Raw genomic sequence first — 71,071 nt, 5'->3', positions numbered from 1 at the left:
CCTTGAGAGCCCCATGTTTCCACGAAATAGTGTGGTCATGATCGGCCAACCAGGGACGCCCCAACACCACATGAAACGCAGGAGAATCGGTCAGAAAGAGACTAATTCTCTCCTTATGATCCCCCTGCGTTATCATACATAGTGGAGCTGTGACCTCCCTGATCAGCCCCGACCCTAAAGGACAACTATCTAAGGCATGTACAGGGAAGGGCACATCAACAGGAACAATAGGGATCCCTAATCTAATTGCAAATGAACGATCAATAACGTTCCCAGCTACACCTGAATCTACTAGCGCCTTATGCTGGGAATGCGAGGAAAACTCAGGAAATCTATACATACACACATGTGCGAGTAGTCGGGTGCCTACTCACCTGGGATGATCCACCAGTGCCCTGCCTGCTGCCTTGACTCCCTGGAGAACCTCCCCAGCACCGACCAGCAGTGTGTAGACCAAACCTGTAGTGGTTGATCAGGGCCCGCTCATTCCATCCGGCGGCCAGAGTTCGAAAGTCCAGAGTGAAGTCTTGTGCGCTCCTCATCCCCTGTCTGAGATGATACAAGCGTTCCCCCGCCGCTCTTCCTTCAGGTGGATGATCGAAAACAGCTCGGAAGTGGCGCGTAAAATCCTCATAATGGTCCAAAGTCGGTCCTTCCCTTCCCCAGACTGCGTTGGCCCATTCGGCAGGAGATTCGACCAGTCAGACAGGAGATGAGGGCGTTTACACTCTCGCTTCCCGAAGGAGCTGGGTGAACGGTTGCCAGGTTGCCAGGTAGAGCCCCAGCTGGAGTAGGAACCCCTGGCACCCGGCAGCCATTCCATCGTATACCCTCGGGAGCGCAGGCCGAATCCCATTGGATCCAGATGAAGGAGGGGTGGACAGCGGTGTGGGTTGTTGTGGGAGCTGTGGTGATGATGATGGGGTTGCTGGAAAAACCCCTCTCTCCCATCGCTTCATAGTTTGCAGCATGCGATCCATGGCTGTGCCGAGACTTTGCAACATATTTGCGTGCTGCTGGACGCGCTCCTCCATAGGTAGAGGAGGGCTGTGTGCACCTGCTGACTCCATTGAAGGTGCGTGTTTCTGTCAGAGTCTAGGTGATATGGGTAAGGCGGAGTCAGGCGCAGGACACCGAGATGAGTAATAATAGTAACTTTACTCAAAAATAATCTTCCAACAAGGAGAATGAAAATCAAGAATCACGAGACAACTGACAACAATACACACGCACAAAACCATGATGGCTCCAGAGGATTAAATAGGGAAATCATTCAAACGTAACCAGGTATGTACAATACAGACAAAACAAATGGAAAAAGACATGTAGATCGGTGGAGGCTAGAAAGCTGGTGACGTTGACCGCCGAACGCCGCCTGAACAAGGAGAGGCACCAACTTCGGCGGAAGTCGTGACAGCTACCAAATACTAATTGAGTGTATGTAAACTTCTGACCCACTGGGAATGTGATGAAAGAAATTAAAGCTGAAATAAATCATTCTCTCTACATTTATTCTGACATTTCACATTCTTAAAATAAAGTGGTGATCCTAACTGACATAAGAGAGGGAATTGTGAAAAACTGAGTTGAAATATTTTTGACTAAGGTGTATGTAAATGCCGACTGTAATTGCCAAAATCTTCAGTGCAAAAGCCAGTGTTGTTGTTTTTAGGATTTTATTTGGGGTAAAAAAAAACATAACATAACATAATGTTGATGGACCTTTTTAAAATTGCCCTTTTTCTGATGGACCTTTTAAAACTGCCCTTTTTCAAATTGCTTTTGACTAATAAATCGGTTTGAAGAAAATCTGTGCGGCCATTCGTTGCCTTTTGAAATTCCAATGCCCACCCCTGTATTAGGCCATGGGTTTAGCATTAGCTCATGTCGACAAATGCATTTAAGAGAGTTAAGATTGATAGGGAAATAATTCCTGTTTCAACCTCATTTTAGATTTGGTTCATTAAGAAATGCTAGCGGTCATGACTGAATTCAAACGTGAGTTTGGTTCGGAGTGTGGTTTGATGTGGGTGTTGCTTTTGTGTGTTCATAAGTGGAAAGAGTTAGACAAATTATTTTCCAATTAGCTACAAGTTTGCCAGGTGTGCCACCTAGCAAACTTGGTTTGACTTTGGATAGCCTAGCTCTGGGGATAGTTAGGGACAGTCAATAAATAACTAATTGTAAATGGAACAATATTTTCATGTTGCGTATCTCTTAGTTGTCGCATTCAATTCTTTCAATGTTTGTATATGAATTTCTACAGTTTACAGTTTGAAGTTTTTAAGTCATTTTAAGTCACAATTTTGTTATATTGTCCCATGTACATTGTGTAATTTACTAATGGTCCCTAATTACCCTCATAGGGATATCGAATATCAAACCAAATTGACCATGGGCATTACGATCGAGTCACGTGTAACTGCACTCCGAATTGATGATTACTGAGGTGCTGCCAGCTGTGGGCACGTGGGCTGGATTAAATCAACCAGACACATAGAAAGCTCTTATGGTACCCTTCATTCCATTACTGTCACGTTCTGACCTTTATTTCCTTTGTTTTGTCATTATTTAGTATGGTCAGGGCAGTCTATGTTTGTTTTTCTATGTTTTGGGGTATTTCTATGTTTCGGCCTAGTATGGTTCTCAATCAGAGGCAGGTGTCATTAGTTATCTTTGATTGAGAATCATACTTAGGTAGCCTGGGTTTCACTGTGTGTTTGTGGGTGATTGTTCCTGTCTCTGTGTTTTGCACCAGATAGGGCTGTTTTTTGGTTTTCCACGTTTATTGTTTTGTAGTGTTCATGTTTATCTGTTTTTATTAAACATGAATCAATATAACCACGCTGCGTTTTGGTCCTCCTCTACTTCACCACAGGAAAACCCTGACAATTACATACCATTTTTTCCTATCGTCTCGCAAATCTACAATTTAGACGATAATTTATGACCAAATTTAAATGATCTTATTTACACTTTGTAGTCAATTTCGACATTAATAAATGTTTCTGTATCATCTCGATCCCACATAGGCTATTTTCAAAAGGAGAAGTTGCCTCTTAGGGGCAGTCACTCTTTAACTACCGGTCACACTTAATGTAGCTGAATCCGGTCGATAAGACACAGCGACAACCCCTAAAACCTGTGTAATCCAGTCGCTAAAGCTGCTAAACGCAGTTAATACTAACAACATTACATGGGCAAATCCCTCTCCAAAAGAGAGAACTGGGCTGTGCTATGTTGCACAGTGAGTAGAGATTGCAGATGCTCGATAAAGGTGGGGCACAGGTTCTGTTATCGAGTCAGCCTCGATGAGAAATGACAGTCTGCACAGGACACTCAGGGTGCATTGGCACCAGGTCATAATATCTCTGTCTCTCCATCTCTCACTCTCTAGCCTTGGCACTGAGACTGGTGTTCTACTGACAACAGGAAAGGCGGTGGGGAACGGTATATCCCATTCAATTAGCCGACACCCTTTATTGCAAAGAGGAGAAATATACAGCCAGCACTAGCTACAGTGGATGGTGAACAAAGAGACCCTGCTGCAATTGAAATGCTGGAGAAAATGCATGCACACACACTCACACACACTGACAGACACTCTGTTACATACACTACACACACACACACACACACACACACACACTTATTAATCTGTAAACACACAACCACACACATTTATCTGTACCTAATCAATGACATACATGAGCCTTCCCGTTTGAGGGTTCAGGATTTCCACCTCCATGCATCCCATCTTGTTTCCCGGTCGAGGTGCAGCCCTTGGGGGGCCTCCACCATTAGCCACAACCTGTGGGATTCTACGAAAGGTCCTGTTTGAATCCTGTGGTGCAGAGGGCATCTTCTGACTAGGATATTGGTCCCTTTTATACACAGAAATAATAAAAAGGGTATGTACCCCTTTAGCTGTCTTGCCCACTTATTGTGGATGTGTCTATACGGACACTGTATGGGCTTGAAAAATAAAAGTAATCCTCATAACTAGCTTTGTGGCCCAAACTGTCTCAGGGGACACAAAGTGACATAATCTCAGAGGCCTACACAGAGAACAATGTCTGTCTAATCAGTGGCTATATTTAATCCTGTCTGGTGGAACATCTGTTTTTTTCTTTTCCAAGCCTCAGTGCTTCATCTTGCTACAGGAGAAACATGCCTGTCTGGTTATCTTGTTTGGCTGTTGAGGGCTTGGAATGTTGGCAGCAAGGGCTACATGTTGGTGAGGGAGAGTTTCAAAATGCCTAACCCCTGTCATGACGTTGACCTGTGGGGTAGGTTTATGACAGTCATAAATATCTCTTCCCCCCTTTTTCCTCTCTCTACCCTACTGAGGTTACATTTGCAAAACCTTTGGTTAACATAGAGATTCTGGGAACATCAGTAGGTGGGGGGAAATGAACTATATTCTGGTAATCCGAACAATTGAACATATGCGGTGGTACTTAATGAATATGATGTCAGTTCAGTTGTCATCTGAGACATTCTCATCAATGATAAGATGACATAAACTCTACAGTGGAAAGTCTACACATCAGAGTTATCGGATTCAAATGGAATTGTTGTTCAATTTAAATGTTTGAATATGAAATTATTTGTGATGGGATGAAATGTGATTTTAGCTTCTAAAATGAGGGATTTAGATTTTCATAAGATAGGGCTGCTCAATCAGTGGCCCGCCCTGTGAAGGGACATGGGCTATAAAACTTTTCAAACACGCCCTCCTCTCCCTTCCTATATAAGCCCTTGACGACAATAGAACTTCCTGTTCCGGGGATGTAGGACGACGGTCCTATGTCAGAATGGTTCAGATAATAACTACAGAACGAAGCCAACATCAGCGTGAGCTTTGGTTGCAAATGGTATGAACTTTGAACTCTTATTCACTACAGAAGTGATACCTCCTAGCCATTGAGTTATTAACCGCAGCTGCAAACACAGGTTAGGAAGGAACAGACAGAGTATCCCGTCTACCACACAACGACGTTACTACAACGTATCCAATTGACCACCAGAGACATTCTTCAAAGGACTCGGTTTGGCAACACGGCCTTCCATCTACCACCAACCTACTGAAGCGCAGCTCAGAGTAAATATTTATTGCATTTTACTTTTCCTTATGGGCGGTAATTTAGAATGCATAAGATCTGTATTTACGATAGCCCAGCTTCTTCCCGTTGTTCCTCAGTCTTCCTGCTCCTTCACTCAACCCAGCCCCTTTTCTTTTGTGTAACAAGCTGTCATATCTGTTCCGCCCGCTAGGGACATTTTCCTTTATGACATAATTTGTAATCAAGTTATGATTTAAATATGTGCATTTGTAATTCTGTGTGATTAGTTCGGTATTTAGTAAATAAATAATTAATCCCAATTTTGTATTGCTGATTCGAATTGTTAGCCAGGGTTCGTGCAGATAACTAAGAATTTACAACTTTCAGATGAGATTAATATTGACTGCTATTTATGTAAAATATTACTAGGTCTTTAAGAGTTTATTCGGAAGATAACAGCTCTATAAATATTATTTTGTGGTGCCCGACTCTCTAGTTAATTACATTTACATGATTATCTCAATCAGGTGATATTAATTACGGAGAAATTATTTTAGAGAATAGCATGTCATATCATTTAATCCGGCATAGCCAAAGACACGACACCCCTCAAATAATTATTTTTGTTGAGGTAGCAAATAGATGGGTGGGTGGGTGGATGGAGAAACGGATGGAGCGATGGATGGATGGATGACTTGACTCAGAAACTGTGGTGCTACAGAGGGAAACCTAAGTCATTATATCAACATGGGGCACATCATTGTTCAGCGTGAGGCATCAATAGCCGCAGGCGTTATGTATTTAGCAGAGAGCCCAGTCCAATCTTAGGAATTACTTAGCAAAGTATGTTACAGTAGGTCCCCTGCCAGATGACGAGGTCTCCCAAACCATATGGGTATTTTGAATACATAGGAAGGTAGGAATGTCAAGCTTTAAAACAAATTGCCTAAATGGTTTAGTAACAGTATTTCTGTTTGGACATCTAGTTTTGGCTTGACTCTGTAATGTTCTAGATGGAAATAACTTTTAGGAAAGGGGAACTGCTTTGGATTTTTAGATTGTACGTCAATACTACAACAAGTATGAAACTGTTTTAAATAATTACAATATTTAAAAGGTAATGCAACGCAAAGATATATTTCTTCACCATGAAAACATCCTTTTATCCTCCCCCCACTGATGCATCGAAGCGGTCTCAGTTCAAGATGACTTTGCCTTAACTTTCAGAGAAGACAGGTCTAAGAGACCAGTCTGACCTCCTCCACGCCTCTCAGAATAGACCTAATTAGTTGAGCCCACATTTTTCCATTGGATGTTCTTTTTTTATTTAAGGCAGAGGCAGGAGTGACGAGTGGCCGCCTGGTGCCGAGGATGGTAGAACTATGCTGACATCAAATTAGAGACCGAGCGAGCAGTACAGAAGAGAACAGGGAGAGTCCTCAGTGTCTCTGTGAGGGCCGGGGGGCATTCCAGCAAATTCCAAGCCCTGAGATTAAGATTGAAATTATTTTTTTAAACTAGGGCTTGTTAGTGCCTTTACATGATGTAATGAGCCTTACGTGGCCATGCTATCTCGATTGGGTTTATTTTCACCCCAGATGAGTTCTGGTGCTACATCATCAGTACACTTACTTCAGATTTAATACTTGAGACTAAATTAAAGTCAAGTTAATAGCACATAAGCACCCAAGGTTTCTTTTCAAGCTATCTACAGTGTGTGCCCACTTTAGTGAGTGGGAATCCCACTGCAGGCTCCATTTCCCCCGCACTAATAAAAGTCATCAAGTCAAGAAGTATTAAATGTTTTTAATAGTGATGTCATCTCTCATGGCATTTCTCCACTGCAGACCTTACTTTTATTTATTTAACCTTTATTTAACTGGGCAAGTCAGTTTTTTACAATGACGGCCTACCCGGCCAAACCCTAACCCTTACATTCAGAGCATGAACTGACTTGACAGAACTACCATGTGGTTGAGAACGGTCCAGGACTCTCCACCCTGGTAACTGATCTGATGATTGTTTTTTCCACACTGCACGGATTCTAAATGTGTTGGCCCTTCCTCAGCGCTCGCTCCACACAGCCTTATGGAGTTGTTATTCACACATGGGAGCAGATGTTGCGAAGAGAAAACAGCGTGACAAGATTGTGATCGATGCATACTGCCCCATCAAAATCGCTGCATAATTTGGCGGATGGCATCAGGATAACAACCTGCATTAGCTGGAGACAGCTGTCGCCATGGCACCAGGGTAACTGGGCTGCTACATTCTCTGCTCCTTATTTCCGATAGAAGCAGGACAGCCAATTAGAGTGATTTACAGCTGGGGTTGAGACCACCTTAAAGCCCATTCCCAGCCAAGCAAAAACAAAGGCAAGGCTACATAGGGCATAAATGGAGAGGCTCACAGAAGACACTGTGAGAGATGTGTAGTGTTTGAGATTAACAAAGCTGTTGGTGGTGGCTCCAAGGTTGTCCTTTAACCAGCTAATTTAGCCTAACAACGGTTATTCTGCCACGCAGTTGTCCTCTTTATTTATTTTTGGAGATAGAAGTACTAGATCAAATAATATGATCTATGACAGATCTATAATAAACCATAGTAAACATAATGAATTGATAATTGTTCTCTGATTTGCCATCCAGTACACTAGAATCGTTTTATTTGTCTATTTTTTAAAGCTTACATACTGTATTGATGTGTTTATTTTTGCACCAACTGACTTATCTGGTGTCATTCACACAGCAGCAGAGTCCTAAAGTTGAGACAATATCCACATCTGGAGAGCACACCAGGAAGAGTTTGTCGTGTCTGTGACTATCATTAAATGTGAAGACTGTATATTATCAAATCAATTCTCTATGTGCAATTTAATTACACGATTAAACTAATCATGTAACTTTAATGAACTTGGAAGTCGGGGCACCACAATTTTTTTTATAGTGTCAATTTCCCAAATATAACTCTTCATATATTTTCATATCTTATCAAAACAGTTGCTTATTAATGAATTGTATCTCATCAGTTCTCATTAGTGAACATCACAAACCCTTGGATATCTGCACGAGCATAAATTATGAATCAGCAATATACAAATTGGCTTAATTTATTTACTAACTAACTAATCAAATCACAGAAATACATGAAAACACACAATTAGTTCATACATGGGGTATTACATGATACAAAGAAAAAGTCCCTAACGTACGAAACCGATATGACGTACTGGTATACAAAGGAAAGGGGGTGTGGACCGCTCAAGAGCGGGAAACTCATGGCTGATAACTACACTCACAAAAATTGCCAATACCTTACATGAGCGATCGCTTATTCTAAAAGAAATTGCGATTTACATCATTACGAGAGTATGTGATGTGTCTATCTGTGGTCGCCGGTCCGTCTGCTGGAGAGAGTTGACAGAAAGCCTCGGGTTTGTCCAACTGATAGAGGAAAATATGTTTGAAATGACTAATTATGTATACATTCCAATCAGAAACTGACTAGTCCAAATGCTATAATGTACTGTCCCTCTTGCTCCCTTTCACAATTGTATATAATGTAGTCAGGAAGTTTAGTAACAATGAAGGTCTGTTCTTTAAGTTCATTCAGTTGTACAAATCTCCAGGTGGTGGGAACGGGCCATCTCCAAAATGGTCGGGAATGTTGATTTATGCTGACTGGCCTTGACTTTGTGCTGATAACGCCGGAGGCTTGAGAATTAGAGGGGCCCTCTGTTTGTGAAACGGAACGTTTGGAAAACGCTGACGTCATTTCCAGTTTATAACCTGTGGTAATGTGTGTAAGCATTTAGTACTCTCTGGAATTAAACGCTCTTTACCTGGCTTTTAAGACTGGTCTCGATCTACTTCATGCATAATTAATGAACTTACACCTCATTAATGAATAGAAACGAGTGTGAAATTGGTTTTGGCAATTAAAGCATAGAGTAATTTAGAATTTCTCTATCAATTTGGTCCTTCGAGAGCCGGATCTAAAAAATCCCTCTCTGTGCCTGTAGGTAGTACGCTGGAAAATCGTGCACGGACGAGTTTTGACTCGTTTTACTAAAGACCTGACCTCTGAATTGAGGTAAAAATTGAAACATGCCTGCGTTTTATCACAGAGGACAGAGAGGGTGACTAGATTCAAACGAACAATGCTTATCCCAGTCGGCAGCAGGTAAAGTAGCCTTTATTCTCGAATTTGGGAGGGATTATTTAGGATATTTATTGATTAAAATGTTATGAAGGAGTTGAATTTGATCAATAATAGGTGCTTGAATATTCCAAACAAATAAAATGGGTTTCTACCGGGGGTATTAACCAGGATATCGATAAAATGAAAGCAGGTCCGAAATTGACCTGAGGTAAAGCGCTACCAACAAATAAACTAGAGCTTAATACGGCCTGGTTTTGCAAGCCAAGGATTATTAAGGAGTGATATAGTACGCATTGGAGAATTAGGACGCTTGTTCCGCACAAATAGGATGGCCAATAATTCAATAAACATACCTAAATAAAGTTTTTACCTAATAGTCTATCTGTATATGGGAAGTAGTCTGACTGTGGAAAGTAGCAGATAGATTTGTTTAAAACAGGTGAGGATAAATTAGGCTTGGTGAGAAGGCAGGGTAATTCTAGGCGAACAGAATAAATGAACCTGTACAATGCTGAAAGAAATTAATATCAAAAGATAAGTGATTAGTCTAGAGTAGTGAGATTTGAGACATTTTACGTTGAAAGTGAAATTGGATGTCCGATCAAAAGTCTTCTATAGACGTGGTTCACAGGAGAGGTCAACTTAGTCTAGAGAAGTGAGATTTGAGACATTTTACGTTGAAAGTCCCAGAAGGAATATCCTATGGGGAAAATGTGATGTCCGATCAAAAGTCTTCTATGGACGCGGTTCACAGGATGGAAAATACATACTGATTATTTTTAAATGAACAATGATTACTGTATACGGGTGAGTTAAATGTCAGATTGAACAATGTATCCAGCGGAAAGACAGAACAAGTGACCCCATAGATATAAAGGTCTTTATTTAGATTATGGGGAACAATTGAGTTGCTTTTCCGTTGGTCATTTTCAATCAACTCTACAGATTAAGCTATATTTGGGGCGATATTTTAGTTCAAAGTCCTAAAGGAATAGGGATTACTGTAGTGATCGCTATATACGGGTGAAAACTAATATCAGATTGAACGACGAGTGGACGGAAACTTTTGAGACTCGGTCTATTTGTCTTCGGTCAACCCTACAAGTAGGCTGATTTGGAGCGACAATTTTAGTAAAAGTCCTTAAGGAACAGTAATGTATTGTATACGGGTGAGATTTAATGTCAGACTTTAGTAGAGTAAGATTTCCATAAAAGAGCTAAACTTAAATCATGAGAAACGCACCCGACCGAGATGGAAAATACATACTGATTATTTTTAAAGGGACACACACATGGCAAGCAGAATAGTAACTAGAAGTAACTAACTAACGGTAAATTACAAATTTATAGAACTGCACGCACATAGAATTTAAAATTATATAGAAAGGCATAGATAAGTGTTTAAAGACCATAGCTACTAGTAACGGTAAGGATTAAGAATGGGGAGAAAGGCCTCGAAAGAAGCCCCAGAACTGACGGGAGATCGAGCGATGTATGTATGGGGGGGTCTTTCCCGGTTCTTGGTAGTCAGTGTTCTTGATAGTGAAAAGTGATCGTGTGGTTGAGGTTCCGTGGGAAGAAACGGAACAGGTGATTACTGTATACGGGTGAGTTAAATGTCAGACTTTAGATTAATGAGAATCCTAAACTGAGAGAAAACGTTGGGCGTTTAAATTTGGGCTATTTTCTGTTGTCTAGATGTCGGAGTAACAAATACAATTAACTGTGAAAATGGGTATATTTGCGGAGAGTCTCAGTCAAATTCCATTGTGCTGGTAGGGGAGTGGTGAGCGCGGCAGTCTCACCTACGGTAATCCACGGTTCGGTTCCCGTTTAACTAAAATTGATTTTAGATCGTAATTGACCTATTTGCATGTTTTGCCTGAAAAATAAGGTCGCCAGTGTTTGCAAAAGATATAACGGAACGGATATTATGTGTTCTAGATAGAGTTGATAAAAGAAGTCATTAAAAATAATGGCGAGGCAATGTCAATGTAAAACGCTATTTCGCCCAAAATGATCTGGTGGAATAATGTATTGAGATGAGAGTCGTAATTAAATAGATGTATCATAGAAGAGAGTTACCTAAAGTTAAATGGAGGGGATACCGGAGAGATACAATACAATTCCAGCCTGCCTGGACGTTACGGCTAATTATGAATCAATTGACATGAGAAGTTTAACACAAAAACATGGTACGTTTAATGTTAGGGTATAGTAAATTGAGAAATTCGGTTGAGTTTACTCTGATGATTAGAATTTAAAACTGAACTCAATCTGAATAGGGAATATATATTTTACAAAGGCGGGCAGATTTGTGCCTACAGCCAAGCAAAGGAATTGCTAGACACTCAATGGGGCTATATAGTGCAACGCTTTGGACTATAAATTAGGTAAGAATAGTTTAATCGTAAGAAGTTGTGATTGTTTTTCTGATTATTGATCTTTGGTTAAGGTAACACCAGTGAATTTGAACAAAAAGTAACGTATTTTGGGGAACAAATGAAAAGTCTTATCTTAAAGGGACAGTGCACGGTAATCACAGTGGTTTGAGTGTATGACAGTGGAAAAAATATTGTGGGACGACAATTCAAAGAGAGAAAAATAAGTTACATGAAACATCAAGAGATTTAAAACGAACGACGTGAAGGGATCATAAGAATTATTGGGTGTCGTTGTAGGAGTAAATGTTTGGGTTAAGGGGATTTCCCTGTTCCCAGAGACAAGGCATTTTTAGGGCGAGCACTCGCTAATGCTGGTCTGAGTTGTAATTAGACAAGTGAATAACGTATTGGGAATAGAGTTGTAATTAAAATACTAAGTCAAAGACGAGACAGGTATTTAGAGCAAAATGGATTCTAAATGATAACAAAGAGACAATTATGATTTATGCCCATTGAAAAGCTTTTATAAAATTGGCGAATTTAGAGATGTTGGTTGGGGGGGTAAATTATAATTCAGGATTTGAACAGATGTGAAAAATTAGGTTTGGTTAATCGAACAAGAATTATTTACAATTCATTTGAAGTCGCTACGAATTGGCAGATTGAGCGCTTGATGATGACGTCACTAGCGCGACACTTTTGTCACCAGAAGACTGGGAATAACGGAGCAAACTGTATGGCTATTAGAGTGTGTATCGAGGCTTCGAGTAAACCTTTCAGAAGTTGAGATAAAAGTGTTTTGTTTATTTGTTTATTGGTTATAGTCAATTTTTGGGTTTGATTTAACTTAGTTGAACAGTGTGTTCTGGCGGGTTTAGGTAGAACTCTTTGTTCCGAACGGATGAAAGTTACCCATAAGTAAGTAAATTAAAAAAGCCATGAGGGAATGCAAATGCATATTTATTAAATATCGGGGATTAAATTACGGATTCCTTACACTGCGAAATGTACGACATTTGCGGCAGAGAGAAAAAGTAATGCATTGGATAATAATGTTATCGGGTTAATTGTATCTAAAGGTAGCATGGTCATTTAAGTAAACATATCCGTAGACGATGTTTAAAACTTATGATTAATGATTTGAGTCAAAGGGGAATTATCATTAGGTTTTAGTTATAGTTCACTTATTGAGTTTCTGATTCGAGGTAGCATTAGTGAATGATAGTTAGGGATGTGGTGTCACTTTTAGAGGCCTCCTGGGATTATAATTTTGGGGAGAGAGCAGCTTTAAACGACCAAATTGAAAAAGGTCTGCAAATTATATATATATAAAACAACTGTTAGAACGATTTGTTTTAGTGCAAGGAGATTTTAAAGAGACACGCTCACATATGGAACCTTATGAGATGTTTTTTTTATGGGTTTGAATTATACAGGTGACTATTTCTATTGTAAGGATAAAAGGGATCTTTATGTCTAATATGGTATGACCTTTTGACCTTATCATGACTGGCTTCTGGGGTCTGATCAGCCCCAGGGGAGAGTCATTTGTATAATGAATGGGGTCATATTGAGTTACTAGTGTTAAGGTAAATTCATTAGAAATGAAGCAGTTCTGGTTGAGGGTTTAGAATTACTGTTTGAACCGCAAATGAGAAAGTGGTTCAGGATTCTGTCTTATAACATTTTTTTTTTGAATGGGCTATTAGGAAGTCTGTATTGTAACAGAGAGAAAGTCATGTTCATCATTGAGAATAAATAGGGGAAGATAACATATTTTGAGCCAACAGGGCAGGGAAGAAATTGAGGTATTATTATTTGATTTTAACATCCGTGTACAGGAGTGTCAAAAGACGGGGGACATTACCTGTGTAATGGGGGAGGGTGTCCGTATGGGGATTACATGATAACCAACTTGGGACAGTTCTGGGACTGGAGAAGAGGATATCCTTATGGCATAGGGAATCCCACAAAGGTGGATAGGTTTTCCATGATATGGGGGAAACCTGGGAGTACTGTTGAACTTTATTATTTGTTATTAATGTGATGTGCTGCTTGCATCATACCGTGTTTTAAGAAGTCTGTTACAGATGTGGTGAAGGCTTCAGGCATGATGCCTTTGCTTGATGCTCCAGTTGGAGAGGCTGAGGTGAAGCATGCTTTGAGGGGAGGATAAGACTGACTGAGGATGACCCATGTATGTTTGTTCTCCCTGTCGTGAAGGGTGGCATGGTGCCCACCTGGTGCTGGATAAGAATAGCTGAGAGGACCAGATGGGTTATAAGAATGCTTTGTTCTGCTTTACTCTGTTTTACAGGACCAAAGTTTTATTCCACACTTTGCAACACATTAAATCCATGTTATTGTCAGATAGAATACTGAGGGTCCCCAAGGAGAGGGCTTGTTAGTGTAGGAAGGATTTTTAATATGGTTAGCATTTATTAGATTATATAAGTTTTTAAATAGTATTATATTTAACAGGAATATAGGACATCTATGAGGAGTTAGGATTATTGTTAGGATTAAGATAGATTGATTAAGGAATTTGGAGAAAAGCCGCTCATAGACATGGTTTTTTTTCTAAAAGAGGGTCCATGGGTTTGTAGTTCCCATGTAGTTCAAATTTGGAAAACATGAGAAACATACAGAGGAGCCCTCCCCCGCACTGCAGAGACCTTGAAGGTTGGAGAGCAGAGAAGTTAGAGGGGGGGCCAGGAAGAGAAAAGATAACATCCTAAATGGAATTTCAGACATAAGGATAATTCACTAAATCTTATCTAAGTCATTGTATAAGAATAAGGCAAGGTTGTTACCTGGGCAGAGCCAGGTAACAAAGGGGGGATGGGTAAATAGTGTTCTAGAATAGGATGTGACCTACGGGATAATTAACTAATAAAAAATAAAAAAATGTGTTAATTGGTTTGACGAATAAGAAACTGTTTTATTAACCAAACCTGTATGGTCAAAAGTTTTATGCCCAGCAGGAGAACTACAGAGGGAGGTGGCACACGAGATTCAACCAGGAGACTGGATCTGGATCCAATCACTAAAAATAAAAAAAAACTGGAAGCAGCCTCGGTGGGAGGGACCATTCCAAGTACTACTGGTGACTGCCTTCGCTGTGAGATTAGCCGAAAGAGCTACCTGGGTACATATCACACATTGTAGGGGGGTAAGTCACACTAGCACTGTCGGACGATCACAGGAGTAGGAGAGGAACCGTGACCCATATGGAACGGGGGTCAAACTCCTTCTGAAGATTCCCTATACCCGACCTTTCCCCAGCTGTGAGCGTTCATAGAAGTGAAGTGATGGCCTGGCCTCTGGCTGTTGATATGTTCTCGGGGAGAGGGTGGGGCTTCACGTGCGCACTGACTGTCCTGAGCTGTTTTATTGTGGGGGCCATATTCCTGATTCACCATGATCCCCCGGAAAGTGCCAAAGAGGATAATTTGACTCGTGCTAGATGAGGGAAATGGGATGTTACCTAAGATTCTCAGAAGGTCACTGAAACAAAATAGTAAGGAAGTGAGGGTGGAATTGGGCAAGGATCTCTCGGTAGAATTTTGTGTAGATCAATTGGAGTCATTCACCCCTTGGCAGTCTAGAACCATGGGACTCTATGGGAAGTATTTGTGTAAATCACCATATTGATCGTGGACAGGTCATAGCTCACACTGAAAGGGATGGCTACGTAAACCCATACACTCAATTTGGGACCAGGTGGAGTATAGTAAGGGTTGGCGTTTTGGACTGTGTTCCTGAACAGAGGAAATATTGTATAAAGGTACGAATAGTTCAGACCAAAGACCTCAAAGAAGTTATAGAAGTGGAGACTGGGTTTGGGGAGTCCAACTTATGGTTGGAATGGATTCAATACGGCCAGATCAGTGGCTAAAGAAGAATGTTATGTCTGTGCGAACGCTAAACCCCAGTTAACAACTATCCCTTTTCCACTGAACGGAATTAATTGCCCTAAGGGAATGGCATGTATGGTAAAGCTGTTCATGAAAGCAGGAATGCCAGATAATGACAGTTGTCACTATTTATATCCCCAGGAACCAAGTTGGTACAGAGAAAATGACCACTGACGAGACCATGTCTGAATTGACAGGCTGGTTGAACTCTGGGGATTTCAATGAAATAAAATGGGCCAGTGTCGCCATCTGGTGGTTGTGCGGGGGAATGAGTTTGACTGATTGGACGGGTTACATTTACATTTACATTTAAGTCATTTAGCAGACGCTCTTATCCAGAGCGACTTAAAAATTGGTGCATTCACCTTATGACATCCAGTGGAACAGCCACTTTACAATAGTGCATCTAAATCTTTTAAGGGGGGGGGGTGAGAAGGATTACTTTATCCTATCCTAGGTATTCCTTAAAGAGGTGGGGTTTCAGGTGTCTCCGGGAAGGTGGTGATTGACTCCGCTGTCCTGGCGTCGTGAGGGAGTTTGTTCCACCATTGGGGGGCCAGAGCAGCGAACAGTTTTGACTGGGCTGAGCGGGAACTGTACTTCCTCAGTGGTAGGGAGGCGAGCAGGCCAGAGGTGGATGAACGCAGTGCCCTTGTTTGGGTGTAGGGCCTGATCAGAGCCTGGAGGTACTGAGGTGCCGTTCCCCTCACAGCTCCGTAGGCAAGCACCATGGTCTTGTAGCGGATGCGAGCTTCAACTGGAAGCCAGTGGAGAGAGCGGAGGAGCGGGGTGACGTGAGAGAACTTGGGAAGGTTGAACACCAGACGGGCTGCGGCGTTCTGGATGAGTTGTAGGGGTTTAATGGCACAGGCAGGGAGCCCAGCCAACAGCGAGTTGCAGTAATCCAGACGGGGAGATGACAAGTGCCTGGATTAGGACCTGCGCCGCTTCCTGTGTGAGGCAGGGTCGTACTCTGCGGATGTTGTAGAGCATGAACCTACAGGAACGGGCCACCGCCTTGATGTTATTTGAGAACGACAGGGTGTTGTCCAGGATCACGCCAAGGTTCTTCGCGCTCTGGGAGGAGGACACAATGGAGTTGTCAACTGTGATGGCGAGATCATGGAACGGGCAGTCCTTCCCGGGAGGAAGAGCAGCTCCGTCTTGCCGAGGTTCAGCTTGAGGTGGTGATCCGTCATCCACACTGATATGTCTGCCAGACATGCAGAGATGCGATTCGCCACCTGGTCATCAGAAGGGGAAAGGAGAAGATTAATTGTGTGTCGTCTGCATAGCAATGATAGGAGAGACCATGTGAGGTTATGACAGAGCCAAGTGACTTGGTGTATAGCGAGAATAGGAGAGGGCCTAGAACAGAGCCCTGGGGGACACCAGTGGTGAGAGCACGTGGTGTGGAGACGGATTCTCGCCACGCCACCTGGTAGGAGCGACCTGTCAGGTAGGACGCAATCCAAGCGTGGGCCGCGCCGGAGATGCCCAACTCGGAGAGGGTGGAGAGGACGATCTGATGGTTCACAGTATCGAAGGCAGCCGATAGGTCTAGAAGGATGAGAGCAGAGGAGAGAGAGTTAGCTTTAGCAGTGCGGAGCGCCTCCGTGATTTAGAGAAGAGCAGTCTCAGTTGAATGACTAGTCTTGAAACCTGACTGATTTGGATCAAGAAGGTCATTCTGAGAGAGATAGCGGGAGAGCTGGCCAAGGACGGCACGTTCAAGAGTTTTGGAGAGAAAAGAAAGAAGGGATACTGGTCTGTAGTTGTTGACATCGGAGGGATCGAGTGTAGGTTTTTTTCAGAAGGGTGCAACTCTCGCTCTCTTGAAGACGGAAGGGACGTAGCCAGCGGTCAGGGATGAGTTGATGAGCGAGGTGAGGTAAGGGAGAAGGTCTCCGGAAATGGTCTGGAGAAGAGAGGAGGGGATAGGGTCAAGCGGGCAGGTTGTTGGGCGGCCCGGCCGTCACAAGACGCGAGATTTCATCTGGAGAGAGAGGGGAGAAAGAGGTCAGAGCACAGGGTAGGGCAGTGTGAGCAGAACCAGCGGTGTCGTTTGACTTAGCAAACGAGGATCGGATGTCGTCGACCTTCTTTTCAAAATGGTTGACGAAGTCATCTGCAGAGAGGGACGAGGGGGAGGAGGATTCAAGAGGGAGGAGAAGGTGGCAAAGAGCTTCCTAGGGTTAGAGGCAGATGCTTGGAATTTAGAGTGGTAGAAAGTGGCTTTAGCAGCAGAGACAGAAGAGGAAAATGTAGAGAGGAGGGAGTGAAAGGATGCCAGGTCCGCAGGGAGGCGAGTTTTCCTCCATTTCCGCTCGGCTGCCCGGAGCCCTGTTCGGAATTAGGAATGCCTTTTACACTCATACAACACCAAGACATGAAGTTAGCCAAAACGAGAGAGAAGAGATGCTCCATCTGGGTCTTTTGACGACAGAGTATATATTGATAACATTGGGGTTCCACGAGGTGTGTAATTATAGTTATGGTAATCAACAGCGCTTTAGCAGGAATACCAAAGGTGTTATTAAAGGTTTTGTAGAACAGACTGAAGCAACCAGCTGGAAGACCTGACAGAATAGAATTGCATAGGATAAAAGGAGGAAGTGGGCGTGATAATCAGGACCATGTCTTACATCCCGGGTAGCACGGCTCCGGACGAATCAGTGCCCGAAGCCTCAGCTGGTTTGACCACCCTGGCTCACGGGTTGGCAGAAACTCTGGGGTGGATACTTCTCTGAACTAAATTGGGTAGACAGTATTTATGGAAAAATGTGGTGTTTTGGGCTGTATCTACCTGTATGACTGTTTTAATTTTATGCGGCTGTTGTCTAATTCCCTGTGTGCGAGGCCTTGTTTCCAGGACTCTGGAAAGATCAATGACCCTACAGATGGTGCGTTATAGGCCGATTCCAGATTCTGACCTGTGGAGGACTGAAGGCATGTCTACAGAGGAAGTGGACGAATCCGGATCTGTCATTTGTGGGGAATTTATGTTTGATGAGAATAGTGTTGAGATGAAGGGGAATTAGATTGTAATTTGTTTCAATGATTAAACTGTTTTTTGATAAAGATTGTAAAAAGAAAAAAAAGAAAGAATCCTGAAAGAGGAGTTATGATTCTGATGCAGATTTAAAAACAGTTGGAGTTAAGGTTAGATTTGATTAATGATGGGTGAAGAGTCGGGTAAACATTTATAATAATATTTTTATTTTGTAGATTTGAATGTATAATATTTGATCAAAGGGAGGATTGATAGAGGAAAATATGTTTGAAATGACTAATTATGTATACATTCCAATCAGAAACTGACTAGTCCAAATGCTATAATGTACTGTCCCTCTTGCTCCCTTTCACAATTGTATATAATGTAGTCAGGAAGTTTAGTAACAATGAAGGTCTGTTCTTTAAGTTCATTCAGTTGTACAAATCTCCAGGTGGTGGGAACGGGCCATCTCCAAAATGGTCGGGAATGTTGATTTATGCTGACTGGCCTTGACTTCGTGCTGATAACGCCGGAGGCTTGAGAATTAGAGGGGCCCTCTGTTTGTGAAACGGAACATTTGGAAAACGCTGACGTCATTTTCAGTTTATAACCTGTGGTAATGTGTGTAAGCATTTAGTACTCTCTGGAATTAAACGCTCTTTACCTGGCTTTTAAGACTGGTCTCGATCTACTTCATGCATAATTAATGAACTTACACCTCATTAATGAATAGAAACGAGTGTGAAATTGGTTTTGGCAATTAAAGCATAGAGTAATTTAGAATTTCTCTATCACCAACAAAAGTCAGTCTGCCGTAGTTGTTATAATGGATACTTCAGAATACCATTCGGAACTGTTTTTAGTCCAGGTGCGTTTACCAGACTAAAGTATTTAAACAGCTGCAGTCTGAATAATTATTCTTTAGTTTGTAGATTTCTTCACCATTTCAACGTGGGAAGGATCTGCACATTCTCTGGTTTTGTCCTTTGGTAGAGTTGTAGTTTAAACCACTTTACACACCAGCGTCACCCGGCATGTTTTGGTCTTAGAAATTCAACCATTTGCATCCTTAGCTTACACCGTGGTTTGCATGGTCTATAGAATTGTAGCCATTTCATCGTAAGGACTCCATCCGGGCATTCTTTGACTTAATGTACATTTTGGAGTAAGTGGGTTTTATACTCTGTGGAAGAAGGGGCAGTTCTATGACGCCTAATGTGATGTCTGGGCACACGGGGTTGTGGCCACTGACTAGTTAAACTTTATATGAAATCTATACTCTCATTTAGAAGGTTACATCACATTACATCTTCTCACAAATAGTTTCATGTTTAATCACATACATTTCACAATATTTAGATGTTGACCTGACAGCTGGGAAATGTACACTTTAAGAGATACAGTTGTGTGTTTCCTGCCCTTCATGAGATTTACATTTACATTACATTTAAGTCATTTAGCAGACGCTCTTATCCAGAGCGACTTACAAATTGGTGCGTTCACCTTATGACATCCAGTGGAACAGTAGTGCATCTAAATCTTTTAAGGGGGGGTGAGAGGGATTACTTTATCCTATCCTAGGTATTCCTTAAAGAGGTGGGGTTTCAGGTGTCTCCGGAAGGTGGTGATTGACTCCGCTGTCCTGGCGTCGTGAGGGAGTTTGTTCCACCATTGGGGGGCCAGAGCAGCGAACAGTTTTGACTGGGCTGAGCGGGAACTGTACTTCCTCAGTGGTAGGGAGGCGAGCAGGCCAGAGGTGGATGAACGCAGTGCCCTTGTTTGGGTGTAGGGCCTGATCAGAGCCTGGAGGTACTGAGGTGCCGTTCCCCTCACAGCTCCGTAGGCAAGCACCATGGTCTTGTAATGAAACACACCCAAGAACACAGTGGTCACCATCATTCTTCGATGGAAGAAGTTTGGAACCACCAAGCCCTTAACTGACAAGGACCATTCCCACATTCTCAAAAATAGAAACATTGTTTAATTATTCAAAGTTTGATTGTCCAAGGGTCTCTCTGTGTTCCACAGTTTACATTCCAATCTCGAACACCACAGAGCATAGGGGCAGCGTATTTTATGACCGACCATAACACAGTCGACTTCCCGCTCTCCCCCTCGGAGAGAGAGCACGCTGTAGCGCCGGACCCGCCTGTAACCTGATCCTTCAGGAGCGTTATGAGAACGACAAAGATAAGAGACCTCACCACTGCCCTCATTGTGATTAGAGTTTCTTATATCAATCAAATCTCACAAGACACATGCATACTTTTAAACATTAAATCTCACCAGAGAATACATAATGGGGAGAAACCTTACTCCTGCTCTGACAGTGAAAAGTGCTTTACTACATCAAGTAAATGGAAAGTCCATCAGGGAGTGCATATTTGAGAAAAACGTATCACTAAACAGGTTTCCATCCTACCTTTTTGCGTGAATAAAATACATTTTGGATTAAACATTTCACGACAAGCCTGCTGGAAGCAACAAATTTGTTGGTAAACTTTCCAAATGTCGACAAAGTAAAATACGCTAGACAGGGATGTGATCTTTCTGTGTCTTTAAAATGTATTATGCAAGAAATGGCAGTGGACACGCTTTTATGCGCAAATATTGATATTATAACCATCATATCGTAGTAAACTTGGAGTCACACGATGATTTGTTTTGTGGTCCTCCCACTACGACTCGGGAAAGAATGCAGTTTATTAGGCTAGAGATGAAATAAGGTATGATAAGTGGTGTAGTGGTGCCTGGAGAATTGGATATGCTCTAATTCTGCCCGCCGGCAAAGGAAAGGCACCCTGTGAGAAATTATATGAGAAACAGTTACATACACTCTGAATGACATAAAATGATGAATCCCATATTGGTATTTAAAAGTCAGGTCAACCCAAGTTGTACTGTGCAGTAGGCTAATAGTAGGCCTACTATTGAAACTGATAAACTGAGTCAGAAATTCCCAGGTTTCAGATTTTCCCCCAAAATTTTTTTGTGGGGTTTCGTTCTCAAAGTCACACTTCTTTTAACACACAAAATGTTATTTTCTACGTCAATAACAATGCTTAAACTACATCAGGAGACCACTTTTGAGGTCTGGGAAAAATCTAAGAAATTTTGATTTTTGAGAGTAGGTACCCTTTATTTCAAGTGTGCAGGCACCTAGCACTACCTTTTGATTTGGGTGTTTCCAACACATGAGATGGAGTTTGCAAAGGAAATGGCCGCTGGAATAACGCAAATAATCATGATATGTTTCTAAAAATAGGCTACATTGTAGCTAGTTAACATTTAATGGAGACGGTTTTTGGGAAAGCCTTTCCATCTAACAGAAGACAGTTTCCCCTATCATTAGCGTCGCTATATTTTTCCTGTTCCTTAATTGTTTGAAACTTAGATATTTTACTTCATATTATGAGGTATGTCTTACCTCAGCTGCATATAGCCAAAATCCCACCATAGAACTGTAGAGGCAATTATTTGTATAAAGACTTTGTCATATGCGGTCTCCTGTTCTATTGGTTTTCTTTCAACTTTGTTTCATTGTCTAGCAGCCAAAGGCATTATCTTATGCAACTCATGTTGCATCTTTAAACCTCCCCCCCCCCCCCCCCTCTTTCTAATGCATAGTTCCATCTCTGTCCATGAAACCGCTTGTATGTGAAGTGCGCATTTTTAGAACGTGTTTTCCCGCAAAATGCATTTTGGAACATTCATTTGTAGGCCTACTGCCGTGTGTAGATAGCTGCGCCTAAAATGGGAAGAAATACTAGTTTATCAACATTTTAAACTAAACATTCTGATCTGTTCCATCAGCCCTATTAGTTAATATGGCGTATACAGTTGAAGTCGGAAGTTTACATACACCTTAGCCACCTTAACTTGGGTCAAACATTTCAGCTAGCCTTCCACAAGCTTCCCACAATAAGTTGGGTGAATTTTGGCCCATTCCTCCTGACAGAGCTGGTGTAACTGAGTCAGGTTTGTTGGCCTCCTTGCTCACACATGCTATTTCAGTTTGTGATGGCCCTTCCAATACCTTGACTTTGTTGTCCTTAAGCCATTGTGCCACAACTTTGGAAGTATGCTTGAGGTCATTGTCCATTTGCAAGACCCATTTTCAACCAAGCTTTAACTTCCTGACTGATGTCTTGAGATGTTGCTTCAATATATCCACATAATCTTCCTGCCTTCATGATGCCACCTATTTTGTGAAGTGCACCAGTCCCTCCTGCAGCAAAACACCCCCACAACATGATGCTGTCACCCCTGTGCTTCACGGTTGGGATGGTGTTCTTCGGCTTGCAAGCCTCCCTCTTTTTCCTCTAAACATAACGATGGTCATTATGGCCAAACAATTCTATTTTTGTTTCATCAGAGCAGAGGATATTTCTCCAAAAAGTATGATCTTCGTCCCCATGTGCAGTTGCAAAACGTAGTCTGGCTTTTTTATGGCAGTTTTGGAGCAGTGGCTTCTTCCTTGCTGAGCGACCATTCAGGTTATGTCGATATTGGACTCGTTTTACTGTGGATATAGTTACTTTTGTACCTGTTTCCTCCACATCTTCACAAGGTCCTTTGCTGTTGTTCTGGGATTGATTTGCACTTTTCGCCCCAAAGTACATTCCTCTCTATGAGACAGAATCCGTCTCCTTCCTGAGTGGTATGACAGCTGCGTGGTCCCATGGTGTTTATACTTGCATACTATTGTTTGTACAGATGAACGTGGTACCTTCAGGCATTTGGAAATTGACCCAAGGATGAACCAGACTTGTGGTCTACACATTTTTTTCTGGGGTCTTGGCTGATTTCTTTTGATTTTCCTATGATGTCAAGCAAAAGGCACTGAGTTTGAAGATAGGCTAATACCTGTGGATGTATTTCAAGGCCTATCAGAAGCTTCTAACGCCATGGCATCATTTTCTGGAATTTTCCAAGCTGTTTAAAGGCACAGTCAACTTAGTGTATGTAAACTTCTGACCCACTGGAATTGTGATACAGTGAATGATAAGTGAAATAATCTGTCTGTAAACAATTGTTGCAAAAATGTATTGTGTCATGCACAAAGTAGATGTCCTTAACCGACTTGACAAAACTATAGTTTGTTGACAAGAAAGTTGTGGAGTGGTTGAAAAACGAGTTTGAATGATTCCAACTTCAATTGTAACTCCACTACACTACTTTGATACCTATCAGGGGGGATTAAGAAATGAGTATACCCAATGCCCACTGAAAAATACGTGCGTATACAGAGTATATGAGTTGTTGGCTAGAGCACATGTGCCAATACCAGAGTGGGCACATACAGTGGCTTGCAAAAGTATTTATCCCCCTTGGCATTTTTCCTATGTTGTTGCCTTACAACCTGGATTTTTTTTGTGTTTTTTTTTGTATCATTTGATTTACACAACATGCCTACCACTTTGAAGATGCAACATATTTTTTATTGTGTAACAAACAAGATATAAGACACAAAAAAAACAGAAAACTTGAGCGTGCATATCTATTCATCCCCCGCAAAATCAATACTTTGTAGAGCCACCTTTTGCAGCAATTACAGCTGCAAGTCTCTTAGGGTATGTCTCTATAAGCTTGGCACATCTAGCCACTGGGAATTTTGTACATTCTTCAAGGAAAAACTGCTCCAGCTCCTTCAAGTTGGATGGGTTCCGATGGTGTACAGCAATCTTTAAGTCATACCACAGATTCTCAATTGGATTGAGGTCTGGGCTTCGACTAGGCCAGTCCAAGACATTTACATGTTTCCCTTTAAACCACTCAACCTTTAACAGTATGCTTAGGGTCATTATCCTGCTGGAAGGTGAACCTCCGTCCCAGTCTCAAATCTCTGGAAGACTGAAGCATATATATGCACCACTTTTCCGTTTTAGAATTTTTTTGAAACAAGTTATTTTGTTCATTTCACTTCACCAATTTGGAATATTTTGTGTATGTCCATTACATGAAATCCAAATAAAAATCTATTTAAATTACAGGTTGTAATGCAACAAAATAGTAAAATTGCCAAGGGGGATGAATACTTTTGCAAGGCACTGTACACAATATCATGTAAAACATTTTTTATGACAAACCATCAGTAGACTTGAAAATGCAATGAAACCCATTTTAACGTGTATTTTTTATTCGGTACATGGGAATTTAACCTAAAAAGTTATTTTGATGTGGACTATGTCATCAAGCACAGCCTTTTATCTGCAACAAGTCACTTTGATGAAAACACGTCTCTGTGGGGCTACGTTGTTATCAATTCACCAGCGAGAAGCCTTACTCTTCCTCTCAATGTGGGAAGGGCTTCACAACATCAAGAAAATGAACAGTCCATCAGAGACTGCACACTGGAGAATGGCCGAATGTCGCGTTCACGTGCTAGTCAGAACTAGGAAACGGCACGTGTAGAACTACAGCCAATTAGCAAGTCGGAAATGTAATATTTTCTTAGTTGAGACTAGCACATGAACTCGGCATTACTCCTGCTCTGACTATGGTAAGTGTTGAATTTCATCACGTCACCAGAGAGTGCGCATAGAATAGAAACAATTTGCGCATTCCTCTGCCCAGGTGTTGCTGACATGCCAGATCTCACAACCTGTGGGTAGGTATTTTAAGTATCAGCTAACCACGTCATATATTATAGCAATCTGTCAGTCATTGACGCAATCTTTGACATGGCATGCAACCATTAGTTGATGCATGCAACCTCTGAGCAGGGGAGCGTGACTGGAATCACTGCTCCGACTGTGGGAGGGGCTTCTCAACAAAGGGAAACATGAAGGCCCACCAGCACAAACAACATGAACCTTTTTCTCTGTTGCTATTACGATGTTTTATTTTCCTTTTCTGCATTTACACAATAACAATGTCGAGTGAAAAAAAGTGAAGCGCTGCTAGGGTACACAATGGTAAGTCTCTGTAGATAGGTGCTATTTGGCAAAAGGGTTTGTTGGTTATCTTTGGTAAAGAGGTTAATTGGACATCAAGGAGGACCAAGGCACTCTTCATATAGTTAACATTGCTTCATTGTTACGCCATCCTCAATGGGAAAAAAAAAACACATTTTGGTTGTTGCCTTAACTGACGGGTTTCGGCAGTATGGCCTTCATCGTTGAGTATAATGCAATTATACAATGTCTTCTTTTGAATAAATCATGTTCCAGTCAACCCTGATTGGAGAGGGAATGGTCACAGAACGGTCATTGGTGGACAGTACATAGTAAGCAACGATAGTGTCAGGCTTGTCCAGCTTGACTCGGGTAGCAGACCTCTATAGCTTCTACACCCCTCCAACCCCGTCATGCTCTAACATAAGGCTGCTATAAAATATATAATGTCAGAGATCCATATATAAGGAAGAGATGCTCATGTCTCTGCCCTAACAGTAAGAGTCGTTGTTCCAAAGGTGGGAAATAACTATTTGATCTTAACTGACTTGCCTAGTAAAATAAAAATAAAAAAGCCCATTGAAACACATTGAGCATATTGGTGAAACCTCTCACTTTGAACCTTCCTCTCTGATAATACTATAATATTACAGCACACACTATGTGAAACTTTGCTTCCCCTGCCAGCAGTTTCCTGTAGGTAGGTGGGTTCAACCACTTAGCTGTTAAGAAGTTTAACACATATAAGCTAGGGAACTAATAAGATAGAAGTGACATAGTCTAGTGGTGTTTTCAACTCTTCATGACAGTAGTCTTGTTTAGCTCAGTGGAGCCCCATTTAGAGACAGATATGATACCTGCAATGATCCTGATGATCCTGTTCTGGAGCGCAGGTAGGATGTTGTTACATTGACATACACTGTTTGTGACATATGTTTTGATATTGTATGTTTTTTCTTAGTAAAAGAACATGCAACTGGAAGAGGACTGTAAACATTTGGCTCAAAGTAGGACAATTATGTGACCACCTGAAAATGTACTTCACCGTAGCCTAATAGTCCATCTGTGGACAGGCACTAGCATAAAATGTGGTGGTGCCATGCATCTGACTGTTGTAAATTCAGTGTCTATCTCTCTCTCTCTCTCTCTCTATTTTCTCTCTTACTCTTCTCTCGCTCTATTTGACCTATTTTACTCCTCTTTCTTTCTTCCATGTCTCTCTCTCTCTCTCCTCTGTGTCTCTCTCCTCTGTCTCTCTCTCTCTCTCCTCTGTGTCTCTCTCCTCTGTCTCTCTCCTCTGTGTCTCTCTTTCTCCTCAGCTCTTCAGGCTCAAAGCGTCAGGCCACCAGGTTGTTAGATTATAAATCTACAGTGATTATAGCAGTTCATTATTAGTCAAAAATAATGCCTACCATGGGTACATCCATACACGCCATACTAAACAATAACAAGTAGTGTTTTATGGAACTACTAATAGTTCTCAACCACAAAGCATTACTGCTGATAGAATAACCGAAGCCCTGCCAGAATCTGTCTTCCCCACTCTGTCTTCCTCTCTGTTGTTTACAGCTGAATTATCCATCAGACTGGGGAATGGGACCACTTCCTGCTCTGGGTCAGCGGAAGTATTTTATGAAGGAGAGTGGTTAGGTCTATGTCCTTCTTGGTCGTGGAGAGTGAGAGAGGCTAAGGTTTTGTGTAGAGAACTGGGCTTTGTGAATGTTGTAGCTACATCAAGAGGACCTCCATTTGAAGAGGGTCGAGGAGGAGTCTAGGTATTTGATTGCAGGGGAGAGGTGTCGTCTCTTAGAGATTGTAATTCCAGAGGAGGACCAGGTTTCTGTGATGGTGTCAATTATATTAATGTGACCTGTTCAGGTAAGACATTACTATTATTGTGAGATTTATTTGTACATTTGATATATATCTAATCTGCAAAGAGAGGTTAAAATGTTAATTGAAGGGGAATGTGGACCATACCAATGATAAGGCTATCTTCACATCATGAAAGGTCATGTTAATGTTCATTTCTCCTCTCTCTCTCTCTTTCGCTCTATTTCTCCTCTCTTCTCCGCTCTCCTTCTTCATCCCCCGTGTCTCTCTTTACTCCTCTTTCTCTGTTTCTCTCTCTCTCTCTTCACCGTCTCTGTCTTTCTTTCCTCTCTCTCTTTCTCCTCAGATCTCCAGGCTCAAAGCGTCAGCTCACCAGGTTGGTAGAGTATAAATCTACATCTATATCAAAGCAAATTCAATATTATTTGTCACATGCTTCAAATACAACAGGTGTAGACTTTACCGTGAAATGCTTACTTACAAGCCCTTAACCAACAATGCAGTTAAGAAAAAGAGTTAAGAAAATATTTACTAAACAAACTAAAGTTAAAAAATAGAAGACCAACAATAAAATAACAATAATGAGGCTATATACAGGGGGTACTGGTATCGAGTCAATAAACAGAGTAGCAGCACCGTAAAAACAAAAAGTGGTGGGGTAAATGTAAATAGTAAAGGTAGCCATTTGATTAGCTATTCAGCAGTTTTATGGCTTGGGGGTAGAAGCTTTTTGGACCTAGACTTGGCGCTCCGGTACCGTGCAGTAGCAGAGAGAACAGTCTATGACTAGGGTATCTGGAGTCTTTGGCAATTTTTTGGGCATTCATCTGACACCGCCTGGTATAGAGGTCCTGGATGGCAGGAAGCTTGGCCCCAGTGACGTACTGGGCCATACGCACTACCTTCTGTAGTGTCTTGCAGTCGGAGGCTGAGCAGTTGCCAAAGCAGGCGGTGATGCTCTCGATGGTGCAGCTGTAGAACTTTTTGAGGATCTGAGGACCCATGCCAAATCTTTTCAGTCTCCTGAGGGGGAATAGGCATCGTCATGCCCTCTTCACGACTGTCTTGGGGTGTTTGGACCATGATAGTTTGTGGATACCAAGGAACATGAGGCTCTCAACCTGCTCCACTACAGCCCCATTGGAGAGAATGAGGTTGTGCACAGCCCTCCTTTTCCTGTAGTCCACAATCATCTCCTTTGACTTGATCATGTTGAGGGAGAGGTTGTTGTCCTGGCACCACACTGCCAGGTCACTGACCTCCTCCCTATAGGCTGTCTCATCGTTGTCGGTGATCAGGCCTACCACTGTTGTGTTGTCGGCAAACCTAATGATGGTGTTGGAGTTGTGCATGGCTACGCAGTCATGGCTGAAAAAAAAAATACGAGTACTGTTTTATGGAACTACTAATACTTCTCAACCACAAAGCATTAATATTGTTGAAATAACAGAAGCACTGCCAGAATCTGTCCTCACCACTTTATTTTCCTCTCTGCTGTTTACAGTTGAATTATCCATCAGACTGGTGAATGGGACCAGTTCCTGCTCTGGGATAGTGGAAGCCTTTTATGAAGGAGAGTGGTTAGGTCTATGTTCTAGATGGTGAAACATGACCAAAGCTAAAGTTGTGTGTAGAGAACTGGGCTGTGTGAATACTATAGCTACATCTAGAGGACCTCCGGTTGAAGAGAGAAGAGGAGGAGTCAAACTTTTGGGTTGCAGGGGAGAGGAGTCTTCTCTTAGAGCGTGTGACATCAGAGGAGGACCTGGTGTCTGTGATGGTAGATATTATGGTCATGTGATCTGTTCAGGTAAGAAACTTGTAGTGTTGTTAGATTTTCTTGTACATTACATTTGCATTCATCATATTGTTAAGGAAATGAGAACATTTCATTTAAAGGGATGGATAAATGTTTACATTATATTTGTATTTGTCATATTGGTTTATGGGAGATGTGCAGATCATTGTAGTTAAGATGTTATTAAAGCGAAGCTGCCTGATGGATGTCCTGCTGTACACGCCATACTAAACAATAACAAGTGATGTTTCATGGAACTACTAATACTTCTCAACCACAGAGCATCAATGTTGTTAGAACATCAGAAGCACTGCCAGAGTCTGTCCTCACGGCTGTGTTTTCCCCTCCGCTGTTTTACAGCTGAGTTATCCGTCAAGATGGGTGAATGGGACCAGTTCCTGATCTGGGACAGTGGAAGACTTTTATGAAGGAGAGTGGTAAAGGTCTATGTTTTTGGTGGTTGTGGGGCATGAGGATAGCTGAGATTGTGTGTAGAGAGGTGGGCTGTGGGAATGAAGTAGCTATAGGACATCTGTTTGAGAAGGATCAAGTAGTTGTCGGACTGAGTTGTAGGGGAGATGCGTCTTCTCTGGAACAGTGTCGCATTTTTGAAGGAGGACCTGGTGCCTGTGAGAGTTTTTATGAACGTCATGTGATCTGTTCAGGTAAGAAACTGCTAGTAATTGTGAGATGTATTTTTACAATATATTTCATTTTATCGTATTTTTGTTATTTATTTCAAAGAGAGGGAGATATGTGAGCTGCATTATTCCCAACCCTATCCTGAGTGACAAAACAAAAAAAACATTTAACCTCAAACAGCATTAACCATAGCAAACTACAATATTTTATCCAACATATTTGTGTTAAGTCCTTGACAGTTTCATCAACAAAACTAATTGAATGTTCAACCAACTCTTTTTCTCCAGAGTCTGTGCGGCTTGTGGATGGAGCTGGGTTCTGCTTCAGAAGAGTGGAGGTGAAGTCAAGTCAGTCCTGGGCCTCAGTGTGCGACTGACTTTGACCGGCAGGATGCAGAGGTAGTCTGCGGGGAGCTTGGCTGTGGGGCTCCTGCAGCTCTACAGCGGGGGCTCTATGGAGAAGGGCAGGGTCAGACCTGGGATAAAGAGTTCCCGTGTAAAGGCAATGAGTCCCTTCTCCTGGACTGTGACACCTCAGACAGAAAAAATAACAACCGCCTATCTGGTAATGCTGTTGGACTCACCAGCTCAGGTAAGAAACCGTTGGTCACTCAATAAACATTGTTTCTCACCTACAGTATAATAGAATATGAGAGGCAAACTTCGGAAAGTTTTCAGACCCCTTGTTGCGTTAAAGGCTTATTCTAAAATTGATTAAATAGTTTTTTCCCGCTCCTCAATCTACACACAATATCCCATAATGACTACAAATACAAAACTGAAATATCACATTTACCTAAGTATTCAGACCCTTTACTCAGTACTTTGTTGAAACACCTTTGGCAGCGATTACAGCATTGAGTCTTCTTGGGTATGATGCTACAAGCTTGTAGCACTTCTATTTGGGGAGTTTCTCCAACTCTTCACTGCAGATCATCTCAAGCTCTGCCAGGTTGGATGGGGAGCGTCGCTGCACAGCTATTTGCAGGTCTCTCCAGAGATGGTCGGTCAGGTTCAAGTTCGGGCTCTGGCTGGGCCACTCAAGGACATTCAGAGACTTGTCCCGAAGCCATTCCTGCCTTGTCTTGGCTGTGTGCTTAAGGTTGTTGTTCTGTAAGAAGGTGAACCCAGTCTGAGATCCTGAGCACTCTGGAGCAGGGTTTCATTAAGGATCTCTCTGTACTTTGCTCCGTACATCTTTGCCTCGATCCTCACTAGTCTCCCAGTCCCTGCCGCTGAAAAACATCCCCACAGCATGATGCTGCCACCATCATGCTTCACTGTAGGGATGGTGCCAGGTTTCCTCCAGACATGACACTGGACATTCAGGCCAAAGAGTTCAATCTTGGTTTCATCAGACCAGATAATCTTGTTTCTCATGGTCTGAGAGTCTTTAGGTGCCTTTTGGCGAACTCCAAGCTGGCTGTCATGTGCCTTTTACTGAAGAGTGGCTTCCGTCTGGCCACTCGACCATAAAGGCCTAACTGGTGGAGTGCTGCAGAGATGGTTGTCCTTTGGGAAGGTTCTCCCATCTCCAGAGATTAACTATGGAGCTCTGTCAGAGAGAGTGATCATCGGGTCTTGGTCACCTTCCTGACCAATGCCCTTCTCCCACAATTGCTCAATTTTTCCAGGCGACCAGCTCTAGGAAGACTCTCCATTTAAGAATGATGGAGGCCACTATGTTCTTGGGGACCTTCAATTCTTTGGTACCCTTACCCAGATCTGTGTCTCGACACAATACTGTCTTGGAGCTCTATGGACAATTCCTTCAACCTCATGGATTGGTGTTTGCTCTGACATACTGTCAACAGTGGGAACTTATATAGACAGGTGTGTGCCTTTCCAAATCATGTCCAATCAATTGATTTGATCACTGGTGGACTCCAATCATCTGAGCATGATCAATGGAAACAGGATGCATCTGAGCTTAATTTCAAGTCTCATAGCAAAGGGTCTGAATAGTTATGTAAATAAGTTATGTCATGGAAATAAGCACTAAGGACCCCAAAGTCAAGCTAAATGAATTTGTTTATTCACGCCAGTGGAGAGATTACAGACAAACACCACTTCATTTGGAAGTTCGTCAGAAGTTCTGACGAGGTATTTCCCCCTCAGCATATTTATACTATCGCTATACTACGGGTTTTACACAAAGATAGTCCAGTGCATCCTTTCTCTGCTGCAGAGGAGGAGAACACCTGGCAACCACAGTCTAGGCGTTCAGCCAATATTTCCACTCCCGCTGAGCCGACCTTGTGAGAGCAAACCTCAGACACCCTGTCCATCTACAACAGGTGCATTTTTAAGTATGCAACAGGTCAAACATGTATGATAAGTGTAAGACACTGAATAAGCAGAAAGAGACACAGTAGAATTCCACTACAGGTATTTCTGTTTTGATTTTTTTTTGACATTTGCAAAAAAAAAAAAAAAAAAAAAAACGTTTTTGCTTTGTCATTATGTGGTATTGTGTGTAGATTGCTATAGATTTTTTTTTATTGAATCCATTTTAGAATAAGGCTGTAACTTAACAAAATGTGTAAAACGTCAAGGGGTCTGAATACTTTCCCGAAGGCACTATAGGTGTGCTTTTGTGAGAAAATAAGTACGATTACCATCTCTCTCTTCTTTTTCTATTATTTTCTTTTCTCAGAGGTTGATTATGTGAGGCTGGTGGAAGGAGGCAGTCGCTGTGCTGGTGGAGTGGAGGACTGTGGGAACTGATGACTGGGAGGATGTGGCTACAGTAGTGTGTAGACAGCTGGGTTGTGGCTCCACTGTTTCAGTACTACCTGGTGGTAACACCATTAAAGGGATTGGAATTGGCTGTGCCTGCACTGAGGGAGTGTAAAATAACATAATGTCTTGACTATTCATTCATAGTGATCTGCTCAGGTAATAACATGTTAAAATACGTTATACAACGGGTGGGTCCAATCCTGAATGCTGATTGGTTAAAACTGCATTTCAGCCGGTCCACGACTAAATCTATGATATTAAAATGCCTATTTACTCTGTTCCATTGCGCAATCCATTGTCTCAGTAGCCCAGCCAAGCAACGAATAAACTTGATCTCCACTTTAAAAAGCATCTAGACAGTTGGCATCATTTTTATGCATATATACAAAAAAAAAACTGAAAAACGGTAAAACGAAACGCAGCTAATTTTCAGTCTTTCCAGCATCAGTTAGAAGTGATTGTGTTATCTGTGTTGTTGGCCAGCTCCTCTGAACAACAGTGTCCTGACGAGTGAACACATTTTCTATGCCAGGCGAAATCGCGCGTCATTACCTTATTGTTATGGATGTATCCAAATCAATGTCACTAAAAAACAGCTTAAACAAATACAAATGAAGCTACTTTGCTGTTCTGGCTGCACTTTTTGATGTGACTGAGTTAGACATCTAGCAAGCAAAGGATAAGAAAGTTGCTAGCCAGAACGGCAATGTAAGTTTTAGAACGAATGACTGGGTCGCGACCATACATACAGAACAAAAAGACTCAACGCGTCTATAGATTTGTGTCGGGACTAAAGCTTGTGGAAGGATGAAGTATTATGAATAAATTTATCAAAATAAGTTTTTAATTAAAATATGTCAATCATTATATGAATATGTTGGTAAGAAGATCCGAGGCTGTAATCGCTGCCAAAGTTGCTTCAACAAAGTACTGAGTAAAGGGTTTGAATACTTATGTAAATGTGATATTTCAGTATTTTTTATATTTAATACATTTGCAAAAATGTCTTAAAAACAGTTTTTTTTATGGGGTATTGTGTGTAGATTGATGAGGGCGGAAAACGATTTAATCCATTTTAGAGTCAAGGGGTCTGAATACTTTCTGAATGCACTCTGTTGTCTCAGTGACTGTAGGCCCACTACTTATGTTGGCCTGTGAGGAGGGGCGGCTAGCACTGTTACATGCTGCTGTTATTGTCATATCTATAGGAAACTAGTTGAATAGGTTTTTCCTGTTCTCTTTTATTGTTACAGATCTCCTGGTCCAGCCTGATATCTCTCTGACTGCCTCAATGGGAGGGGTCTTCAGGGGCTACCAGGGGCCCGCGATGTTCAGGGGCTACAACTTCACCATCACCTGCTCCACTCAGCCACAGTACCCAGAAGGCTCCTTCCTCCTCACGTTCACCAGCTCAAACAGAACCCAGACAGCTGTCAATGACTGCTGCCTTCCTCTTCCCTGCTGCAGACGACTCCCACCAAGGGGACGACAGCTGTGTTTATGAGAATTATGTTTTCTCTCATAACTTCTCCCTCACTGTCACAGGTAACAGAGCATGAACCAGAATTATAACTTTGTCATTGACAGATTTCCCACAGAGCTATCTGATGATGATCAGTCCCTTCATGAAACGTGTTTCTGTTTGCAGCCAAACTTCATCATCAGACACATTGTAGTGCTGCTGATCCTACTGACAGCCAACACCACCTCCACCTCATTTTTTTGTTTAATGACTGATTGAATATATTTGTAGTCTGGTACAGTAGATAACAGTCACAGATACAGTCTAGTTATGTCATTAACCAGTTGTGTATCCATTGGGGGAGGGAGAGACGGACATATATAGTGTATATACACTGAGTATACCAAACATTAGGAACAATTAGCAATACACCCCCAATAAAGGAGTGGTTCTGCAGGTGGTGACCACAGACCCCTTCTCAGTTCCTATTGCATCCTGGCTGATGTTTTGGTCACTTTTGAATGCTGGCAGTGCTTTCACTCTAGTGGTAGCATGAGACGGAGTCTACAACCCACACAAGTGGCTCAGGTAGTGCAGCTCATCCAGGATGGAACATCAATGCGAGCTGTGGCAAGAAGGTTTGCTGTGTCTGTCAGCGTAGTGTCCAGAGCATGGAGGCGCTACCAGGAGACAGGCCAGTACATCAGGAGACGTGGAGGAGGCCGTAGGAGGGCAACAACCCAGCAGCAGGACCGCTACCTCCGCCTTTGTGCAAGGAAGAGCAGGCGGACCACTGCCAGAGCCCTGCAAAATGACCTCCAGCAGGCCACAAATGTGCATGTGTCTGCTCAAACGGTCAGAAACAGACTCCACGAGGGTGGTATGAGGGCCCGACGTCCACAGGTGGGGGTTGTGCTTACAGCCCAACACCGTGCAGGACGTTTGGCATTTGCCAGAGAACACCAAGATTGGCAAAATCGCCACTGGCGCCCTGTGCTCTTCACAGATGAAAGCAGGTTCACACTGAGCACATGTGACAGACGTGACAGAGTCTAGAGACGCCGTGGAGAACATTCTGCTGCCTGCAACATTCTCCAGCATGACCGGTTTGGCGGTGGGTCAGTCATGGTGTGGGGTGGCCGCACAGCCCTCCATGTGCCCGTCAGACCCCTTGTGAGACCATATGCTGGTGCGGTTGGCCCTGGGTTCTTCCTAATGCAAGACAATGCTAGACCTCATGTGGCTGGAGTGTGTCAGCAGTTCCTGCAAGAGGAAGGCATTGATGCTATGGACTGGTCCGCCCGTTCCCCAGACCTGAATCCAATTGAGCACATCTGGGACATCATGTCTCGCTCCATCCACCAACGCCACGTTGCACCACAGACTGTCCAGGAGTTGGCGGATGCTTTAGTCCAGGTCTGGGAGGAGATCCCTCAGGAGACCATCCGCCACTTGATCAGGAGCATGCCCAGGCGTTGTAGGGAGGTCATACAGGCACGTGGAGGCCACACACACTACAGAGCCTCATTTTGACTTGTTTTAAGGACATTACATCAAAGTTGGATCAGCCTGTAGTGTGGTTTTCTACTTTAATATTGAGTGTGACTCCAAATCCAGACCTCCATGGGTTGATAAATTAGATTTCCATTGATAATTTTTGTGTGATTTTGTTGTCAGCACATTCATCTATGTAAAGAAAAAAGCATTTAATAGGAATATTTCATTCATTCAGATCTAGGATGTGTTATTTTAGTGTTCCCTTTATTTTTTTGACCAGTGTATATACACACACGACTGAACAAAAATGTAAACGCAACATGTAAGGTTTTGGTTTCATGAGCTGAATTTTTTTTTTAAATCACTGAAATCTTCCATACGGACAAAAAACTTTTTTTTACCAAATGTTGTGCACAAATTTGTTTTATCCATCTGTGAGCGTTTCTCCTTTGCCAAGGTAATCCATCCACCTGACAGGTGTGGCATATCAAGAATCTGATTAAACAACATGATCATTACACAAGGTGCACCTTGTGCTGGGGACAATAAAAGGCCACTTTAAAATGTGCAGTTCTGTCACACAACACAATGCCACAGATGTCTCAAGTTTTGAGAGCGTGACTGCGGGAATGTCTACCAGAGCGGTTGCCAGATAATTGAATGTTAATTTCTCTACCATAAACTGCCTCCAATGTGGTTTTACAGAATTTGGCAGTACGTCCAAACGGCCTCACAACCGCAGACCAAATGTAACCACGCCAGCCCAGGACCTCAACATCCGGCTTCTTCACCCGTGGCATCGTCTGAGATGGCAGGTGACGAGCATGGATCTTTATGTCAATGCCATGGAGATCGTCTCTCTGCGCTCCAGAGCTGAAGCCGGAGGAGAGTAGCCCAGGGGACGGAGTAGGACAACACTGATCCTACACGCTGATCTTATGTAAGTTCTGCATTTTAAAATCCATCGTCAGCCTTGCACTTGTGTATAACATGTGGTTCAAACTTCAACAACACAAGTTCAGAATGTGTTTATATATTTATAACCTTGGAAGAAATCTTAAAGGAGTGACTGTAAAAACCCTTATTCTTTTTTGTATTATTATTGTTTTGACATGTATAACTTTTAAGAGACTAACTCATTTATACATTGCATTCCAACATGTATTGCTTTTTGCCTTTGTTTATGTTGCATATCCTATCCTGTATACTCTAAGATTCTTTATCTGGAAGTGTTACCATATAATATTATAATCATCCGCCGGCATTCAATCCGATTGCACGTCGTAGCACGCTTGACATTTAAAGCTATAATCCTTCATTAGTGAAACTGCCACGACCGTTTGGGATGTTACAACAACAAGGAAGTTACTGCAAACAACGAACACTATTTGGCATCATTAACAGGCTTGATAGAACAACAGAATATGTACTGCAATTAGTTTTCACCACGCTGTCGGAGGCTCCTCTCCTCTCCTCCGTTTCTCTTCCCTTTCAACAACAAGACAAAAACAATAACAAAGGCCCTGAGGCGAACAATAGGCTGTTTCCCCTAACCTGGATCTGTAAAGGTCATTTCCGATTGAGCCGACACCTTGCAGTCTTTACCGTGAATGTGATCTCCACGAATGCAGAAACATTGCCTTTAAAATCAGCATGGTCGACAGCTTTTTTTACATTTTTAAAAGGGGGGCATTTTTTTCACAAGTTATTTTGGTTGGTTGTTGGGGTTTTCATTTTTTTTTTATCTCATGTTATTCATGATAAATGTTATGATTTTAATTATGATGTATATTATTGTTATGATGCTAGTAGTACAGTGCATTCAGAAAGTATTCAGACCGGGCCTCCCGGGTGGCGCAGTGGTTAAGGGCGCTGTACTGCAGCGCCAGCTGTGCCACCAGAGACTCTGGGTTCGCGCCCAGGCTCTGTCGCAACCGGCTGCGATCGGGCCTAGCGTCATCCGGGTTAGGGAGGGCTTGGCCGGTAGGGATATCCTTGTCTCATCACGCACCAGTGACTCCTGTGGGACTCTCAGGATCCCTAAAGGACTCTCAGACCATGAGAAACATGATTCTCTGGTCTGATGAAACGAAGATTGAACTCTTTGAACTGAATGTCAAGCATCACATCTGGAGGAAACCTGGCACCATCCCTACGATGAAGCATGGTGGCGGCAGCATCAGGCTGTGGGGATGTTTTTCAGCGGCAGGGACTGGGAGACTATTCAGGATTGAGGGAAAGATGAACGGAGCAAAGTACTTGATGAAAACCTGCTCCAGTGCGTTCAGGACCTCAGACAAAGGTTCACCTTCCAACAAGACAATAATCCTAACAGAGCCAGGACAGTAGGAGTAGGAGTCTCTGAATGTCCTTGAGTAGCCCAGCCAGAGCCCGAACCTGATCGAACATCTGACAGAGCTTGAGAGGATCTGCAGAGAAGAATGGGAGAAACTCCCCAAATATAGGTGTGCCAAGCTTGTAGTGTCATACCCAAGAACTCTGGCGACTGTAATTGCTGTCAAAGGTGCTTCAACAAGTACTGAGTAAATTTACACTTATGTAAATGTGATATTTTTTATACATTTGCAACAATTTCTAAAAATCTGTTTTTGCTTTGTCATTATTGGATGTCCCTTGATGAGGGAAAAAACGATTTAATTAATTTTAGAATAATGCTGTAACGTGGAAAAAAATGTGGAAAAAGTCAAGGGTTCTGGATACTTTCAGAATGCACTGTATATGATGTTATTATCTTATGATCTTTGGGTTAGAAAGAAGGAAAGTATTGTTGGCCTACTTAGTATGATATACAATAGATTGATTTGCATGCAACAATCAAATGAATGAATCAATAGATAAGTCAAGTAAGTAAATATTGTGCTATATCAATGACCCCAAAGGTATTGTTGACAAGATTATCACATCATGTTGCTGTTGTTATTTACTTTCCAGATGAAGACCTGTTGCTCTCTAAACTGCCATTTAATATACACAAAAATGATGAGAGCAGGAGAGCCATACAGTAAACAGTACACTAGATGGCAGCAAAGCGACCACTAAGACCCGACAGGAATGATGAGAAATGAATATCTACACTGCAGGCTACTGCACTGTACTATCAGTGGAGTCCTACAGCCCCAATATAGGCAAATACAATTGTATATCTTAATTGTTATTCCTATGTCAAAAAGCCGTGGTATAATGGCCATATACCACACCCCCTTGGGCCATATTGCTTAATTATAACCTGATTATTAACATTTCAAACCAAAGCCTAGGCGACTCCAAAACAACTCTTCAGGTCTCAGGCAAGGTTACTCATCACACAAGTGTGGTCAGTCACACCAACACCTATAGAAGGCGTCTCCACGGACCTGTTCAGGTGGATGTAATAACATAGAATGTTCAGATTGTGTAGAACAGACATTAGAAACAGAATGAATAGAGCAGACTATCAGCTACTTTCAGAATGTTTCACATCACTGAATACACACCAGCTCTCCAAAGAAGACAGGTGGGTTGTGATGAGGACTGGAGGTGGTGGCAGTACTGTAAGGACCCCACACGGGATGTATTAATGTGCCCAGTGGGATGCCTGTGGCCATGACATCCCCCATCTCCTTCGGAAATGTTAATGAGGGCCGGAGGTGACATGAAGAAATGAGTAATCAGAACAAACAGTGCATCTCCCATGGTGCCAAGGGGCAACGCCATCAGGAAAGATTAGACTTCCTTCGTTCAGTGAGGTATCCGTCTTTGCTACCAGCTATTGCTAATAATGTTTCCTACAGTGGGGTTTTATGAAATTGAATTTCCCATTCATCCTCAAAGAAGTCAACAAAATCAATTTTGACGTACCACTCCAACCAGGCCAACTGTTGACAGTTTGGTTATCATTTGAAATCATGAATAACATGGCCCAGTCAACAAGTAGAGTAGAATAGTGTAAAGTCTGGGACATTTGAGTTGTCAAACCAGTAGTTCACAGCAGCTCACACTTTATCTACAAACAAAAACAAATATAGAAATAAATAATGTCCCACATTTAGGGCTCTATTCAGTCTTTAAAGCTGAAGCGTTACAGATTCCGCTGTAATTTACGATTGAGCCGACGTGCAGCATTCTCTGTGAAGCCAGTCTCTGCTTCAAGAGGGAACATTGCCTTTAAACTTGAATCACGCAGTAAGGCTAAACTTCCGTGATGCGGATTGAACAGAGCTGCCAGACTGCGTTTACACAAGCAGCCCAATTCGGATCTTTTTTCCGTTAATTGCTCTTTTGTCCAATCAGATCTGAAAAACACCTGATGTGAAAAAATGTGATTGGTCAAAATATCTATTAGTGAAAAAAATATCCGAATTGGTCGGTCTGTGTAAACACAGCCTCAATACGCACTTACATCTTTGTCCTTTGGCTGATAAATTAATGCTTACTTCTTCTGGGTACATGATGGGGGTGGGGAGAAGAAGATGGAGATTAGGGGGGGGGGACAGTGGGCAAACCTTCCAATTAACATTTGAGTCACTTCATATCATTAGCAGCTCTGTGTGGCGCATTAGGACCCCACATCGTGCCGGAGACGCACCAGGGCTGGTGGGGCTAATCTCAACTGACGCAACACCCCTGGGCCTGGCTGAGACAGACGTCACCCTCTGTCAACACTAGACTGTGAATGAGTCCCAAATGGCACCCTATTCTACTCCCAAAAGAGTGCCATTTCAGACGGGTCCTGGTCAAAAGTAGTGCACTATACAGGGAATAGGATGCCATTTCAGGAGCACACTATCATCATCACTGGGCTCGGGGTTTGTTTAGATCTGAAATGCCGCTTGTAATGCTGTGTTGTTTGCCATGCCCACTTCACACTTGTCAATTCCATGTCACAACTTTGCAGATATTGGATGTTGGACAGATGTATAATATTGTTTTGTTCTTGTGACTGTGTCAAACCTCTGTGACCTTCTTTACTTCTTCCCTACAGCTAGTGACCCCCATGACACGCGCACACACACACACACGCACACGTCCTCATCAACCAATCACATCCCTGTATTGGTACGAGGAAGAGCCAAGGATGAAGATACCTATATATTGGTGGCGCCACTATTACGTGACACTTGGACAGGGCTGTGTTTTGTGTGTGGACCAACGGCCATCTTCCTTCTCTGACATCCAGACGTTGTTTTGTTTTCCAATAGGATAGTTGTTGAACATCCAGTCAACATCCAGATTATCGCTGCCGAATACAGCATTGAAGGATACATTCGGTATACAGTTTAACCAATAGGAAAGGTCAGGGGAGATGCTGTGTTCCCAACTGCAGGTGTTACTGGTGGCTCTATCTGCCTCAGTGTTTCTGGCGAGGGTCAGCGCTGCTCCACACAGAGACATGCTAGCTGAACTACTGAGAGCAGATACAACCAAAGGCAACGAGGTGAGTGGTTGACTCACTGTTGTGTGTCAATTGCCTCATTTATAACCTTTGTCTTCCACTTATCCACATTCTGATTGTGCCCACATTGCATCTTTATGGTAGTAAAATGTTGCTTATCTGTCCACATTGTGAACAGATATCCTGGTCCCTCTCTGTATGCAAATTATTTAAGAGATTCTGTCAATGATTTTACAGGGCGCGGTGGTGATTTTAAATGCTGTCAATGTCCAGATCACAGGTGGTTAGTGGCATCTTAATTGGGCAGGACAGGCTTGTGGTAATGGCTGGAGCGGAATCAACATTAAACACATGGTTTCTATGCGTTTGATGCCGTTCCAGCCATTATTATGAGCAGTCCTCCCCTCAGCAGACTCCATTGGATCAGTTCTACACTTGTAAGACATTCAGACACACCTCAGGAGGTAGTCAGGAAGATCGGATCACAATGAGTCTTTTAGACGTCTACACCCGTCTAAAAATGTGGACAAGATCAAGACTAAGGATGCACGCTAGAACCGTGTTTAAATGGAGCTAATGTTTTTATTCATTCTTGAATTATATTCTGTAATATTCAACTCAATGGTCATACAATTTCAAGAGGACTAGTCATATTAAATGACCATAACTTCTACTTGCTGTATATGTTAAATGATTTGATTAGGCTTCTGATGATGTTTTGGTCCTAGAATAACTGACAGAAGTGTTCCATGACAACCGTAGTGTTAATGTCCGTGGTGTCAGTTATTCCCTTTCTTGGATGGACAATGAAGTTGTATTATGTGTTATTATATTATTTTCCTAATAGGATCTCTCCCGCACCCTCCTGCTGAAGATGATGTCGGACCTGATGAGCACAGCCGTGGGGGAGAACGAGCTCCTACCGGACCTGGAGGAGGCACTCGGGGTGAGGGAGGAGGTGGTGCGCCAGCTACCCCTCTCCCATCGGGAACGCAAGGCTGGATGCCGGAACTTCTTTTGGAAGACATTCACATCGTGTTAACCTGCCAAGCAGCCTCTTCTTTGTGCTGGATCATTTGAAGACATATTTCTTGCAATGTCACAAATGTAAAATGACAGCTACTTTTCCTTTTGCACTGTTCATGATCAATTAAAAAGGTCTAGAATGATGTTGGCAAGTACCGGATATGGTCTTTTTCAAGGGTTGGTTGTCTAGCAACAAAAGCAACCCGTGCACAACTATAGGGCAAGCTTAGATTGTTGACATGTAAGCTATATTTCGCCTTTACTGAAAACAAAGACATTTGCATAATGAGTACTTGTCTCTTAAATACAATCAGTACAGTTGTTGGTTAGCTAGCTAGCACATTTGAGCAATATTGGCATGAAATCAGTCAAGACATGGTATCAAACACAAGCCACTACCCACATGGCAGGTTCTTTACATTCTTGCTAGCAGCCATCCATATTCACAACAACGCGCTGGCTTCTGCTGCACGGAAGCGTGCACATCGTTTTTGTAACGTTGTCAGCTAACCCATCTATAACACCGAATAGGTTTTAGGTTAGGGTCTAGTACAGGGGTATATGAAAAGATGACAAGGTGTAGTTTGCTGAAAAATAGGGATGGTTTATTGTATTGATTATGTACTACAATCAGCATTAGGGGGGGGGAGCAAATGCACACACACCCACTCACACTTCAAACTTGAGCCAAATTGTACAAACCACCTCAGTACAAAAGCATTCTCCGCTTGTATTCCTCACATGGACAGATCGATTATTCTGCAATACAACAATGGCTTTAAACCACCGATTACACTTGTCAACAAAACACGTTGGCCATCAAGGCCACACATTTGAACGATTGTACCACGAGACTGAAGGGAAAGAGTGAGATGGTAAAACAGACAGAACATGTCATCATAGTTAATATTTCTATAGCCTTTCATTGCCGTTCTCTTGTACTAATCAATATGACACTGGAACATAAAACATTTACACGCAGTGACGGCCATAAACACGGACTTAGAAACAATGAGTGTATAACAGGAGTTGAAATAAATACACAAAAGTGGAAAATGCAACTCACAGGGCTCACACAGAGATCTTCATATCTTTGTGCTCAGAGACAAATACTGAGGGAAAAGGATCAAATACTGTGATTCCAGACAAACACAGATTTGGGTTTTGAAGGCATGTGAAATTAAAAAGGTGTTCAAGCCTTCAAAATCATACGAGCCGCTTTTACGTTGCAAAACAAATTAAGACAGAGGGAGGACGAAACACAAGGACAAATGACATCAAAACAATGTGAGAAGGACTCCAATGTCTCAGAGATGCTTCTACATGGCCGATAGCGCCATGAGGATATGGATTAGCGACGCAAATCTAACTCATAAGCTAAAACAAAAACCCATAAAGAACACAAGAGGATGAGATCCCCGTTTCTCAGTAAGACAATTGCATTAGACTTCATTGCACCTTCTTCACCATTGTAACAGTCAAGTATAAATCAACACAAATGTTAAGAGAAATGATATTATAGTAATAAAAAGCGCATTCAAATTTTGAAGATGGGGTTTGGAGTTTTGGCTGGCTTACAAGTAACATTCTCGGAAATGCAGTACCAATTATCATGATGCAAACTTGTCAGCTGCCAAGTTATCATCTTGACACAAACGGACTGTTTCAACATTAAATTAGGGTCACAGCATTGACTTTTAGCGATCTGCTTTTTATGACTACCTAATCTTTCTTTGTCCTCTATTCTATTCACAAATCAATCCAACTACAGCTACTTCCTCTCCTATGAAACGTATGCAAACCCATTCACTCCATAACCAAATCAACCCGCAACATATGCTCCGTCACAGATATCATTTGCATATGTGCGTTTTTTCATGCGAGGCAGTTCAGCGTTTTTTATTGACTTTAGTGGCATACAAAAAAATATATATGTTCCATTATCTGGACTGGTCAGATGGCAGGAAGATATAGTCTTCCTTAATCCTCATCATCACCACCTAATTTTCCTACTTATCGTCAATATCCATCAATCATTATTTGCCATTATAGAGCTCCTTCCATGTCCCCTATATGTCTGGCAGGATAGAGCGTGAGACATAGTGTAGGACATGCAGGATTAGTGTGACATAAGCAGTGGGTGGGGAAGAGGGAGGGGGGTTAGTGCAGCCCCTGCTGCCTGCAGGTCAGAGGCTCTATACAATACTGGTATGCGCTGAAGGGTAGGGGATAGGGTGTAGTAGACAGGGAGTAGGGGTACAGGATACAATATAGAGGATAGGTGATAGCTAGTATAAACCAGAGGACAAGGATTAGGGAATAGTGGTGGAACTTGTTGTCAATCCATGTTACAATACCCTGTCTTTAACCTGTAATTATGTATCAATAAACCTAGTCAAGTGAAATTAAATAATGGCATCATATTGAAGACTGTCATAGGCAGTTTGAGGTGACGTGGTACTACTGATTCCACAGCTTTGGGCATCTGAAGATTGACTAGAAGAGTATGAAAAAGTAGAGAAGGACAAAGTTGCCCTTAGTTTAACATTTCCCCCCTTGTGGTTAAGGTTATGATTTGGAGAGGGGTGAATCTGGTCTCAGATATATTCGTTAGGGCAACTTCTACCTCAGAGCAGGTGAAAGTAATGGAAGGATTGCGGGGTCAGAGGTGACGTCCCCTAGTTGGTTAGCAGTCAGTGGAGATTTTGGCGGAAAGGTCCTGGATGCGGCGGGCGCTGCAGCCCTTACACAGGATGTGACCATCCAGGGGGTAACAGCCTCGCCCCTCACCCTCGGAGGACAGGAGCAGACCACACTCCTGGACAGAGAAAACACAGGGTAAATCCAGGAACACTGATTGGGTTCAACAGAATGGCCTTTGTACACCTGATGTGACATCCTGCCAAACTGTAAACGTCATTCAACTTGAGCGAGGTATTTTACTAACAAGGACACACACACTCACACTACTACTCACCTCACACACGTAGCAGTTGACGTGGAAGCTGCGGTCCAGCGCCACTATCCTGACGGTCTCCTCCTGTCCCGGTTCGGGCATGATAGCCTGGCCACACACTGAGCAGCGTGGGGCAAACTTCCTGTTTAGGACAGAAAGCGTCAACACTAACATTAAAACTCAGAGGGTGGAACACTAGAATCACGTTTTTAAAAAAGGACCAATGGCTGAACGTTATCTCAAGAAATGAAAGTGTAAATCTAAGTTTCATTGTTCAATGGGAGACTTGTGTTAGTGTCCCAATTCATTGTTCGTCTAGAAAAAGTACAGGTAATATCTGGCCCGGAGATATTCCATTTGTTGAGCTGCTGACCTGTGGAAGTCATCTATGCAGTGAATCTGGGAGGTGGCGTCCACAGTGAAGGGAACCCCGTCCAGGCAGCAGCCACACACCACACAGTTGAAGCAGCGCGGGTGGTAGGCCTTTCCCATGGCCCGCAGGATACGGTCCAAGATGGGTTTGGAGCACTTAGAGCAGCGCTCTAGGGTACTCTGAGAGAGGCAGCACAGATTCAGACAAAATAGTTTGTGTGTGCATGTGTGAGATATTGGTGCCGAGCAATTAACCAAAATGTTGGTTCTTTTTTTGTTTTTCAAACAACTAACTGAGCGACGTCGGTTCAATTATTGGAAATGTTTTTTTGTTCTGTGAGCTCAATGTGTATTTTGAGCAGTTTCTCTAGAGATAAATAGGTCTTAATTGAAAGGAAAACATGTAAACCCGCAAACACTTGGCCCTCCATGGAATGAGTTTGACACCCCTGTTTTACATAGTTTGGCGCAGAAAACATGGTAGATGGCAGTTGCTTCGAGAAGCATCTCTACCTGAAAATACATGATATAAAAGCGATTGATAGTTGGTATTCAGCAGGCAATAAAAGTATGCCTTATTTACTTTGAAGAACTTCTAAAATAGTGATTTTGTCAGGCAGCAGCTCTACAGAGCTGAACTGCTCATTTCAAATCCAGCTACATCTCAATTGGGATTTGATCTGGACTTTGACTAGGCCATTCCAAAACTTCAAATTTGTCGCCATTTAGCCATTTTCATGTAGACTTGATTGTGTGTTTTGGATCATTATCTTGCTGCATGACCCATCTGCCCATCAGCTCACAACAACTGAAATATTTTATTCAAGTAAAGTAATGTGAATGCTTAATAGGTGATGGGGAGTCACTACCATCATGGAACTTTTATAAATTGTTTTATTCTGTTTTGCAGCATTCAACCCCAAGTGCATTATTTTATTTTTAAATTATAATCAAAATCTGCAATTATATTCTAAATAATCGAACCGAAAAGACCTCAAAAAGCACTAATGGCTCAGCACTAGTGAGAGAATCCAATATATATGGAGAAAGACGGCAAGGAAGAGACAAAGATGGATGGAGAGATCAACTGATGAATTCAGGGAATACTGCTAAAGAATTTAGAACAAAGAGAAGCGATTCTCAATACAAAAAGTGACAGCAACTCACAATGTAACAGCTTTCGCAGTAGCTCTTCTTGTCCAGGGCGTAGAAGGGTTGCCCCCGGAGACGGGCGTGGCAGGTGATGCAGGTGAAACACTCCACGTGGAACACCTGCTCCATGGCGATACAGCCACTGCCATCTCCAAGCACATTGTCACCGCAACGCGCACAGCGACCTGATAGTATAGAGGGAAAGGAGAAAAGATGAGAATAGAAGGATAAGAGATTTTTACTCAGAAGGAACATCTTGTGTTCAATTTAAGTGAACTTTGTAGCCCAAGGGGAAATTAAGAGTCCAGTCAACACAAAGGACATAGGGAAGTACCAAAGTATTCCTCTGTAGGTGGGTGATTCATGTCATACACCAACTTCTTAGTGAGCCGGTCCAATTCCTCCTCTTGCCTCGGAGCTGCTGACCCCTAATGGACAAATATGATTAATTATTCATTATTTCCCATTCAGATTAGTGAAACCAAGAGACTGAGGATACAAGTACTCAAAAAGGACCATACTTTAGAAGCAGCAGAGCATGCTGTAGAGTAGATGACCTCTGAACTCTAGACAGACACTCACCTTGCTGGGCTGATAGGCAGGACTTGGGGCCTCTCTTGACCCTGGTTGGTGATTCTCCAGGCCTCTCTTGGGCGTGGGGCCCTGGTTCCCTCGCCCTCTAGACCCCCCGGGGATCTCCTTGTAGCCCCCATCAGAGTGCAGCTCCTGGGCTTGGGATGCGGGATGGGGAGGGTACCAGCCCTGGGGGCCCGTCTGGTTCTGGGGTGGGGGGCGCGAGGAGTGCTGGTGGGGCGGAGGAGGGGTGTAAGCCTGCTCGGCTTGTCTACCAGTTTGGGAGTAGGTGACAGGCTGGGCTGTTTTTACCTGGACGCTGAACCTCGGGCCAGTAGGGGTGGAAGAGGTGGTATAGGAGGCAGGGACAGGCTGAGGGTAGGGTTTGGACACCTGGGCGTAGGTGTAGTCTGGCTGGGGGGAGTACTGGGGAACCTGGTGGGGATCACTGGGGTAAGGGGGTGCTGGATGGTACTGGGACTGGGTGGGGTAACCCATGGACGGCCTGCCCTGAGAGAGTGCTCCTGGCTGGGTTAAGGGTTTGTAGTGGTCCCCTGAGATGTGTTTGTTGTAAGGCACGTTATCGTACAGCTGCAAAGGAATGGAAAGGAAACATAAATCATTTTTTTGCCTTTTTTATTTCAAATGAATTACTAACAAAAACTCAGGCGTAAACATCCAGAAGAACCAGTGATACACTTTCAGCCAGATATGTTTTTATTTTTATTGGTCAGTTATACGTTTGTGTATTACGTTTCTGGGGAATAGTTTATTCCTCATATGTAGTCACCTACCTGTGTGCTGTTCTGTGGATGGCTGTCCAGATCGGCCAGCATGCAGGTGAGAGAGTCAATCTCTGCATCGAGGTTGGAGTGGTGTCCACTTGGCTTCTCAGGTCCACGATGCTGAAATCATAGAGCAGGATCACACACACGAAGTCACATGCCTTTATAACATTTCACAACAGGAGAAAGATAGAGCAAATGTAGTGTCATTACTTGTTTATTTCAATATTGGATTTGAGCAAATGTCATGCTCCGTGACATTACAACAATCGTAATTAGCCCATCTACATGCAATCAGGTTGAAAACCTCACTAATCTTAGTCTGGAAACTACACTGAACATCGTGGCGTAATGGAGCAATAATCAGTGTGGATTCCAAGCTACAAAAACAATTATGTCCCACCTACCATTAGCTCATAGCTGTCCATGTGAGGGTTCCAGGACCGGTCTTCTTTGAGCCCGTGGGGAGGTGGTTGGTAGTAGTGGTCGTTAGATTTAGGGTGAAACCCTGTGTCCTCTTGGTGCTGCATGGGTCCACCTTTACAACAAATATGACACGGTACACTTTACATTTACAAACAAGACCATAATAACCATAATGTACGCACTTTACATTGACACATAATCAAATAGTTTTCATCAATATTGTGCCAGTTCTAATTACCAAAGCATTGGTGTACTCAATCTTTTATCAGTTCTAACTCTCTTCTACGTCAAGGCTTGAGCTAAGTTTTCACTGACATTTAAACTGTTGTCAATCATGAAAGTTATCACAGGATTTCATTTTTACCAAGGTTTAGCACAAAACTCAAGCCCAGTGTAACGTAAGGCCCACCACCACCATGTTCCTACCTGTGGGTCCAGTAGCCATGTACCTAGTGGCCAGTCCGCCTCCACCTCCTTTCTGGTCATAGACCCCATACTTGGGCCGGGGGTCCGAGGAGACCTTCATGGGCGGCTGTCTGTACATGGCTGGCCCGGAGTGGGACATCTGATGAACAGTTCTCTCTGGGCTACCCAGAGTCCTTGGCGGCAGCCAGGTGGGACCAGACATGTCAGGGTTCTGAAAAGAAGGTTGTTGTGATTAAACTGCTATATTGTAAAACTATAGCAGAACAATTATATTCCTGTATTTAGGACAACAGCAGAACAATTATATTCTTATTTCTATTACACCATATTGGATGACTGTCTTTCATATAACAGCGATAGGTTTAGGCTACAACATGATACTCAAATGTTCCCTATACCCATCATGAGGTTGCTACAACCTAGCCTATCAATTCAAGATTACAAGGTATGTGCACACAGGTCGAGAGAAAAATTTGCTGACATAGGGTGTGATCATTAGTTCAATAGTTGCAAACGAGAGTCTCCATTGGACAAATTCAGGTATGTTTATCCTCATTTTGTTCCATTTAAGAAATGTTTTTCCACAGAATCGGCGGAATGAATACACCCCTGATCACACGTAAACATCAATGCACAACACATCAGCTATGTGACCAGGCAAAAAAAATACATCTCTGGCACAATATTAGTCAAAGTAACGTCATAGTCAACATAGCTAATAGAACTAAAGTGTTAGTAAACCTGCTACAGTGTGCAGTCAATAAGCAGTTTAGCACTTACACCGGCAGACCCCGGGGGCAATAAATTAGTCAAACCAAAAGCTTACCTTGACATGGAAGAGTTCCAGTGTTGTGTTGGATAGTCATAGCCAGCTAGCTAACATCGCACCCCTCTGTTTGAGCAGAGTGTTTGACTTGGCTAAACTAGCTAGCTGCATTTGCTAGCTAAGTGAAACTGAAAAAAATTTGAAATCTCTCTGGCTCCTCCTTCATTTTTGGAAGGAATGAATTTGTTCAAAACTGTTCAACCATTGTCTTTCTCTTCGAGTCAACTACTCACCACATTGTATGCACTGCAGTGCTAGCTATCTGTGTCTTATGCCTTCAGTACTAGATTCATTCTCTGATTGGGTCAGTTCATGCTGCAAGAGATCGGTTGGAAGACATCCTCCGGGAGTTGTCAGTTACTGTGTAAGTATATAGAAGGGTCTGAGAACCATGAGCCTCCTAGGTTTTGTATTGAAGTCAATGTACCCTGAGGAAGACGGAAACCATCTGTCCTCTGGATACACCATGGTGCTACCCTACAGTGTGCGGTTGAGGCTACTGAAGACCTCATTTGAAGTATAGTATGTTTTAATCAATTATTTGGTGTCTTGATTATATTTAGTATAGTTTTATCTTTAAAAGGATAATTTTTTTCTGTTTTACAGATTTGTTTTTCCTCCTGAAAATCACTGAGGAGGATGGTCCTCCCCTTCCTCCTCTGAGAAGCCTACACTGGTGTGTATATTTACATCAGAGGCAACCACTGGTCTGTATATTTGTGTCACTGGTAACCACTGGAGTGGAAACCAAGAGATGCTTCAATCTGGGTTTCCTATGGCAACTGACACACAGCAGTTTAATAATAGGCTCATAGTTGAGAAGCAGGAAGATAGCGCCATTCCCAACCATAAGGGGAATTCCAGCGGACAGACACACCAGTTCCACAGTGTGAGCCAACACACACACATGGGCACATAACAAATAAAAAAACACACAGAAATCTCACAGGTGCAAGACCCGTGGCTTGTTCCACCATTACCCCTGGGTCTTTATCCACTACAATAGTTATTGTCTCTGATGTTTACACTCAACTCTAAATTATCCCAAATGAAGTTGCAGTGACAAAAACAAGAGAGGAAACGTCTGTAATGATATGTGTCTCTGCTTCGGCACCTGGACCTGGTTTACAACAACACATTACACAAGGCAGTGAAAGAAATGTTTTTAAAAAACGGAAAGGTTACAGCTGTAAGGATGGGACTGTGATTAGGCCTAGTCTGATTATTAGGCAACAACATTCTCCACAAAACTTTGACCATGACAGCCTTTTATGATGATCATCATTAGCATCTATTACATTTTATCTTCCTAAACAAACATGTATTTAAAGTGCATTGCATTATTATGTTCACTATAAGTGAATGACCAGTCAGAGCCGACTCTACTGCAATTGAGCTGCTGTCCCTCCTTCCACCGGCCTGATTTAAACCTAAATCCGGCTGAGCGGACACTCAAATCCGAGGATTGGTGGGCCGGAAAATTAAATCACAGCGGCTTTATAATTCTGTGATTAAAAACATTATTTTTTTTAAAGTCTTACGGTGGATTGTAAGACCACTACTCACATAAACTATAACAGCTAGCCAACTTGATATCAGTTGCCTAATCATGATAGCACACTTATATGAACGAACTGTCAAACGGGAATTGAGAGCTGGAGCGCAATAGAGATACATTGTTGTAGCAATGGCAATGCTACATTGTTGCAATTCTAGCCTACTAAACTTCCGCAATCAAAACAATAACACTTCTGCGATTGGGAAGTGTTGTATGCTATGAAGAATAGGCTAGAATGGGGATATCCTACCTCTTAAAATCCAGAATCCTTATGTCTTCTCGTCTTCATACTCATCTACAAACGAAAAACATGTCACAGTGTAGCGACAATTAGGCTATTTGGGTCAATAGCCAGATCACATGCAATGCTAAATCGTATAGGCCTATGGCATTGCACCTTTCTAAACGATAAAAACATTGCTTTGTCAAGTTTTGGAGCGGCAAAGAAAATGTGTAGGGTAGTTAGTAGTAGACAAACGTATTTATGTTCAGAAAATTACAATATTTTTCGGATTTAAACAACAAAAATCATGCAGCGTCAGTCTAGGAATATCAAACGGGCAGTTACACTGAAGTTAACATGCGAGATTAATACAGAGAAAAGTACAACATTAGCCTAACTTGATATGTTTGTTTGAAGAGATAGCTGATCTACAGCGTCTAGGCTACACGATTAGCCTACTACAAAGAGAACGCTACACTTGTTGCACACAAACACGCGCAATTAAACAATTGAACTTATTTCATGTGTTTTTCAGATAGGGTAGAATAAAACTCGCTCATAAAAAGTAGGCCTACTTTCTATTGGGGTGTATTCATTACGCCAATTCTTTTGCAAAACGTTTTGAAGGAAAAAACGTTGTCGGCCCCTCCCCGTTTCGTTCCTTTTGTTTCTTAAACGGAAAACGGTTTCCGTTGCAAGACGTACTGAACACACCCTTGGTCTAGATTCGGTAACTTACTTTCTCATGGATCCCGTGTTTGTCACAGGCCTAGCCTAGTGATCTGCGTGGAGGATCATTATCTCCAGACTTACTTATGCAGCCCAGTCCCTACATCTTGACAACAAAATAGGTAAAGCGGTTGATCTGATGCTTTTCAACTTAATCTGGAAAAATTGTACACATTATATTAGGAAATCTGTCATTATGAACACATATGAATATGGTGGTCTCAAATTTGTAGATTGTCCTACTTTGAATAATACTTTTAAGATAAATTGGGCTAAACATGTATTAAAGAATCCAACTTCAATTTTATGTTTCTTTATTTTTTTTGTTTTTTTTCCATCTTCATTTAACCAGGTAGGCCAGTTGAGAACAAGTTCTCATTTACAACTGCGACCTGGCCAAGATAAAGCAAACAGGTGCGACACAAACAACAACAACATGGAAGTTACACATGCAATAAACAAACATACAGTCAATTAACACGATAGAAAAAAATCTATATACAGTGTGTGCAAATGAGGTAAAATAAGGCAGGTAGGCAGATGTGTAACCAGACCTCACCTTCTTCTCATCTACCCTCGCTTCCAGTTGACTCACCAATAGGAAAAATGTGTTTCTCCTTGCCCCCTCCGAACAACAGATCTATACATGCTTTTTTCAAAGGGATATTGTATCCATTCCTTATATCACAAGTTGCTGGACTACATTTGTCAATAATATCTGTTGGAAAAAAGTCTGGTTATTACCACACAAATATCTGCTTGTTAACAAGTTCAAAGAGGTCTCTTTCAGAATGATCCATAAGTATTACCTTGCGAATCATTACCTGAAGAAACTAAAAAAAAAATACATTAACATTAACTGTACTTTTTGTGTTGAGCATCCAGAAACAGTTTAGCATTTATTTTGATATTGTCTACATGTAAAAAAAAGTTCTGGAAAGATATTCATAGTTTTATAATTGTTAATATTCTTGATGACTTTTGTTCATGAGAGAATGTGCTGCTCGGTTTCCTTAACCATAATAAGGATAAAGAAAAACAATTTGACCTCATCAAACGAATTGTGCTAATGGAAAAATGTCACATTCATAAATGTAAATTCACGAATAAAAAAAACACTCTTCTGTGTTTTCTATAAGGAATTCGAGCAGTACATTAAGACCATTCAACATTGTTCTAATAAAAAAGCTGTTAAAACAATATATGTGTTTCTTTTAATGTTTTTGTATAATCTGAAATGTGTTGTGCCCCCTAGCATATGTTATCATTGTTTGTTTGTATACTTCTTGCATGTATATACTGGTTTTTCTGGGGGGGGAAAGGGGGGAAAGCATGGAGGATCATGAGCACATCATGTATTACAAGTGTTTGTCAGACAAAAGTTAAATAGGCCTATATGTATTTTAAAATGTAGGATAGGCTATTTAAATGTTTTCTACGCATGGTCACCTCACATTTCACAAAGAAAAATAAAACAAATAACACTTCATTTTAATTTGATAGCCAATTAAAATGGAAAGGACAATAGGGCCTAACATTTATTTTTGGTCAAAATGTATCTCTCTATTCAGTGACGTCACCAACTCTGTAATCTCACAAACACAGTCTGTGATCACCTGTGGCCCAATTTGTCAAAACAGATTTGGGAATGCTCCTTTAGAACATCCACAATGGAACGTCCCTCTCTTGGAACGTCAGACTCAAAAAATATGTCTTGCTTCAGATTCTTAGAATCGGAATTAAAATCAAATAAAAATGTATTGTTCGGGTACACATACTGTATTCTGCAGATGCTATCGTAGGTGCAGCAAAATGCTTATGTTTCTAGCTCCAACACTGCAGTCAGTGTACTTAATAATACACACATATCCCCCAAATAAAAAAGAAATTAAGAAATATCAGTAAGACCAATGTCAGAGTCCGGAATATAAATATATATGCACTGTACAATATGTACAGTTGAAGTCGGAAGTTCACATACACTTAGGTTGAAGTCAATAAAACTCGTTTTTCAACCACTACACAACTTTCTTGTTAACAAACTATAGTTTTGGCAAGTCGGTTAGGGAATCTAAGTCATTTTCCAACAATTGTTTACAGACAGATTATTTCACTTAAACTTCACTGTATCACAATTCCAGTGAGTCAAGAAGTTTACATACACTAATTTGACTGTGCCTTTAAACAGCTTGGAAAATTCCAGAAAATTATGTCATGGCTTTAGAAGCTTCTGATAGGCTTATTGACATAACTTGAGTCAATTAGAGGTGTACCTGTGGATGTATTTCAAGGCCAACCTTCAAACTCGGTGCATCTTTGCTTGACATCATGGGAAAATCAAAAGAAATCAGCCAAGTCCTCAAAAAATGTGTATACCTCCACAAATCTGGTTCATCCTTGGGAGCAATTTCCAAATGCCTGAAGGTACCACATTCATCTGTACAAACAATCGTACGCAAGTATAAACACCATGGGACCACACAGCTGTCATAACACTCAGGAAAGAGACACGTTCTGTCTCCTAGAGATGAACGTGCTTTGGTGTGAAAAGTGCAAATCAATCCCAGAACAACAGCAAAGGACCTTGTGAAGATGCTGGAGGAAACAGTCACAAAAGTATCTATATCCACAGTAAAATGAGTCCTATAATCGACATAACCTGAAAGGTCGCTCAGCAAGGAAGAAGTCACTGCTCCAAAACCGCCATAAAAAAAGCCAGACTACGTTTTGCAACTACACATGGGGACAAAGATCGTACTATTTGGAAAAATGTCCTCTGGTCTGATGAAACAAAAATGGAACTGTTTGGCCATAATGACCATCGTTATGTTTGGAGGAAAAGGTGGAGGCTAGCAAGCTGAAGCACACCATCCCAACTGTGAAGCACGGGGTGGCAGCTTTGCACACCTGTATTTGGGGAGCCCTTCTCCCCCAATTGCTTAGTTTGGCCAGGTGGCCAGCTCTAGGAAGAGTCTTGGTTGTTCCAAACTTCTTCCATTTAAGAATGAAGGCGACTGTGTTCTTGGGGACCTTCAATGCTGCTGAAATGTTTTGGTACCCTTCCCCAAGTCTGAGCCTCAACACAATCCTGTCTCGGAGCTCTATAGACAATTCCTTCAACCTCATGGATTGATTTTTGCTCTGACATGCACTGTCAACTGTGGGACCTAATATAGAAGGGTGTGTGCCTTTCCAAATCATGTCCAATCAATTTAATTTACCACAGGTGGACTCCAATCAAGTTGTAGAAACATCTCAAAGATGATCAATGGAAACAGGATGCACCTGAACTCAATTTGAAGTTTGAATACTTACGTAAATAAGGTATTTCTGTTTTTTAAATGTTTAATACATTTCTAAAAACCTGTTTCCGCTTTGTCAATATGGGGTATTGTGTGTAAAATGATGAGGAACATTTTTTATTTAATATTTTTTAGAATAAGGCTATAACGCAAGAAAATGTGAAAGTCAAGGATACATTTGAAGTGGGTAAAAAATTATGAAAACATTATTACATAGACAAGTATTTAATGACTATGCACATAGGGCAGCAGTCTCTCAGGTGCAGGGTAGAGTATCTGATGGTAGCCATCTAGTAACAGTGACTAAATTCAGGTCAGGTTGCTACTGTAGGTGGAGACCAGCTAGTGGTGACTATTTAACAGTCTAATCCAAAGATTCTGTTTTTCATTCTCTTTGTCCCAGCTTTGATGCACCTGTACTGTCTCCTCCTTCTAGATGGCAGTGGGGTAAACAGGCTCGGGTGGTTGAGGTCGTTGTTGATTTTCTTGGCCTTCCTGTGGCACCGGGTGCTGTAGATGTCCTGGAGGGCAGGCAGTATGCCCCAAGTCATTCGTTGGGCTGATGCACCACCCTCTGGAAAGCCCTGCGGTTGCGGTCGGTGCAATTGCTGTACCAGGTGGTGATACAGCTCGACAGGATGCTCTCAATGGTGCATCTGTAGACGTTTGAGAGGGTCTTAGGGGCCAAGACGAATTTCTACAGCCTCCTGAGGTTGAAGAGACACTTTTGTGCCTTCTTCACCACACTGTCTGTGTGGATGGACCAATTCAGGTTGAAAGTGCACACCGAGGAACTTGAAGCTTTTCACCCTCTCCACTGCAGCACCGTCGATGTCGATTGGGGCGCGCTCTCGCTGCTGTTTCCTGAAGTTCACGATCAGCTCCTTCATTTTGTTGACGTTTAGGGAGAGGTTATTTTCCTGCCACCAATCCACCAGGGCCCTCACCTCCTCCCTATAGGCTGTCTCGTCATTGTTGGTAAACAGGCCTACCACTGTTGTGTCATCAGCAAACTTGATGATTGAGTTGGAGACGTCTGTGGTCACGCAGTCATGGGTGAACAGGGAGTACATGAGGGGGCTGAGCACGCACCCTTGTGGGGCCCCCGTGTTGAAGATCAGCGTGGCAGAGGTGTTGTTGCCTACCTTCAACACCTGAGGTCGTCCTGACAGGAAGTAGTTGCACAATCATCCCCTAATCATGATCATCAGTTTAGAATGCAATTTGATTAATCAGCTGTGTTTGCTAGGGATGGAGAAAAAGTGTGACACCAATCAGGCCCTCGAGGACTGGAGTTGCCCACCCCTGTTCTAGGGTGTCGGGTAAGGTGGAGCCGATATGATCCTTAACTAGCCTCCCAAAGCACTCCATGATGACAGAAGTGAGTGCCAGGGGCGATAGTCATTTAGTTCAGTTACCTTCATTTTCTTGGGTACAGGAACACATTTTTTGTACCGTAGCTGCACCTATGGACATAGGCTGCTGGGAACTTCTTTTAAACAACATTTAAGAGGGTCTTTAATGTTGGTAGAAGCCTATGAAAATGCAAAAAAAAGTCAAATTGACCATATTTGTTGACAATTGTGACCATTCGATCAAAAGCATAATCCATTGGATTATCCACATTCTAACCTGATTTGGACTGAGAGCTCTAGAGTTGCTAGACTGAAATGGCTTGAGTCTAGAATCTACTCCACCCTGGAGGTCCTCCCTGGGGTTCATGGCTCTCTCTAATGTTTCTTGGAGGACTTCTACCAAGAAGAACACTGAGACATCACTCATTCATTTACCTACCACCTACTAGGGATTCTACAATAAATGGCCTTGATATCAGCTATACCAGGTCAAGTAGGATAGTTACATTAGACAGACAGACATGATGCAGTCTAGATGGAAATGTATGAATGGATTTCGAGCTACATTTTACATTTACATTTTAGGGTAATGCCATGCTCAAGGGCACATCGACAGAATCTTCACCTAGTCGGCTCAGAGAGTCGAACCAGCATTGTTTTGGTTACTGGTCCAACACACTGAACCAGAGTTGTGGACTGGAGTCACATTTGAGTCGGACTCAAATCACACATTTGATGACTTGAGACTGGACTTGGATTTGGAGCATCAAGACTCCAGACTCAACTTTGGCTTGAGACTGATGACTTGAAATTATCTGGCCAAGTTTTGTAATGTTTTGTCACTCATTTTGTGGCACAGTCTACATGGATTTAATCTACACGCAGCCAGAAACAGTAGCCGCACCACCGCCCTTGTAAAAAAAAAATGCAACAGATTGGCACTCCGATTGGACCAGAAAACTGTCAATCAACATATGTCTTGTGAGCTCGCGAACAGATTGCTGATTTGCTGGATAGCTACAGGATTCGGTGCAGCGCAAACGTTAAATTGTAGTGAGAGAGGTTTACCATAAAAATAAATATGCAGCTCCAAAAAGAGTTTGCTGATCAAGAATATGAACTGTTTACATTGCAAGCTAACCAGTAATGGGGCAACAATTACTAGCATAGGACTACTGGTCTTTTGGTATGTAACGATTGCTTGATATTGATCATTTACGTATGAAGTTTGCATTTGGAATGTATTGTTCAAATCTAATGTGGCAAGGAAGCACCATAAACGCTGTTCTCAATTTGCACTCTCCAAATTCCCGCCATTGGAGAGTGCTTTTTTCCTCTTGTTAAACTATTTGCCGTTGCTTTCACATGTTTAAATGCATAGGCACTATGTGGTAAATCTATTTCCCATCTAATACTGCAATAATTGCTAGCGTTTCATCGTTCCATTACCTTACAGTTTTTTGAAACACGTAGACATGTCTGTCTCATGTTTGATAGACCTGCAATACATTTTAATTTCATAGCCAACCGTTTCTTACCCTGCTCAGAGTGGGCGCGATGTGTAGTGCACATGATCATTCGCAAAACTCATCAGGTAGAAGTTATGCTTATTTAATTCGATCTATAGTTCCCTTTGTTCGTATTTCCCGGGTGTCATATGTCTGTCATTTTTGCTGTGCGTAATAGGCTCCACGCTTTGGAGTCATAAAGTTGAATAGGATACAATTATTGTTCCGTGTTGGAATATCCTTAATAATCATTCAATCTGATTAAGACGAATGTAACAATGGATGTGGAAATTGCGTTTTACATTGTAGAACACGTTTATTGGTTGTAATTGCCAATTGGGTAAATGTATGCTCCTGCGGGATGGGGGCCAAGTGCTTATTATGTACTGTATAGTACTGTACTGTATCGATTTGGTTGATCAGATAGGACAGGTTAAGCCTGATACAGAGGCTATTTCTTTTGGGCTAATACCCGTGTATATTTGGTAAATCTACTTGTATATTTTGTATGATATGGCGCTTTCTCCATTGGATCACCAAAGACCTGTAAATAAATCTACACTCTGAGCACGTCAACCTGCCTCGCCTTGTGTTGTTTTCATGCCTTTACCACTGCTACAAGGTCCATATTTTACAATTACATAAGCTAATAAAGTATGTTGAAGACAAAATAATGAAAAGGGCTGTCCTGTAGCCTCGATAAATAGACAAAGATGTGTAGTTGCCAGGGAAGTGTTTGGCAGTTGGGTTTTTATCTCAGTTATTGCCATATTCAATTTATTTCTTGGTCATTTTGTTTATTGACTTGTGGCATCTTTTTTTTGTTGCTTTGCCAAAGACTACTTGCACCAGTAAAAACAGCATTTTCAAGTACTTAATGGTTATAAATGTTAAATGTGTTATTCTGCTATGAAAAATCTAGAAAACATGTATTTTACTTGGAGGCCTACCTATATAAATAAACCGTCAAGTCAAGTGGGTTCATCCTGATACCCAGACATTATACAGAGCCCTGTCAGTCACATTCTGAACTTGTGTTTCTCCTCTGAAAAGAGGACTTTAACCTCTTACCTCACTACATTTCTGCCACGACGCCCTCTTTTAGCAACAGATTATTCCAAAACCTTTGAACCTGATTAGCATTTCTTCATGTCATTCAATTCGTTGGTGGGTGGGCCTGCAGAAATTTGGGTCGGGCCGAAATTGAAGCACTCAAATCATCATTGAATTATTATTAAAAGCACATAACCTGCCTTACTACTGTGTTATGTACTTGATCGCACACACACACACCATTTAACACCTGCTTTCGCAGACCTAATAGTAATTTATTGACAATGTAAATTCATGGCTCTTGCATTTCACAACCTGTAATATGACAGTATTTTCTAATATGAACCAATTAATGTTGATTTATTCATGTTTTCCACTTTTCCCAAATGAGTGTCAAGTCTACTGCTCCCATGCTGGGAAAGAGTTTCCCACCCTTGCAGACTTTCCGAACGCTCTGGATAGGAACCCCCCCCCCCCCAAGTGAAATAGATAATAAAAAAGTGAAATAGATAATAAAAAGTGAAATAAAAAACAATATAAATGAACAGTAAACATTATACATAGTAAACATTATACATAGTTCCAAAGGAATAGAGACCTTTCAAATATCATATTATGTCTCTATATACAGTGTTGTAAAGATGTGTAAATAGTTAAAGTACAAAGGGAAAATAAATAAACATAAATATGGGTTCTATTTACAATGGTGTTTGTTCTTCACTGGTTGCCCTTTTCTTGTGGCAACAGGTCACAAATCATGCTGCTGTGATGACACTGGTATTTCACCCAATAGATACACGAGTTTATCAAAATTGGGTTATGTTTTCGAATTCTTTGTGGGTCTGTGTAACCTGAGGGAAATATGTGTCTCTAATATGGTCATACATTTGGCAGGAGGTTATGAAGTGCAGCTAATTTTCCACCTCATTTTGTGGGCAGTGTGCACATATCGGCCTAATTCTGCTCCTCATGCATTATTTGATGTTTTACATTGTACACAGAGGATTTTTTGCAGAATTCTGCATCCAGAGTCTCAATTTGGTGTTTGTCCCACTTTGTGAATTCTCGGTTGGTGAAAAGACTCCAGACCTAACAAGCGTAAAGGACAATGGGTTCTATAACTGATTTAAGTATTTTTAGCCAGATCCTAATTGGTATGTCGAATTTTATGTTCCTTTTGATGGCGTAGAAGACACTTCTTGCTTTGTGGAAGTTACCTGTGGCACTGATGTTTAGGCCAAAGTATATATAGTTTTTTGTGTGCTCTAGGGCAACGGTGTCTAGATGGAATTTGTATTTGTGGTCCTGGCAACTGGACCTTTTTTGGAACACCATTATTTTTTGTCTTACTGAGATTTACGGTCAGGGCCCAGGTCTGACAGAATCTGTGCAGAAGATGTAGGTGCTGCTATAGGCCCTCCTTGGTTGGGGACAGAAGCACTAGATCCTCAACAAACCATAGACATTCTCTCTCAGGTCCCACCAATAAGCATGCTAGAGGACTCGTTTATCTCCCCAGACACCGCTTCAAAGGAAGCTCTTTTCAAATGTTTTGCTTTATTGTTTTCCATTGCAACGCTTCTCTGTTCTTTCCCCCCCTCATTCCTGCCCCCTACCATAGTCCAAAAGGGACAAACAAGTAGACCCACACCCCTCCCTCCCCATCCTCTATTCTCCTCTGTCCGGAAAGTGCTTCCAGCATGCCCTTATATGTCCAGAATTCTCTGCAAGAACAGGAAGACACAGTTTATGTGAATCTGTGTTATTGTGTCAACCCTTTTGCACCAGCTATTGAATTAGACTGTCGGAGCTTTAGTATCAGCACTTGCCTTTTAAGGTATGCAGTAAATAAGGTATTTCCCCAAGGAACACAGCGACAGCCCAATCAAGAGTGTCCCCTGAATTGCATGATTTGTGCTTATGAATCAGAAGCCAAATAGGAAACATAGTAAAACTTGGAAAAATGAATTGTCAAATGCATTATGTAAAATGTGCATAAGCAAATTATTGTAGTGTTCTTTAACTTTACATTGCGCTATGTCTTGTTTTCTTTTATTTTCAAAGTTTCTTGACCTTCGTCCTCGATTATATAACCCCAATGCTACTGTACAGATGTGATGTTTCACCCAACCGGTGTTTAGTCCTGTACAGTATCAAAACGATAACCACAGCACACTACAGTAACTACAACACTGTAAACAAATGTTTTGATAATCATTCACATGGACATGGTATTGGCCTTTGACAGACTAGGTGAAACAGGGAAGTCTATTAGCTTAGCACAGCCTTGCCAACTGGACAGACTGAATGGCTTCCGCCCATTGGCGAACCTGATTAGTAATGTTCTCACTTTTCCTCAACCGCCCCCCTCTTCCGTTCCTCTCACAATGCCTGGAAGTATCCTAGACTTAAGCTACATCTAATTCTCTGTTTTCTTAAATGTTGTTTTTCTTTTTTCATTTATTTTTATTTTTTTATAAGACACAATTGATCCGGCCTCCATCAAAACAAATAAAAGCACAAGGACACACACAACACCCCTCGTAAAACACTGCTTCCGACTCGCATTTAAACACAGGGTTTATACCCAAACATGGCCATATTGGTTGATTTGCCATTGTATGCAGCTTGTACACATACGGTATATTTCAATTCCTACAACATTCTTCTGCGATATTCACTGACAGAACATTTGTATGAATAGTTTTTCACCTATTTGATTTGGGTTGGCTTCAACAGTCCTTGAAGTAAGTGGGATTTGTTGTTTCATGATAATAGCTTTAACGCCCTAATTCAATTTGACAGTGCGGTGAGTATTATCTGCATCGGCATGATAGATTCAGAGCTCTGATATGGTGGGAAACCTCAGGTTTGCAGCTTGCATCATCCCTGTGAACTATGTGCTGTTTCTGCAAGGGCGCGGCCTCTCTCTCTACACACTTATCTACTTCTGGCCTTGACTGACCGGCAGACGCCTTGAAGCTCACACAAGGTCCTCCTGTTCGGTAAGAATTCTTTGATCTGAAGTCCATGGTGTGCTGAAGCAGCCCCTCTGTTAGGCCTGTGTATTGTAATGTGATGCAACTCTTTGTGAACCTAGGATGTGCTTAAGATTAGCAAATTTTTCCGCTTGTTTATTTTTTTTTATTGGTGACCTTTGATAGCTAACCCCCCCCCAAAAAAAATAATCTTCTTATTGACGGATGTCCTGCGCGGGCGTTTTCATCCTCATCTCGGTGCGCCTTGCAGGATGTATTCAGAGATGGTGTGTGTGTGTGTGGCGGTGTGTAGCGGTATGTGTGTGTAGTGCTTTGTGTGTGTGTGTGTGTGTAGCATTATGTATGTGTGTTCGGCAGTTCCTGCACATCTGTCCTCTACATTTCTATCAATCTTGGGGGTTGTTGTTTTGCAAGCCAGGGAGAGGGTATCTCCCATCTCCCCCACCACCCTCCTCACCCCACTCTCCCGTTTCCTTCCTCCCCTCTGGCAGCAGGCCAGAAACTTCCGGAAGCCTTTATGGAGCCCTCACAACTCCATGTTCACCTGGATCTGTCACCTCAGAAATATACTCAACATTTAGATAACATTTGATGTTATTTAGAGCGTCTGTAAAATAGCTCTGATTTTGCCGCTTGCTAACCCTAAATTGCAGTAAGTTGAGGAAGGATACTGTATGCGTCTGGTGTGACAGACAATGGAACATCTTCCAATTGTCCAGCCTGATGTATGTGGAAGTGCAAGGTTAAGTCATTCAAGTCACTGGCTTCTGCTTGTTCTATACCGTGTTACATTTGAAGAGTTAGCCCTCATCTAATATCTGAAGAGCCCCTCTCCCATGCGGCAGGCTTTGAGGTTGGAACGAGGTTTGTTTATCTAACATGTGGGTGTTCTTCAAACTTCCTCCCCGACAGTTTCCTCAGAGGGAGGAAGGCATTGCTAGTCCATGGTGGAGGATGGTCTTCTCTAACACTGAGGGTAAACTCCTGGATAGCCTCACCCTCATCATCCCTCTTCCCTTAGGATCCTTATATACATTTTTTTCCCTACTCGGCGCAAAAACACACAGCACTTTCCTGCCATAACTTTGTTTGTAGAGGCGTTAGAAAACTAATAGTCCACTAAAAATACCCCGCCTGCCGAGTTGGAGCACTGGGTTTGGGCTTGAGCCTTTTCCTGCTGTAGGCAGCACAGCTTCCAGGGTAGGCGTGGGCTGTTGAGGAAAGAGGACATGAGTGGCCCTGGTCAGGAATCAGGCTTCCTGCACAACATTATAAAGACTCCCCTCCCTCTGGATACCCTGGACAGTCTTGATCAGACAACTGTAGAGGGAGTAGGTTATTGCCCAGCCTAGCCTGAAGACAGTTAGTTACAGATTGAGGAACCTGAGGGTTGTGAGGACAGCATCGTGCGCATTGGTTCTCGTCCCTGCTGGTCGGGGTAAGTGGTAACCTAGACGTTTTGTAAACGTTATATATATATAATTGTTCAGAATATTTACGTGTTGCCTGGATTGGATGTTCATGTATCATCTGGTAACTTTTCTGTCTAAGTGTACATTTTTTCAACATGGTGGCACCTGGAGGGTGAATTATGTGTGAATAAGAATCTCTTTCTGTGGCTATATTACATTTCTTATCACATGACCGATATGTAATTATATAAAATGGGGATGTGTCAGTACATCAGGTACATTAATTACACAGTGTTTCGTAAAGATGCACTATGTTTCAGTGTCGTCTTGTTTTGCTTCGTGCAGGTACGAGTAGGGAGCTGGTCTCACCTAACAGAGGCGTCCAGGAGACTGCCCTCCATGTTTTCTCTAGCTGGTGTCTTCTGCAACAGGGTAGGTCAATGCGAGGCAGCTGCACTTTGACTGGGATAGTATATGATACATTTCAGAGACTTCCATAATATACCTAGTGCCATTGTAATTCTACTATAATGAAATTATATTCTGTGAAAACAAGTCTGTCTTTTCCTTTATCTCCCAAACAAAAGATGAGCAAGATCCAGGTGGTGGAGGGATATAGGGTTGGAGGGAGGCATGAGGCGGCGGGGTCTGAAGCGGCTGCTGCGCAGGGATACGTAAAGGAGTTTACGCGCCACTCCAACGACGTCCTGCTGAATCTGAACGAGCTGAGGCACCAGAACATTCTGACCGATGCCACCCTGGTGGTGGGCACTGCCCGACTGCAGGCACACTGTGCTGTGCTCATTGCATGCAGGTTAGCTCAGATAATAATATTCATTGTAATTTTTCTGGTCTTTTTGTTATTGTTCTTCTTGTTTTTGTTCTACTTTGCGAGGGGGGGGTGCTGTGGGATTATTTTACTCTTAAAATACTCACTCCTTTCTCTCCGTCTCTCTTAGTGGGTTCTTCTACTCCCTGTACTCCCGTTGTGTGTCCTCTCCTGGATGGAGTGGTGCTGGAGGCCAGGCCCTGACCCTGTCACTCCCTGACTCCCTGGACCCCTCCAGCGTCTCCCTGCTCCTGGACTTCATGTACACCTCCCAGCTGCCCCTCACGCCACGCACAGTCCCCGGAGTGCTCTCCGTCGCCACCTACCTGCAGATGGACCACGTGGCTGACGCCTGCAGAGCTTTCATGTTACACAGGTGAACCCCTTTCTATAGATGTCAATGGGTGAGTGTTGGGAGGCTGGAGGGGTGGGAGTGATAATGGTAGTTTACAGGATTAGAGTAAAAAGTGCATTCACTGAAAGAACGGTGACAGAGAGACTTTAAATTAGGGTAAACGTAGATAATCATTTCAGTTAGTTGCATGCTTTTTAAGCTCTAAATTGCGTTTTCAATTGTGTGAGGCATTAAATGTACAGTACAACTGACTATTGTAAACTTTAAATAGGCTTCTAAGTCTCTCCTATGGGCGCCCTGGCTGATATGATAAAATATGATTGACAGGCGTTACCTGACAGTTCCTTTTGTTTACAGTGAGAGGATGAGAGGGACGCCCCCTCAAATGAAGCTGGACTCCACGGTGTCTGTAATGTCTGCAGCACTCTCAGGGGGAGCTCCTCTTAATCCCCCTGTCAATGGAAGACCCCGCCCATCTGTCCTCGTTGTCTCCACCCCCTCCCAGTCCGCAGCGGAGGCTGAGGGTCGTATGTGTCATGACTCGGCCAGGTGAGTGTGTGTGTGTCTCTGTAAAGTGTGGGCCAATGTCCCATTGTCTGAGTTCAGCTAGATCATTACATGAGTTCCTTTGTTTGTCCAGCAGGGTCCCTGGAAACTTCCGGGCCTGTCTGCAGCCAGGGACTTTCCTGACCCGCGAGCCCAGGTCAAAGGAACTAAAGCAGGAGCCTGAATCACCCATCCTGGCCTCCACCCCTTCTCCAGACAGCCCGTCTCGCTCCAGCTGTCAGCCCAACTCTCCTGCAGAGTCCAACACCTGTAATCTAGGTGACCCCAAGCGCAACCCTGACCCCAAAGCCTGCAACTGGAAGAAATACAAGTACATTGTCCTCAACCCCCTCTGTGCCGAAAACACGGTGAAGGAGGAGGAGCCTGAGGAGGGCCGGCAGCAGCTTGACCACATCCCCATCTCTGATAGGATGGACGTGACATTGAAGCCACCTATGGAGGCATGGCCGAGGAAAGGATCCGGACAAAATGAAAGGTGTGTTGTCAGTATTATGCATATGATGAAACAAAGCCTTTAAGATAGCGCTATCTCAACCTCTAAGTCATGTTGACAGTAAACGTTCTAAGGGACCTTGTCTGTCCAAGGAGATAGTTTAAGTTGGCACTGACTATATTCTTTCCTCCTGCTATGATGTCCCTGGCTGCAGCCCTCCCCTGGTTCCCCACCCAGGGCTGCCAGCCCACCCTGTGGAACCCCCCATGGAGCCCCCCACCCACAAGGAAGGAACAGGTACTGCAACCTTACTACCTCACTCAGCAGCAGCAGAGATAACATGTAGAAAACATATTTTCTTCAGCTAAGGAGTGACAGATCATAAACGTGTATATATATATATATATATGTATGTGTGTGTTTATAATATACATACAGTCATATGTTAATATATGAGATATGTATTGATGTATAATATTTCTCTGCACCTCCCTCTCAGTCTCGCCTTGCTGTTTGGCACCACGCCCATTGGAGCCAGAGGCCGCCCACCACTGCCAACATCCAATTAAGCGTGAGAATTACAGCTTGCCATTCTGTTACTCCGGCAACCTGAGCGTGATAAAGACTGCCTGCATAGGTGAGGCATATAACCCATCACATCTGATGATGTTATTTAACACACACACACACACATACACCTCCAATACATGATGTTTAGGTGCCATTTATCATCATAGTATCAAACGGATGGTTTGCAGCAGTTTGGACAGTTAAGTATTATGATAATGGCTCCTTATTACAGTTGATTATCGCCACAGGTAGTTGGTGTGTGTATGTTTCATTTGCTGACCTTCCCTTTCCCTTCTTTTCCAGCCCCCATTGCAGGAGACAAGCCTTACCGCTGCAACGTGTGCGGTGCCCAGTTCAACCGGCCCGCCAACCTGAAGACGCACTCCCGCATCCACTCCGGAGAGAAGCCCTACCGCTGTGATACCTGCGGGGCCCGATTCGTTCAGGTGAGGACCCACCACTGACGAGGGACAGGGGTTGGAGAGAGGATATGTGTGTTTGGCGGGAAAGGAGTGTGTGTGGAGGATCAAACTAAAGTCGTCGGTTGATGTTATACGTTATTTAGCAACGTTCATCTGGTTGACTTGTGTGTCTGTGGTCTTACAGGTGGCCCACTTGCGAGCCCATGTTCTGATTCACACGGGGGAGAAGCCTTATCCCTGTCACACCTGCGGCACTCGCTTCCGTCACCTGCAGACCCTGAAGAGTCACCTGCGCATTCACACTGGAGAGAAGCCTTACACTGTGAGTATACTACCCATACATGACAAACACACACGTGTGCAGACACAGACACACACATAATGCACACCCGCATGCAGGTAGGCAAGCATGCACGCATGCACACACCTCTTGTGTTTGACCTCTTGCTAGTGTACACGCCGTTATTCAATGATGAAATAGATTCCTCTCTCTCTCTCATATATGTTAACATTGCCAAAGCAAGTGAAGTATATAATAAACAATAAAAATGAACAGTAAACATTACACTCACAGAAGTTCCAAAAGAATGAGGACATTTCATGTCATATTATGGCCATGTAGTGTTGTAACGATGTGCAAATAGTTGGAAGTACAAAAGGGAAAATTAAATAAACATAAATATTGTATTTACAATGGTGATTGTTCTTCATTGGTTACCCTTTTCTTGTGGCAACAGGTCACAGATCTTGCTGCTGTGATGGCACACTGGTATTTCACCCAGTAGAAATGGGAGTTTATAAAAATTGGCTGTGTTTTCAAATTCTTTGTGGATCTGTGTAATCTGAGGGAAATATGTGTCTCTAATATGGTCATACATTTGGCAGGAGGATAGGAAGTGCAGCTCAGTTTCCACCTCATTTTGTGGGCAGTGAGCACATAGCCTGTCTTCTCTTGAGAGCCAGGTCTACCTACGGTGGCCTTTCTCAATAACAAGGCTATGCTCACTGAGTCTGTACATAGTTAAAGCTTTCCTTAAGTTTGGGTCACTCTCTGTTTAGGGGCAAATAGAAATCTATTTAGCTGTTTTTTGGTAATTTTTTTCCAATTATCTTTTAGTTTTCTCATTATTTGGTTGGGTCTAATTGTGTTGCTCTGTGGGGTCTGTTTGTGAACAGAGCCCCAAGTCTAGCTTAGGGAAATCTTCCCTTCTCATCTCTCTGTAGGTGATGGCTTTGTTATGGAAATTCTGTCCCGCAGGTCTGCGAGAGTGTCTCGCTGGTCTGGGTGGGGTGTCTATTGATCTGTTGCTCCTGTGTGAGGTGTTGGGGCGTTGAGGGCGATGTGCTTTAGGGTCCAGACAAAGGTGGGCACTACTGCCTTGTATAGGTGGACCTGGTCGTAAAGGCTGTTCAAGTCCAGGGTAGAGCTTTTTCAATCACTCCCTTTCCTGCTGTGCTCTCAGGTCATTTGTGCCTGTGTGTATTATTATATAGCTGGGTGACCCTAGTTGGTCCTCAGAAAGAAGCTCTAGGGCGTCCTGGGTGTTTGAACACCAGAGTTTAGACACTGTGTGTTTTGGGAAAAGTTGATTTTATTGTGTCTATTTCCCATTCGAGTCCATAAGGAGTACAATCTGTGGCATGGGTATGTCCTCAGTGGGTGTGGGGGGTTATCAGGAGGGCTATCAGGGTGGCTGATGGGGGTTGCTCAGAGGGGGTGGGATCCCTGGGCTTGGGGTTCTTAATTTGTCTGTCTTGCTGTGATATCGAGGCCATGCTCAGGGGCTGAGGTGGGCTGTTCTGCTAGCTTCTCTGCAGGGGTGGCCAACTCTCTAATGGGTTGTTATCAGTCACACGCCATCCCCCTCACCTCCAGGACACTGATCCTTTCCTCTCGTGCTCTAGTGCACTCTGATCATCTCCTGTTGATGTTGTCTCACCTCAGTCCAGAGTACAGATATGTCTCTCTCCTCCTCCAGCTCTCCGGGTCTGGTTGTTGTTGAGCTGGACTATTTTTTGTGCTGACTGGAGTGTTCACCTGCTGTTCCAGCTCCACCCGTCTTACCTCCAGCTGGGTGAATGTATTCTTCATTTCAACAAGGGAGTAGTACTCTGTGCTGGGAGATTGACTTTCCGTATGGGGTTGCTCATCTGTGGTGTTGTATAATGAAGAGGTTTGGTCTGACACGCTCGGGGTAGAGCTTAACCTGCTGAGCTCTCTCTTTGATTATGTGAAAGTCCAGCTGAAACTGTTTGGGGTTTCCCTTTACCATTACTGTTTTAGACTTGTACAGGTTAACATCCTGAGTCTCCATCCATCACTAACCCCCCACCTCCCACACACACACACACACTTTAACAGTGGTAGTGTGTTTATATAGCACTGTGCCATGCCAAGGGATGGTATGTGTGGAAGAACAAGTTGCTTATGTTCCCATTTTTATAATAGTCAGCAAAAAGTGTCTCTTGGTTTTCCATAAGGAGCTTCTTTTTAATACTCTTTTCGTGCCTTATCATTTTTTACATCCACAGGGTACTGTATTGTAATGACCTCTGAACAGCAGGAGGGGGCTTCAAAGGCCTTGGCATTTGGGAAGGGTAGGCTGACTCTCCTGCCATTGCTGGGCTCAAGGGCTTTGACACCTCTCACTTCACATCTCAGTGCTAATTGAAGTTTCAGTCAGATCTGTTCTGTCCTATCAAGCCTGGTTGCCTTAACTTAGCATTCAGTCCTTATAAAAGTAAAATATATCATTGTAATGTATTTTTCTTCTTGACTTTAATAGTAGCTTCAGACTAAACATTACTCACTCAGTTCAAGGTTAGATGCTGTTTTCAGGTTTCTGTTTGCCAGAGCATTTGTTGTTTAGCTTGGAAATAAGAATCTTTGGTAGTAGGAATCCTTCCAGGTAATTTTGTCCAATAATCAGATTGTAGGTTTGGAGTTTTGATTTCTCTCTGTCTCTCTCCATCTCTCCCAGTGTGAGAAGTGTGACCTGCACTTCCGCCACAAGAGCCAGCTGCGTCTCCACCTGAGGCAGAAGCATGGCGCCGTCACCAACACCAAGATCCGCTACAAGGTCCTGACCGACCCCTACCAGCCCATCCTGCAGGCCTGTTGACGGTCCTCCCTTTGACCCCTAACCTTTAACCCCTAACCCCACAGATACCAAGAATTAACCCCAACATTTATGTCAATCAAATCATGATTGTTTATCAGTTTCCACCCTGGTTTACATTTAACATTTACATACATTACATTTAAGTCATTTAGCAGACGCTCTTATCCAGAGCGACTTACAGATTGGTGCATTCACCTTATGACATCCAGTGGAACAGTAGTGCATCTAAATCTAAGGGGGGGGGGGGTGAGAGGGATTACTTTATCCTATCCTAGGTTTCTCCTGTGTTGTTATTGTCCATGACTGTGTCCCAAATGGCAGCCTGGGCCTGATTGCATAAAACACCTTAAGTTAATTTCCCCCTTATCTGTTCACTTACAGTTTTCTTAACTTTAAATCAGTTGAACAAAACATTTTAAAAGGTGAATTTCTCCCTTAAATTAAGTGAAAAAGTTAATGGTGCCCATGAGGTCCGTTAACTGCTTCATTCAGTTTGGATATCAATGTAAACAGATTTTGTGGATGTGAATGTTACTTTCACCTGCTCTGGTTACAAAAGGAAAACATCAACCAGCTAGCTACTTAGCTAATTAATGGAAGGTGCACAATCCATGGCTACAAGAGGTAGCTGGCTAGTTAGCTATAGCTACTCTGTTAACTAGCTTGACATACTAGGAAGTAATATAAACAAGTTGAGAAAAAAGTAACCAGAAACTAGGTCTATTATCTTCTGAAGCAATTAAGTTCCATTTTGATATCTCACAAAATGAAAGTGACCTCTTTGACGAGAGGTTAAGTCAGTGAATCAGACCAAGCCCATGGTAACCAGATACTCTGTCTGCCATACATGCCTTTAAACTACCATAAAAAGGAAATATTTGAGGGGCTCTATGCAACGCCTTTAAACAATTCCCTTAGGCAAGGGACAATTATTTCTTAATGTAAAGCCTTAAGGGAAACACTTAATGTTTTATGCAAACGAACCCTGTACATTATATAGTGCACTACTTTTGACAAGGGCTCATGGAGCCTACAGGAATAGGATGCCATTCAAAACTGCCTGGCCTCATCAAACCTGCCTGATTGAGAGCTCAGCCTCGCCCCTCAAAAACATGAGCTCAAGTATGTTTCACTCAAGTATGTTTCACTCACTGGCTAGAGGGGCCATTATAAACACATATACATGACTAGTTGTAAGCCAATCAAACCATGATGTTGTAAAGGATTTGTGGAAAGGCGGCCGGCGCCAGAGATCGGAGCTGATATCTAGATAGGATGACAATGCCTCTCCTCTAAGGTATTGAGCTG

At 42.6% G+C, this 71,071-nt stretch overlaps 3 protein-coding genes and 2 long non-coding RNA genes across 11 annotated transcripts in view; 4 read left to right on the top strand and 1 right to left on the bottom strand.

Annotated features, from left to right (window-relative positions):
* Positions 1 to 10,736: 10,736 nt before the first annotated feature.
* Positions 10,737 to 14,714, top strand: LOC115138897 (uncharacterized). Its single transcript, XR_003865018.2, has 2 exons — positions 10,737 to 10,834; positions 14,581 to 14,714. It is a non-coding gene; the product is annotated as an uncharacterized LOC115138897 (long non-coding RNA).
* A 14,045-nt stretch (positions 14,715 to 28,759) lies between these two features.
* sst5 (somatostatin 5) lies at positions 28,760 to 41,954 on the top strand. Of its 2 annotated transcripts, XM_065025461.1 has the most exons (6): positions 28,760 to 29,062; positions 29,411 to 30,283; positions 32,348 to 33,978; positions 36,098 to 36,332; positions 40,591 to 40,826; positions 41,632 to 41,954. In XM_065025461.1, the coding sequence occupies exons 5-6, from the start codon at positions 40,695 to 40,697 to the stop codon at positions 41,824 to 41,826; spliced, it is 327 nt and encodes a 108-aa protein (XP_064881533.1). In that variant the 5' UTR covers positions 28,760 to 29,062; positions 29,411 to 30,283; positions 32,348 to 33,978; positions 36,098 to 36,332; positions 40,591 to 40,694; the 3' UTR covers positions 41,827 to 41,954. The 2 variants fall into 2 exon arrangements, with proteins under 2 accessions (XP_064881533.1, XP_029530341.2); XM_029674481.2 differs by lacking the exons at positions 28,760 to 29,062; positions 29,411 to 30,283; positions 32,348 to 33,978; positions 36,098 to 36,332 and having other exon boundaries at positions 36,351 to 40,826.
* Positions 41,955 to 42,393: 439 nt separating this feature from the next.
* LOC115138072 (thyroid receptor-interacting protein 6-like) lies at positions 42,394 to 51,722 on the bottom strand. Of its 4 annotated transcripts, none has more exons than XM_029674479.2 (11): positions 51,683 to 51,722; positions 51,135 to 51,179; positions 48,501 to 48,711; positions 48,056 to 48,186; positions 47,658 to 47,768; positions 46,873 to 47,454; positions 46,625 to 46,718; positions 46,306 to 46,475; positions 45,140 to 45,318; positions 44,788 to 44,908; positions 42,394 to 44,628 (listed from the first exon to the last, which is right to left on the bottom strand). In XM_029674479.2, exons 3-11 carry the CDS (start codon positions 48,700 to 48,702, stop codon positions 44,497 to 44,499), a joined length of 1,722 nt encoding a protein of 573 aa, XP_029530339.2. In that variant the 5' UTR covers positions 48,703 to 48,711; positions 51,135 to 51,179; positions 51,683 to 51,722; the 3' UTR covers positions 42,394 to 44,496. The 4 variants fall into 4 exon arrangements, with proteins under 4 accessions (XP_029530339.2, XP_029530338.2, XP_029530336.2 ...); XM_029674478.2 differs by lacking the exon at positions 51,683 to 51,722 and adding an exon at positions 51,506 to 51,676; XM_029674476.2 differs by lacking the exon at positions 51,683 to 51,722 and having other exon boundaries at positions 51,135 to 51,676.
* On the top strand, positions 49,603 to 58,577 carry LOC115138074 (uncharacterized). Its single transcript, XR_003864884.2, has 2 exons — positions 49,603 to 49,690; positions 49,933 to 58,577. It is a non-coding gene; the product is annotated as an uncharacterized LOC115138074 (long non-coding RNA).
* Positions 58,578 to 63,295: 4,718 nt separating this feature from the next.
* Positions 63,296 to 71,071, top strand: part of LOC115138071 (B-cell CLL/lymphoma 6 member B protein) — an 8,690-nt gene continuing 914 nt past the window's right edge. The window contains exons 1-12 of one of the 3 annotated variants that reach the window (XM_065025459.1): positions 63,296 to 63,491; positions 63,811 to 63,897; positions 64,053 to 64,279; positions 64,425 to 64,670; positions 65,007 to 65,198; positions 65,290 to 65,691; positions 65,864 to 65,946; positions 66,149 to 66,286; positions 66,523 to 66,665; positions 66,826 to 66,963; positions 68,621 to 68,716; positions 69,623 to 69,693. In XM_065025459.1, coding sequence (XP_064881531.1) covers positions 63,865 to 63,897; positions 64,053 to 64,279; positions 64,425 to 64,670; positions 65,007 to 65,198; positions 65,290 to 65,691; positions 65,864 to 65,946; positions 66,149 to 66,286; positions 66,523 to 66,665; positions 66,826 to 66,963; positions 68,621 to 68,644 — 1,626 coding nt within the window. In that variant the 5' untranslated portion in view covers positions 63,296 to 63,491; positions 63,811 to 63,864 and the 3' untranslated portion in view covers positions 68,645 to 68,716; positions 69,623 to 69,693. Of the gene's footprint in view, positions 63,492 to 63,810; positions 63,898 to 64,052; positions 64,280 to 64,424; positions 64,671 to 65,006; positions 65,199 to 65,289; positions 65,692 to 65,863; positions 65,947 to 66,148; positions 66,287 to 66,522; positions 66,666 to 66,825; positions 66,964 to 68,620; positions 68,717 to 69,622; positions 69,873 to 70,038 lie in introns of those variants that run through there. The other 2 variants (XM_065025458.1, XM_065025457.1) reach the window with 2 other exon arrangements.

This window comes from Oncorhynchus nerka, linkage group LG12 (assembly GCF_034236695.1).
Source record: "Oncorhynchus nerka isolate Pitt River linkage group LG12, Oner_Uvic_2.0, whole genome shotgun sequence".
Taxonomy (NCBI): Eukaryota; Metazoa; Chordata; class Actinopteri; order Salmoniformes; family Salmonidae; genus Oncorhynchus; species Oncorhynchus nerka.
Note: the sequence above shows the minus strand (reverse complement) of the source record. Positions and strands in the feature narration are given on the sequence as shown.

What these genes read in the sequence shown, in the direction of transcription:
- LOC115138072 (XM_029674479.2), bottom strand. Translation starts at nt 48,702, where the DNA reads ATGTCTGGTCCCACCTGGCTGCCGCCAAGGACTCTGGGTAGCCCAGAG. An exon ending in TGGACAGCTATGAGCTAATG is followed by an intron (nt 47,769 to 48,055) that starts GTAGGTGGGACA and finishes CTATGATTTCAG; the next exon opens with CATCGTGGACCTGAGAAGCC. An exon ending in TCAACTGCTACGTGTGTGAG is followed by an intron (nt 44,629 to 44,787) that starts GTGAGTAGTAGT and finishes TTCTCTGTCCAG; the next exon opens with GAGTGTGGTCTGCTCCTGTC.
- sst5 (XM_065025461.1), top strand. Translation starts at nt 40,695, where the DNA reads ATGCTGTGTTCCCAACTGCAGGTGTTACTGGTGGCTCTATCTGCCTCA. An exon ending in ATACAACCAAAGGCAACGAG is followed by an intron (nt 40,827 to 41,631) that starts GTGAGTGGTTGA and finishes TTTTCCTAATAG; the next exon opens with GATCTCTCCCGCACCCTCCT.